Below are 71,900 nucleotides of genomic sequence, written 5' to 3'. Positions count from 1 at the left end.
TGGACAAACAGGGAGCAATCGAGTACCTTGCCTGCTGCTGGTGGAGAAGAGGAGCCAGGCACTCGGATCCTAAACCCTCTCTGTTCACACCAGGGTCTGGGACCTTCCTGGGGTTCTACATTTACCATAGGTTTCCTGAAATCTGTCCATAGAGTTTCAGAGTGGGGGGCTTGGAGATAAAAACCAGAACCTTATACGCCAGATCAGGAATTCTTGCAGACAACGCCTGCACGGAGCGCCCTTGCAACAGGCAGGGGGGGAGCCCTGCTTGTTCGCATTCTCTTTATAAACAGTTGTTTATTTTATTATCTTTATTTGAAACAGATTATGCAGCAGAAGACTTCTGGAAAAATCTTTTCCATCTGACTACTATTTTTGGCAACATACGGTACAGGATAAAAATGCGCTTGCTCGTGTTTGTTTATTTGTCTTCATCCCAAAGGCTGCGAACGGGGAGAAGGGTGTATGAGATGTAACTCTGGAGAGAGCCTGCAACTGCCAGTGCAAAAAGGGCTCAGGTGCAAATCAAAAGCCTTCACCCGGGGCTGTCTGTGGGCCACGTACAGCAAGACAGAATTAATCTTTCTTTGAGAATCCATTTTTCCTTCTATATCAGGTCCTTTCTCAGCTTTCCCTAGAAAAAAGAGCTCAAGAAACAGCTCGGAAGCCAACAACCCCTATTAGCAGCTCTAAAGGAGTGGCTCCTGCTGCAAGAAGGATCCCCATATGGGAACCAGAAATAAAGGGGGAAGAAACATCTTGAGAACTGCCTCCCTATGATACACGTAACGCTGCAGTAAATTCTTCTATTGAATTAAAGGCATTACCAATTTTTCTAAAGAAATTACCCAAAACAGCTATAAAAAGCAATACAAGATGATAGTTAGTGGGTCAGATTTTTAGTCAGTTAAAAGCTCTGATTCACCTCTGATATCAGAAGTCAGGACACATTCATTAATTTCAAGAGAGGTGAGAGAATGTCATGGATGATGTAATAAAACGAGGTGTGATAACACCAAAATGCAGCTATTCACTTCTCTGCATATGCAAGAAACTTCAATGAAAATTAAAGGTGGAGGTCACTTTGTTTAAATGTAAGGGTTATTTTTGTTAATGCCTTGATGACCGAGGCCAGATTATTTTCCTGCTTACTAGTAATTTTCCCACACATTTGAAATCTTTCATTTCCATTCCAACAGAAACGATAAAGAAAAGAAATGAGAAGAAAAGACATTTTAGAACAGAAATGGGGAAATATTGCTCGAAGTAGAAACCACCCTTTGAAATTTGTATTGAGAGGGGAACAAGAAATTATTTCCTGTCAAAAAACATTTATACAGAGAAAACACCCAAAACCTCAGGCTTTTCCTTCCCATGTACATTTAACTACTGAACCTGTCTTCATGATGTGGCCTCTCTTTATGGGACACGAACACACGCATTCGTAAGCCGTCAACAAGGCTTTCACACAACCTGCAGTGCCCGTAACGTCTCTATAAAATTTTCACTTAAACATTGTTCATTGATCTGCTTGTAAACTTCCCAAACAGCACGTCGCCTAATTAATCATTTTTATACTAGATGCAATTGTGTGTTTAAGCTGCAGAATGGTTTGCTGTGGCTAATCACATCCATGCACTGAGCAAAGACGGAGCTGTTTGACAATTGAATATGAAGCTTTAATTATTCTATTCAGAAACAAAGTTTTCATTAGAGGATCCCAGAGCAGCTGGTTACTGTAATGATGTCCCTAGTGGAATTACAAACAGGATGAAAAGGGTTGGTCAATGTTATTTGACTTACAGCATCGCGATGTTCATTTTGAAAGCCATGAAGAGTTGGACAAGATTCTTTAAGCTTTCTGTTGCTGGTGCCAAAACCCAGCTGGAGTGTGTTTTCACGACACTCTCCACTTCCTATTGTTTTGCAAAATGCTTTTTCCACCTTCTTGAAAGGACTCTGAAAACAATACACCTCTGAAAGTGACGATTTTCTGCTAGGAGGAGCTACTGAGCTGAGCACAGACTAGATGTTCTCTCTAGCTCCCGTCTATGTCTGCGTGGAAATACACTGCATGCGGTTTCGCTCTCCCACTTCCATACCCCCTTAGGGAGCAGATGTAATGGGAGAACGTGACACTGCCATTAACACCACACGTTATGGCACTTATTCCCCTGGATGCAACCCTACCTGAGTCAAATTCAAACGTGGATATTAACTGTTCCAAGATGTGGGTGCAGGGCCACGAGGAAGTCCTCAGTGTGAGCTGGACTGGTTCCAACCCCACATCAAGGGCTGGCCTAATGACTGAATGCCTACCTGGGAGAAAGAGGAGGGGGTGAGGGAAGAGCCTGTTCCTCCACGCACCTGCCCTGCTTTCCATACCAATAAGAAAGCCTCCAGCCCTTCGTGGCCTTCACAGCCTCCATCTCACCATCGTACTCCAACCCATCCCAGGGGCTGGAAAATTTTGCCAGCAACTCTCCGTAGCTGGAAGGACACAAACGAGGAAATGAAGGAATAAAAAATAGAAAAGCAGGCTGTCACTGGGGCTGATGACAAAAAAAAGCCCCCCACCAGAACAGCTCTTTGTGGTCAAAAATACTGCAGAGCTTGACTACGAGATACTACAGAGTTTAAGAGCTCTGTATAAATGCTACAAAACGTACTACAAAAGTACTACAGAACTTGACAGCAATCACAACCAACAACAACTGGACAGCAAATAGCAAAAGATGGGACACGTTAGGATTGACCCTTCCTGTGGTGGCTACTGGCAACTAGGTAGGACATCACATTTAACAGTCACCTGTAGACCCATTCTTCATTCACCCATTTTGATCCCCAGCTTCATTCCATCTGCTCTCTTGGTCTGTACAACATCCTGCAGCAATGAGCCCCAGGGGTTCTCTCCTGTGCAAAGTTGCAGTCGCTTTTTGTTACAGCCTGCACCCAACTAGTCCAGCAGCTGTCCTCCTAGCTCCAAAACTGAGAGAAACAGCAAGGAGTCATCCCTCATTCCTCTTCTCCATCCTGTTCAAGATTTTATTACACTAATCCAAACCATGTAACATTTCCTCTCCGGGCATTCTTTCTCTATACATGAAGAGTCCTAGAAATCCCAGGATTCTGATACCAGGTAAGAGGGTACAATAAGAAGCTGGAAGAGGAAGAAAAAGAACTAGACAAACTTCCCACACAATTTGCATTAAAATTAGGACTTCCAGTGAGGCACCACCAGCTTCCAGAGGAATCTGCCCAATGCCATCATAAGCAGTATTCCCCCTGAGAAATTCATCTTGGTTTGTCCCAGTATCTTCCTTTGTAGCAAAGGTGGTGAAAAATTAAGTTATTGCCTCCCTTAACGTGTGCCCATCCTTTGTGGGACTGGTCCCACAGGATGGGGAGGAGGAAAGAGGTTAGGGTGTCAGTGCATCAATATAACTCTCATAATAATCCATTTTCCTGCAGGGAAAAAATAAAAATAAAAGAAAATACTAAGCCATACGTGCTAGTGTCCAGAATTAGGCCCTGAATATAACATCTCTATTGAATTCTTTCCTCCCTTGCTGCCCTCCCTCCAGGATTTCCCTAACCAGTTCAGGCTGTGGAGGTAAAAGTCCAAAGTCTGTTAGTAACGTCCCAAATGTAAGCCCACCATGAGAAGAAAAAAAAGGGGGGGGGAGAGGGGGGGAATGCTCATGAAGACATATATCCTGCTGAGCCACCAGAGAAGCTCCAGGAACATCAAAAACAGAACCAACTCTAGTGAGTTCTGATGTGGTTTCAATTTTGGATTCTGTCATTGGGAAAGTAATCAGGTCAATCAGAAATGTGGTGGAAACCCAGCTGAGAACATGAATTACTGCACATTCTGGACCACCCAAGACTAGAAAATAAAAAAAAAAAAAAAAGGAAAAAAAAAAAAAAAGCCCTATATCCTAGTATCCTAGTAATACTATAGCTTTTTATCATTAGGGGTAGAATTATAGTTGCAGTGAAACTATGGAAACAATACAGGGTTGTAAATGCTTCCCATTGAAATCTACATTTATTTTTTAGTGTGTGTCCTATTGCTGTGTAAAACTACTGCAAAAGTTCAGTTGGGGCTGAGGGCTGGGGGTCACATCCTCAACGGATGCAAATGTGGAACAGCTCCAGCGCTGGGAGGACTCAGCCCTTTGTTGAATTAAGTTCCAGCTAGAGACTGATTTTTTTCCTCCTCAGTTTATAGAAAAATCTATTTGGGGCATTTGTGTGAGTGAGTGGATGTGATTTCTTCTTCGAGGATGTTTGGAAATGAGAAACTGAAGCACTAGAGAGGTCTCAAGATTTGTTAGTGTCCCTTTCCTCCACCCCCCCTCATGCAGCTGTGAAAATAGTCTTGCTGGAACAAACATGTGGATTAAAATGGAGATATTTCACAAGTACAACTTCTGTACCCAGGCACCGCTCACCAGTCACACTGAACTCACTATAGCCATGGTGTGACGGAGAAAAAGGGAGCGAATGAAGGAGAAAACTCCTTCTGGCCTGTCCTTCAGGTGAGGAGAAACGGGAACAATCCCACTGTTGTAGCAGAGCCAGATGCGGATCTGGCCCAGCTGAGCCCAGAAGCACTCGGAGAATAAGGAACGTGAGATGTCTGAAATGCAAAGGGCAAGTCAAAATCTGCATCCTAGGAAGCCACATTTCAGGCACTGACAGCAGCCAGGGAAGTCTAAAACTGTCACCTTCAATCTGGCCTCCACTAAAAGAGGCCAAGGTATGCAATCTGGACAGCGTTTGAAGATAGACAAGCCAAAAACAGAGACTTCCTTTCACCCTCTTCAATTAAATCTGACGAGCAAGGAAACCAGAAGTTTTTTTACATTGATGACGGTCAAACACTGGAGTAGGTTTGCCAGAAAGACTGAGGAGTCTCCATCCCTGGAGATACTCAGAACTCAGCTGGACAACATCCCGAGCTACCTGCTGCAGTTCACCCTGCTTTGAACCCGGTGGTTGGAGTAGATGTTCTCCAGGGGTGTCCTCCAACCTCAACCGCTGGGTGTGAAAACTTTGCCTTGGTCTTGCCCCAGCCTGAAAAAGGCTGAAGAGCTCCCTCCTCTTGGGGACATGGCCAAGAAAATTCTCAGAGGGCAGAGACTGGCCAGCCAGCAGCCTTCAGACTGCATGGATGAGCAAGGACATGCAAATCCTCCTCTGCACAACGTCAGTAACACGGGACCCCAAACACCAAAGCCTACGAGCTCGAGCTAGATGCAGCCTGCATAGCTCTGAGGACAGAAACATGTGGATTTTTTTTTTTCCTGTCCGTTTTTAGACAGGAACGTGGGGTACTGAGTAGCAGGGTCATGCTCTCTTCCTCCTGTGGTATGCCTCAATCTAAACACTGGCCACAGTGGAGTCCAAAGCACGTTCTGCTATGGTAATAAAAAGATCATGGTCATTTCAAAAGCAATTAAGCCCTCGTAATCGATTGTGCCGTTACCGCAGCCATCCTTGCCCTTGAAGCACACACCCGAGTGGAGAGGAATTGACAGATATTTTCACATGCCCTGCATGCCACTCTAAAGGCTTCTCTTTCTATTTCTGGCTAGTTGGATCCCAAAAGACTTCCAAAACCAAAATGTTATAAAAGCAAATCCCTAAGAGGGGGATGCTTTTACTGCCTCATCACTGTCACAGAAAATGAGAGGGAGAAGACCGCAGTGGTTCTAGTCATTCATAGCAAGGATAACTAGATCATCAGGGGAGGATTATGGGCCTGTGGCCTGGACCAGGCACCAGTAAAGCTGGGCTCTGATCCCATGGCAGGACAAATCCCCTCTAGGTTTATCATCCGTCTTTCACAGGGGTGGTGCATGGAGGGGCTGCCCTCTCAGATGTTATCTTCACAGTCATTTCCAGGCAAAAGGAATCATGCTCCTCCCATGCCTGGTGCCGAGCAGGTGCTCTGTGACGTGATGCTGAGTCGCTGGTAGCGCACAAGACCTCCTGTTCAGACCTGACCCAGAAGCCTAGAGATTTCTTACTGAACAGGTGACATGGCCAACCAAAACCTGCTGAATTCAGCTGCAAAGCTATGCAGTGCAAGGCATTCTTGTATTCCTTTGTGAGAAATATATATATATATATATATATACACACCTTCCAGGTGTCCTTTCTGCCTTCCTCCACTTTGCAGCCCATGAGATACCACCTATGAGACTCAAGTCGGGTCTCAGTAGGTCACCTTCCTCACCAAGCAGTCACTGCCTGTCCTCCAGCAGCTCTGCCTGGCTGTATTTAAATCCATGATCCTCTATCTGAACCCTAATGGTTGTGGACAACAGATTATTTATTGCCACTGCAGCAGCCTTAACATATTGGTAGGCTTGTATCTTATCTCATCTATTTTTTCTTCTCTTTTTCTTCACCTTTTCTTTTGTGTGAGCACACCTTGGCTGACTCAAATTTTGTTTGTGCTGTACTCTTAATCCCAGATATTTTTTCTGCAGAGCTACTCTCTAGGGTATCTTTTATATCATGCAGCTGACTTCTCCTACCAAATTTCACCCTTTACCAAAATTCCTCCTCTCAAATCATGCTTTGCCAGGCTCATGCATGTCCTATACCTACTCCCACCAACTCTTCAGGGACACCTTCAAAATTAACAGCCAAGCTCTCCTTCTGTCATCCCAGGTCATAAGAGAACAAATAGAGCAACGAGCACAGGACAGAGTCCTCAAGATCCCCCAAGCCGTAGCATGGAAGTTTGATAATGAAATTAGGATAATTACTCCCTGAATATTACTTCCGACCAGCCTTACAGCCTTTCTAGAGAAGATTTGTCTCAGCTAGGCTTTCCTAGCTCAGTTATGAGTCAACAAAGCTCCTGTTTTCTTTCAAAGCCTTCTGAAAATGATAGTCAATACAACAGTCTTAGCCTTAAATTACTATGTATACATACATACATATATGTATCTAAATAAAATAATCAGAGAGTGAGTGAAAGCTTGCTGGCAGCCTGAGGCTTCCCTCTGACCAGATGTTCCCAGTTCATTTCCAGTAAAATTCCATGAAAGCCGCTGGCATCCCACTGGGATGTGCTAGGCCCGTACTAAGTTGCTAAAATAACACGGAAGATTTGCGTGCATTCTGCTGTAATCTATCACTTCTTGCTTTTTTTTTAATAGTCACTACAGTATCAAAGCACACCATGACAGTAAGGAAATGCAGGGTCACAGGGCAGCTTGCTCCTGCTCAGCATCCCCAACCTGCTGGGCTGGGTCCCTGTAGGCTCAGCTGACGTGCTTGGAAATTTCTTGGCCTCATCCTGCACCATCCTGCACTGAAAGCAAGCTGGTGTGTTATAAACAGAAGGGCCTGGGGAAAAGCCTGGCTCAAAATCTCCAGTTCTAGATGCCCCCAAATTTTTGTGAAATCTCCCCAGGGACGTCCAAACTGCATAGCTCCCAGCCCTGCTTTTGACCCCTGCTCCCTTGTGACGAGTGGGGGACACGAGCACAACACCAGCCAAGTGCAAAGCGGAGCTGGCTGCCCTCGTGAAGTGTCTCTGCCTAGGACTCTGTCATCTCCTCCCACTCATTCATGCCCTCCATCCTGCAGCCTCATCATCCCAGACCCCTAATCACTTGATGCACACGCTATCCATAAATTAGGAGACATCACATTGTTATTTGGGGCACTGAACAAGATTACCGTGCAATTACACCAACGAGCCACCTTTATCTCCAGGCTTGAAATCATGCCTTTACTTAAAACACTTTAAATCAATAAAATTATACCGTAGCTGTCGACAGTACATACAGTTTTGCTTACTGCAATGACCCCCATTATGTTCAACGGGAGATATGTTTCTGCCTGATTCAAGCACAGCAAACAGACTTCAAGTAATGACAAATGTCAAGTGGTTTCAGGAGGAAGTAATTATAAATCATTCATGACACCCTGCTATGTCCTAGCTGTCGGTTGGCTTATTCCTCCTGATTAGTGCTAATTTGCATACAACTCAGACCAGCGCATCAGTGATGGAGACCCCTCCAGGGAAAGGAAGGTACCCTGGAGCACAAAGGCAGGTGGGTTGGCTACGACGGGAGAACTGCTACAGAAGGGTGAGAGGGGTGTGGAAAATCCTGGGTGAAAGTGCAGAAGAAAGGAACAGAAGAATCTTCTTCATGCAGCGTGTAGTAGAGCTGCGGAACTTCCCCCTGCCAGAGGCTGCACAAACAAAAGCTTTCTGCGGGCTTCAGCTTCATCTCCAGGGCCAAAATCAGAGCAAAAGATGGAGATGGAAGGCTGGACTTCTCTTTCTTCACAACAGCAGAGGAAATGGATGCAGACAGGTATCATCCACAGCCTGGCTCCATGGCTGAAGGCACCACTGATGCAGTGCTGACAGCACCACTCACGTCCGTGAGAGCAGAAAGACGCTGGCACGGCTGCCACAGTGATGGGAGGCAGAGGACCTGCTCCCCAGGAAGCAGCCCTCAGCCCCAAAGCCACACATATGATGCAGAACCAGAGCAGGACTCAGGCAGACACTTCCAAAGGAGAGGACAGGGAACCCAACCCTACCCCAGGAGGCTGAAACTGTCTCTCTCCAGCCTCATTACACTGTCTTGGGAGGTGCAGGAAATCTGCAAGTGGCTCTGAGTAAACGGGAATTGTCTGACGCAGTGACAGAGCCCTGATTTAACAGGCTGCTAATTAACTTCATGCATCTGAAATTAGGCGAATGCTGAGCATCCCTGTTGAATCAAGGCCTACACACAGCACTGAGATAGCTTAAGCCTGAAGAAGTAGGCTGGAAACATCTAACAACAAGAGGATTTCCCATGATAAATCTGGTACTTCCTGCTTCTGGCTGTGCTGGGTTTACCACACAAATAGTCTTTCTCACAGTCCTTCGGCGCTGCTCATTCCATTCTCAGCTGGGCTCCAGACGCACAGAGGTGCAGGGAAAGGAAAATAATGAGACAAAGTTGGGACAGGCAAACCTCGTGGTGCTGGAGGCTTTTCAAGGCTCTCAGATGCTTTGGTGGGTTTGCAAACTGGGATAAGATTGGGAACCACTTTTTTTGTGCGTAATTTAAAATGCATGCTCTCCTTCATGTACCACCAAGGGTGGCTCGGATATTAAAGGCACAAACATTTTGGGGGGCGGGGAGAGCCTCTACTATGCCTGCGGGAGAGGAGAAACCTGGACCACCTACCCTTAGCTGGGTAGTCAGAGGATATTGCCTACAGTCCGTACCCTGCCTTTTCTTCCCATGCTACTGCTCCCACTCTGGTGCCCGTCTGCCATCACAGCATCCCCATAGTCGCCCTGTGCAAACATTCCTTGTTTTCAAAAACAGGGATGATCCTAGAGTTGTAACACTCACACCCAGATCTGGAAATGATCTGGATTTCCCCCAAAGCCTGGCATCCCGTTTCAGGTCCATTGTATACAGAATGACCATAGTGGAGCCCAAATTAGACCTTTGATGTAAGCTCGAGTCTTGCAGAGTGCCAGTGGTTTTGGCAATGCTTCTCGGTTCAAATTCATCTTCTGCTTCTGCTGTTCTCAGATCCAAAAGATTTTTCTTTATCCTTTTACACAGCTGCATCCATCCATACATGAGTTTCATCCCTTAATCCTGCACCAAATTCACCTTGAACGATCCTTTCTCTTCCCTTGTTTGTGACTCATCCAATATTTTTCAACAGCAATGACCGTCCCTGTCACACTAACTCTCTTCGCAGGCGTTCCCCACAGCTCATTCCTTCTAGCTCTTTAAACATGACCTGCTGCTCTCTGAGGCCTGACTTGTTGGTACCTTTGTACAACACCGAGAAGTCCGTGCTTGTTGTACTCATGCCTTCAGAAGGCTGCCACTCCAGGCTGGATGGGAGGTCTTAAAACAGCTATTTTGTTCCCTGCCTTTGGCACTGTGTTAAGAGCTTGGATCTCATCTGCTGCTATCACCTTAAGGTCACTTTGAGGCATATTGTGTTTCCAGCCCACCCACCCCCCACCACCTCTAATTGCACGAGTTAAGATTGCTTTCAATTTTAATTTCCTTCCTTTTGATGGTTTCATACCACTCTTAACATGACTTGAACATGGGTCAGGGTTTTTTGTTGCCTTTTTTTCTTTTTTTTTAGGCTTCTTCTGAACATCTCTGCTGACCAGTTATTGATTTAACCCACATTCACAACGTACAGCTAAGAAAGTGAGACTAAATGATTGAGCGTTCATTAGAAACAGATCAAGAAGAGACTATGTTAACATCCCCCTGACTGCTGCTTATACCCTCACATCTGGCCACTAAGTGCCTCTATAAATCAAATATGGCATAAAAGGATGAGGAAAGCTGTAGGGTTGCAGCAGGCAAACACTGTCTCTGCTTCTCCGCCGGTTTATCTCAAAGGAGCCTGAACCAAGCTAGCGCCGGCTTTGTTGACTTTCTGCTGGTGCAAATATCTCCCTGCCTTTTCCTCAGCACCCCTTCAAATGATCCCTTCCCAAAGCCACAGCCACCCTGCGGGGGCCCCCCAGCATGGGCAGAGACACCTAAAGCAAAAAGCACGGCCCAGGCTAATCAGGGAACGGCTCGGGTTGGAAGGGACCTCAAAGATCTTCCAACTCCAACCCCTGAGTGGTGACCCTTCCAAGGTGGAAATAACATTGTCACTCTGTACAAGTATATACAGACAGTACTGCTCTTCTCATTCAGCATCAGTACAACCTTCCCCTAATTGCCTCCCCTGGCTCCCTAGCACCACTCTCAGTTCTTCTTCTGATGCCTTCAGCATCTGCAGCATTGCTCCAGAGAGCACCAGAAAGGCTGATGTTGGGCTGAGCCTCCCAGCAAAGCTGCCCTCGATACACGCAGGGTCCCCATGTCTGACCACGCACCCCAGATGGAGATCTGGCATCTGTTTTGTCCAACACCACCACCAGGCTACAGAGCCAGCTGAAATAAAGATTCAACGCCGGCCGTCAGTTACAGGTTACTGTCCCCTGTTAGGGCTCCAAATGCTTTGTGTGTTTAGATAGATAGCTATGAAGTTAAACTGGGCGCTCACTTCCACTTCAATGCAAAATTTTGTGCTTGGTTCCTGTTACTAGAAGGAGCAAATCTCTTCACTAATACTCTTTGATAGGTTCTAACACATTTGAGGGCTGTATTCTCAATTTTCTACCAGTGTAACCCAGATCAGATTTGAACAATTGTAATCCCAGAGGCTTTTTGTTTACCTGAATTTTTCTCAAAGAGACATGATATTGAAGTACAAAAAAACCCTGAGCTTGCATTTTCAACCTTAACCTATATGGGTCCAGGCCAATTCAGAGTATTGATAAAGTGTAAAACTCCCTGCCTCGATTTCCCTGCACACAAGTCTCTTGAAACTCACTGACCCAAAATGGAAGTCTGGCTCCTGTTCCCTTTGTTTTTGTTTGGTTGGTTTGGTTTTTGTTTTCTGTTTGTTTGTTTTTGTTGTTTTTTTTTGTTGTTCTTGTTTTGTTTTGGGGTTTTATGTTTATTTTGTGGAAAGCCCTGTTTCTCCTTCATCATTTTGGTGATGTTTTCTCCACAGGACTGAAGTATTTCTAATTCTTTACCAGCATCTTCGCACTCCAATTGACCGTGCTGCCAGACACTTCCCTTCCTGGGTCCCTGTTAGCGCAGCCCGAGGGCCGTGCATGGCTGGACCCGCTCTCAGCTGGCTGCTGTGGCAGCTCAGAGCGGGGACGGTGCACCTGGGGCTGAGCTGGCTGCCTGGCCCAGGCTGGATCCCTCACAAACGAGCTCCCTGAGCCTGACACCAGGGCGAGGGCAAAGCCACGAGCAGCCGGGAGCTCCTTAGTGACAGCTGAGACTCGCTGCAGACCCAGGTAGGCAGACAGCTAGAGCGAGGCCATAAAATAAGGTTATAGCTGGCCTTAATATAATAGGTATGTTTCTATATATATATCAACTAATATAAAAATAGTTTTATTGAAACAGGGACCTACATTAGTAAGAACCAGCAACTTGGTTCTTGCATTGCCACCAGTCCTACGAGCACTTCTCCTTTCCACTTGCCCCATCCCGAGCCTGTGTTCCTCCAGCTGCTGCCTGTGCCAGGGGTCAGAGCAGCCGGGACACCGCCAGCAGAGGGAGGGTCCCCACAGCCGGCAGCTCAGGCTGGCAAAGGCAATGCCAGAGCTGCAGGGGAAGCGGGCCTCAACCAGAAAAGCGTGTGCCAAATGCCAACCTGCTAGCCCGGGCAAAGAAGGAAAAGAAACCACAGACCAGTCCCCTCCACAGGACAAAATCTCAGGGCTCCGGTAAGCCCCTTGCAGCCAGATTCACAGCCCTGCAGAGCTCGAGCACAGCGGCACACAGGGACAGGGGGTGCTGGGAGGATTTGTGGTCTGCTTCTGTGGACACCATTTCGAGAGCAATCCCCTGTCAGAACAAGGCAATGCAAGCAAATTTATGGAGGGTTTGTTGCCTACCCCCACAGAAATGAAGAGGGGGAGAGGGAAAGAGAGAAGGAAACTTCTCTGTGCTCCTACTGATTAACCACAATGCAAACTTCATAAACGTGCTCCTGACCTCCACCACAACGCGCAGACTTGAGTCATTCCAATAAAAGAGGAAATGACACTTTGCCACAACATTACTAAGTCCACATCCCATAAAACCATTCAGAGAAGGAAGAAAAAAAAAAAAAAGAGAGAGAGAAAGAAAGAAAGAAAAAGAAAAGAGAGAGCGAAAAAGCAAGAGTAAAGCCCAGCAATTATCTGTTATTAACCCAGCCCTGAGTGGTATCACATTGCTCCTAAAAAATAATGACAGAGCAACAAAGCTTGTTTGTGTCTCCTGTGTCCTTTGTGGGTTCCTCATTATTCTAATGAGCTGCTGGAAAATGCACTTCGGTTCCATCCCCGTCGGTTATTTCACTGATCACCCTGCTTTCATTTCCACCTGGCACCACAAGATGTTTTACAATTAACACTTTGATCCTTGCTTTTTCTTCTTCTTTTTTTTTTTTTTTTTTTTTGCTCTCTCTCCTCCAGCTAGCCCAGGGACGAAGACAGACACCCACTGGGAGCCGGCAAAGCTCTCGGAGCAGGCTGCACCCACGTCCCGTCCGCACGTGGTGCCCACCGTGCGTCCCGCTCTTCATGGGGACCGGGCTGGGCAGGGTGACAAAGCGTGAGCCTCCTCCAGTGATGGACACAGCCCCACGGCCGGTACCAAAAAGAAACCAGGAAGGATTTAAGAACAGATCGGCGTAATGTCTGCCACGTGGGTTCGGGAGCAAAATATGGAAGGGATGGAGGAGGGCCGAAAGGCAGCCGTTGCACAAGCAAACACGCTGTGGCTTGGTTGTTTTTTTCCTGTCGCAGTGAGTCACGCTGCGTGCTGCAAGTCAGTGACCACCTTTCATCAGCATGTGGAGACAACAAAAATTAAGGGAAATCTCATTTGGTTCAACGAACGTCCCTTGCCACCCTGTAGCCCACCCTTTGCAGACATTATTCAAGCTGACCGTCCCTCCAAGGGGTGCGTGCTCAACCAACCCCCTCGTGGGGCCCACCCTCTGCTCTGGGGGTGCCAGCTCAGCAATGAATTCCCCCGGACTGGGAGCAGCTTTGCCCAGGGGCATCCCTTGTTTGGGTGCAGAACTGGGCCGTGGTGGGGTGCCATATAGTCGGTACTGCTACGCATTTAGTACCAGGTACTTCTGCTGGAGGCCGGGAACAGAGCGGCACAGCACCCAGAGCACAGAGAGCTGGCAGCTGCAGAGCAGGGACGCACGGAGAGATGCACCTCAGCCTCTGCCACCTGAAGCCCATGTAGAAGGCTGACACGTTTCAAGATCTGAGTAGTCTTCAAGGAAATTTGGGCTATTAAATGCTCTTTTTGTCCTTTCTTCAACAGGTGGTATTTTCTCATGATTTAGTTACCTCCTTTCCCACAGAAGTGCTGTTTTACCTCCGTTTTTGATTTAAAAATTTGGAAAAGGTACCAAAATTGCTACAGAAAGCATTTGTATGTCCCAAGTCTTTAAAGGATTTGGAAGGGTTTCTTGTTTCGTTTGTTGTTGGTTTTGTTCAGTAAAATATAGAAAGCATTTTAAGCAGCATTTAAATAAAACCATTTCAGCCCCTCTAGAAAGTATTTGAAAAATTGTAGCTTTTTTTTTTTTTTCAGGAAAATAAATTTCTGGCTAACCTGAATATTAGTGCTGGTCATAAAAGTATTGACAAAGGGCATTTTATCAAAGGCTTTCTTGACACTTCACAGTTCTGAAAATCTACTCTGATAGGAAATTCCACATTTTAGCTCTTTGGGGCCAATTCAGGACTTCAAAATATTTATTCCTCGCCATTTTATTGAGAAAATGTTGATCCTTCCAACACTTGAGTTAGAGCATAACTTTACTACGGTTGTATCTGAATGAGGGTATTTACGAGGGTAAACTCATGCACACACACTCGTGTTTACAGGGTCGGGGCTTGCGGTAACTTGCTGACACGCGGCACAACCTATAGTGCTGTACAATGCTCGCTTTATGTACACCAGACTTTGACCTTATTCATCAATATACCCTTCTGACTTTGCTCCAGGAGCTTTTATGTTCTTTGAAAACAATAAAAATTCCCTTTTATGACATTACAACTTTAATTTCAAAGTGTGATGAGCGAACGTGGTGTTGTTCTGCTTATTAAGGCACAACAAGCTCGTATGCTGCGGCTCTAATTATTTTTCCTTCGGGTTTACATAACCCTGATACGACAGGCAGCTCGGGGTCCAAAGTGCAGTGCCAGGACACACACGATCTCAAACCCCGCCTTCCAAAATGGACGATGACTTTGACCTCCACAGCCATAACCCACTGGAGCAATTCCTACCCTGCCAGGGCTCCTTTGCTCTGCAAAGCCACCAGCTCTGGAACACAAGGTGCTTTTCCACCAGTCCTCGGGTCCCGGAGTCACGGGAATGCAGGCATCACAGTTCCAGCTCTTTTAAAACATGACTTTTTATTCCCCATGGATGCAACAGAGGCTTTGAAATACAATAGCCCAGCAGCGCAAAGGCAACGGATACCAAAATGTCTTTTGGGGCAAGGGGCTGATACTGAGCTCTCAATTCCCACAGTCATCAGTGCAGAGCAGGGGAGAGCGAAAAAGAGCCTGGGGCTCTGTTCAGCCCAATGCAAAGCTCTTTGCTCCTTGAATATTAACAGAGATTTGCTCAAGGTGTTGTTTCTTGGTTTTTTTGTGTGTGTGTTTTTTTGCCTTAAAAATATTCTAATACAAAAAAAAAAAAGTGCAGATTGTCATTATGAAAAACCACACACACACACACAAACATTAAGCATTAAGCTACCCAGACGTTCTAGCTCAAATTTTAAGCATGTAAGTAACCTCCCCGGTACAAGAGTTCGAACAATGCCGATTCAGTTCCAAGGCCAAAGCTGCGTTAGTAATGGCTTGCTGGCACCGCTCGCGAGCCTACCTTCCTCAGCTGGCAAAGGGGATGCTTCCGCTGGGATAATTTATACCAGTTTCCCTAAGGAAATCCACTGTAACTGCAAAAGTGCTGTTTTGCCAGGAAAAGCTATAACATTTATGCAGCATTTGCCAACGTATATATATATTTCAAAAAATTTATGAAAAGCTGCGCCTCACTGCAGTGCTGTTCCACTGACAATGATTTGGCTTGAAGCGCCGAGTGGAGATACAAAAGGCATTATTATACGAGACCGGGGACTGGCTCCAAGCTCTGTAGAAGTAATTGAAGATAGGAAATGCTGAAAGGCAAACTCAAAGCATGTACACAATCCAGGAAAATGTTGCAAACCGCTTCTTTGAACAATGGAAGAAACTCAGTCCTGAACTAGGTCCTCAGCTGGTTATGAGCTGGCACAGCTCCACTGTGGTACATCGGTGTACACAGAGCCCTGAAAATTTCCTGTTTTCAGGTGTGCATCTCTGGGGAGTTGTTTTTTTTTTAATTTGGAGGGAGGCTACCTGCCCCCTCTGGGCTCTCCTGCAGTATCTTCAGCTGCTGTGAGAAAAGAGGAGGTGGTTCAAGGCTCCTGGAACCTTAAATATGATCAAATGAAGTCAAGATGTGGCCCAAAAGAGGACATCACTTTGCACGTGAGGATGACCTTTAGCTTGGATCCCCGTGGTGTGAGTGTAAAAAGAACAAGAGAATGGACAAGACGGAAGTAGTCACGTTGGAAGGGATAGATGGTGAACAGAAATTCAGAGGGGTAAAAGGAGATGGCAACAAAAAAACAAAGGGTGAAAAATGAGGCAGATGAAGAAATAAGAATCAGAGGCGGAGGAGGGAAAAGAGGAGGGATGGGCAGTGATAAAGGGAGCGGGGTTAAAATGAGTAAACAGAAGGCATAAAGAGAAGGGCTCGGGTTAAAGGAGCAATTGCCCTCTGGCAAACATACTGCAGTGTAAATGGAAACACGTATGTCAACAAGGAGAGCCCTGAGATGGGCTGAAGAGGAAGCAGCTTACGTGACACGAGCTTCTGCCAGGAACCACGGCAGCCTTCTCCCTCCACCCCAGCACCGCCCCAAGTCACCCCCTTCCTGCAGAGGCTGGTGCCCCCACTTCGGGCAGGGTACTCGCAGAGGGGTGACCCAAACCCAGCCATGGCCCAAGGTATGCGAGAGGCACCCCAGGTAAATAAACTCTTGTGTAGGCTAAGGATTCAGCTTCTTCTGTTGATGGGATCTGTGCACGCTGGTTTCTGTGGCCAGTGGCACAGAGGGAACTGTGATGACTTGGTGCTCCGATGCCTTCTCCTTCCCCAGCAGCATACAGCACAAGTCCAGGGCATGGCTCAACCCAATGTGTCTGCGTCACCACCCACCTGAGCAATACCTCACTGCAGTGCATTTACTCCTGCTCCTGCCTAACAGCCCACATCAGCAGAAACACATTTATCCCAAATTAGGCCAGCTGTAAGCAGAGCATTGCACCATCCTAAAGACCCAGCAGGGCTGCAGGGATGATGTATCGGTACAGACAAGCTCTTAGACTACTGCACAGTTAATCTGTGCATCATCAAGGTATTGACAGCAGATCTATTAACTGCTAAGGAGGTTACTGTGGAGATGCTGACATCTGGTTAGTTCTACAGCACTAAACTCCTTACAGGGACATGTTTAATACACAGCACATCATGTGTTGTAGGTGGCTGTTCCCAACAACCACTCATCTTTCTTCGCTTGTGCTGCTGTGACTTCCCTTTGAAGTGTTAAGAAACACTTTTCAGATATCCTCCATCGCTTTGCTGAGTACAAGATGTGTGACTGGGATCATTAATGCCTTTATGCAGAGGCCTTTTTGTCTATGAAAAATATCCTTCAAACGTGTGGGATCCAGCTCTTTCCATTAAGTAAAGCCTGAAGATGTTACAGAGATGGAGGGCTTCCTATAGCTATAAACTGAGTAGATAGATGGAAGTTCAGTCACAGGCATTGAATCTTTCTGACATTTCAACATTTTCTACTCCAGAACACATGACAATCCTTCAAACAACCATGTTGTTTTATTTTTACAAGGACACCAATTAGCCTGTGTTGTTTAGATTGGTAATACTTGCCATGTATAAACTTTCTTAGCACATGGCAAGTGAAAACAAATAACTTCCATCAGATGTGCATTTTCTATGTCAAGAGGGCGAAGGAAAATTAAGTGGCATTTCTGTAATAAACTGCCTCTAGACTTCCTTCCCAGAATCTGGAGAGAAACTTTCAAAGGTAGAAGCAGAAATGTACAGAGAGGCCCCAGAGTAATTCTCTAGTGGGTACTTTCTCCAAACGAGTTGTGTTGTTGTAGCTGTGATGGTCCGAAAATAGAGGAACGAGGTTTCTAGACAATCTTTTCCTTGATCAGCTGATATAGCTAAAGAAAACAAGGTTTGGGCACGCAGAGTGATATAAATTCTGTTCACATGAAGAATTCTATTCTTTCCTCGCAAAGCCTTGATGCCAGCTCTCGAGGCTCTCCAGTCACCAAGGTTTGAGAACAACATTGCTTTTTTCTACGGTACAAACTGCCCTCCTGAGAGGGAGGCCTAGCTCCTCTCAAGACCTGGGTTCAATTCCCTTTTGTCACAAGCCACGACAGCTCTAAACATCCATTTGTCCATCAGCTACAAAGCAGGCTGGGAGCACTCTCACCCCAGCCAGGTAAGAGGGAGGCAGCAGCACACAGCAGGCTGGAAGCAGCTAAACCACAGTGCTGTAACTGGCACAGCTGGGGACAGGCCTCCTCTCGTGTACACTGAGCGCTCTAAAATTATATACCTGGACTGCTTCAGTCTTCCAGGCCACAGCAGCAGTCGTCTCAGCTGCCTGGAGCATTCTGCTTAAGATGCAGATGTCTCACCAGGCTGCTGAGGGAGCCAGAGAGGAGGAACAGAAAAGATGCCTAAAGGGGGAGCAAGTTGCAGCCCTCGTAGTTTTAATGGGATTTTATCTCAGCCCTGAAGTATCGTCCTGCTGCTCTGCAGCTCGTTGATCAACTTAAATGCACTGCTGCACCAGGATACAAGGATGTGTCTCCTTCCTACAGCACAACATAGCCAAAAAATAATTTCCTTTAAGATCAGAAAGAATCAAATTCTTCAAGAAAAGGCTAGTATTGCTGGATTTTAGGGCAATAGGCATACCACAAACTGCTGTGAAAGGGAAACTAGGGAGCTGGGCAGCCACTGGATAACCAAGGACTCTAGCAGTCACAAGCAATCTGTACGTGTCATTTTTAAATAGACCATTTTCTGAGCACAAGATATTGGTCTCCTTTTAGAAATGTTAATGCGTTGTGCTACAGAACTCTTTCAAAGACAGATGCACAGAGCTGTTTGTTCAGTGTCCTTAAGCCAAACAAACAGTTGCATACTGTTACCTTCAATATAAGTCTCTCTTCTTAAGACTCCAGCCAAGAAAAATATTATCCTAGCTAGTTTGTTATGAAAATGTTTGAATAAAAGAAGCAACATCAATAACTTATGTAAAAACTTCAACCTTTAATCAGCTGAGCTTTAATAAGGTTTGAGATAACAGCACAAGCATTTTGCCAAGAGTATAAAATAATCATAAAATATTATAATTGATGTGCTGTTCTGGTTTATTACATCTCACAAACTAGATAGTTGATTGCATGGAAGAAAACATCTTGGACCTTATGTTAACATATTGCAATAATTAATAGCCATTATTTGCATTTGAGGAATTTTTGTGATTTTTTTTTCTCTCTCAAGAGCTTGTACAAATTTGGCTAAAGACTCAAATCTCCCCGAAATCAAACAAACCTATTTATGGCGCAGAGATTTGGCCCATAATGTTTTGAAAGAAGTGAAGATGGCAGAGCTTAATGCCTGCTCAAATTAAACCCTCAAAATAGAAGGAAAAAAAAAAAAAAAAAAAAAAAAAAGCCCCAAACTGCAAATAAACCCTTGACAATAAGTTACACCAAGTTGTTTCCTTTTTGGAAGGTAGTGAGCTGCAAATAATTGCTAATAAAAGGTTCACTGTGTTTGGTGAATACAAATCTTTATTTAGTGGCTGCAGAGCAAGTCTTTTTCTTGCTCTCTTGACAGTTTAACTACACGCCAACAATATTTGCTTAAAGTCTTTGGCTCCATTAATCTCAAACCCTGCTATGCAGATTGCCAAAGCTGATGACAAACCCCAGTTAGCATGGATCATCTACTTGCCCATGACAGTATTTTTCCCGTGACATTAAAAGGATGTTTTTTCCCCCCCAAAGAGGGTACAAGTCTACTGATTCTCCAGAAGGTTGAAAGGATACGTCTGTGGCTTAAGGTGAGTGATCGAGATAGCTGGGGACTACACGGAAACAAGGAGGAGGAAGAATACCCTTGCACTCTAATTGGCTTTTTTGTTTGCTCACAGTTGCTTCTAATATGGACAGATCTCCATAGGAAAACACAAAATTAGCACCTGTTAGGACAACTTAACCTTCAGAGAGAAAAGCAAACATCCTTGGGTTGTCAGGATTTTGAAACAAAGGTTACAAAGGAGGTGATTTTTATCTGGATTATTTTAACCCCTTCTTACAACACACTGCAACTCATTAAGGAAGCTCTTAATGAGCTCTTCTGAAATACTGTACACGAAGCAGCACCACAAAATGTGATACAAATTAACCACAGCTGCACACCCCAAACATCAGATGGGGAAAGCATGTGCGTGTTGAAGTGATTATCAAGGGAAACTGAGGCACGGTAAGTAATCGCTTCCCCTGTGTCCCCTTCATGACTGGCAAAGTTGTCCCCATTCTGAGTCCTACAGATAACAAGAGGAGAGCTTAACGCCCCCCTGCCGTGCTTGTTTTTAGTCACCTTCACTGAGGGAAGGCAAATGGGGCTGGTCCATTACCGCCTGGGCATTCAGAGGTACAGTACTGGAACAGGGGACAGGGAGAGGTGCCCCGGCCTCTCTCAGACATCCCAACCCCATGGGATTTACTGTGGGCACTTTCTCCTCTCTCAAGCCCCGCTGGGAAGCGGGCATTAGCAGTGCCCTTCCTCCAGCCCAGGGAGGGCAGCACCACCCAGAAGACAACTGCTGTCCTCCCGGCATCCAGCCTCAGACCACCGTGGGGTGCAAGGATGCTTTGTGCCCGCTCACCCTGAGCGGCACCGAGCTCAGCTGCCTCCCCGGACAGCCAGGGCATCTCGCAGACTTCTTACTTCCCTGCAAAGAGCCGAAAGATTTAAAACAAGCCCGTGAATCACACGGCAGCTCCGAGCCCTCCTCCCTGATTGACCAGCAGGTGTTTCGGCTGACACCGCAGCGCTCCTGGCTGTAGCCATGTCACCTGTCCCAGCACCAGCTCCCACACGCAGATACCAAAACGCAGAATTTGGGGGGAAATGCAGGAGATCTAATGGAAAATCAAGGAAAAAAATAAAAAATAAAAGTGCTTCCAAGTGAAAGCAGTGGTATTCAGCCGTGGCTCTGGACAATGCAAGCAGAGTACATATTATGTACACCTGGCTAACAATAACATCACCTCCACCACCCAGCCCGGGGCTTGTTCTTGATAGACGACGACTTGTTTAAGCTAAGGGCCTCCGTGAAACTATTCAAATGTGAAAGCAGAAAGCCTTCACAGAACTCTGCAGGACGGTGACCTCCGTAAGTAAATTGAACTCAAGTGATTGTAAACGAGCTAACATCTTTCACTTTGCACTGCCTCCTGTTCCTCTCCAGCACAGGCACCAACCTCTCTCGCACTGGAATCTTCCACTTCTCTATCAAAACCACAAGCATCTCCCAATTTTTCTACACTTTAACCCCAAAGGGGTTCACACTGTAGCTAACAGCCTCTGAGAGGACCGTAATAAAAACCGAGCGAGCCTTTGTTCTGACTGCAGATTAAAGGGAACAATCTGCAGTACAAATGTAAAATAGCTTTCCTCTGAGTTTTCTTTCCTCCCCCCTTTTTGAATAATCGGTATCTGCATGCGAAGGTTCAATGTCACCAAACATGAAGCTTGTGTACAAAAGCAGTGATCCTTGACTAAAGCACAGCATACTTAACAGCTCAAAAGCAATTGTTGTAAAACTTGATGGAATTGTGCCTGGCAATCGTATTTTATTGTCGTTTGTATAGGGACGCTTCTACATTTTCTGGGCGCTTTTTTTTTTTTTTTTTTGCCTTAGGGAAGTGATGGATATTTGATGAAGAAACTTGAGCTCAGGAGTTCACGGCCATATTTACTGTTTTCTCCAGAACGTACATACCTTACACAAAATACAACCCAGGTGTTGAGAAGAGAAACACTTTCCATTTATTCAGGTAAAAATATAGCCCAAGGTCATATAAATGATCGTCACTGAAGTTTGCACAGACTGTGGAACAACAGATAAAGGTCCAGTTTGACACAGCACTGAATATTTCTGTGCTTTGTACCACACTGAACCCAAAATCTTTTCAAGAGGAAAGGTACAAAGGAAAAGAGAAAAGAGAGAGGTCCTGCAGCCAGAATTCCCCCAGGGTGTGAGAAACCCAGGGCTCTTTCCTTCCACAGCCTGAATCAGAGCAGAGATTTAAATTGCCATCCCTCTTCTCCCCAGGAAGGAGCCTTACCACCTCACTGCCCTCTCCTGCTGCCTCTCCACGGCCACCACAGAGCCTTTTTGCCACAGTTATACGCATCCCATCTTCACTCCATGCTGTCCAAGGGACAGAAACATGTAGGAATGGGAAAGGGCGAAGACAAAAGGCGTACAATTCTTAAAAACCTTCACACCGCAGCACTCAGAAGGGCTGTTTCCTTCTGGTAAGCGTTGTGGGGATGGCCCGGGGTTCCTGCATTGCTCCGCCTGAGGCACAAACAAGCATTCAGGAGCAGGTGGCTACAGCTCTGCAGGCTGGCTGGGAAAGGAGCCTCAGGAAAGCAGCGGTTTGCTGTCGAAGCCCTGGTCTCCATCTGGGGTCAAACACAGCTGGGGAGGCAGCACCTCGTGGCAGGGGGGCTTCTCCCACCAGCCGGAGTGCTGAGGAAGGGACCCCCCCCCGGAAAGCACGCCTCGCGCATCCTCCTGCCTCCGCTCAGTGTGCTCAGGAGCATATGGCACATCCACAGCCAGCAGGTTTTAATAGCACAGTTTGTTGTTTTGTTTTGATGCCAGAATCTTTATCTGGACACCAGCTGTTTATGCACATGAGGGTTTAAAACAGCATTTCTGGCGCTGGGAGCAGCCACGGAGTGTATGTTTCTTTGCCTTTGCAGGAAGAACATATACATATAGGTAACCAGCTGAGGTAGTTAAATAAAGAGACAAAGCAAAATACACAACCAGAAAGCATTTCTGTCTGCCAAGCACCAACCGCAAGCCAGGACTGTCACATATCTGGGTCGTCCTTTATGCCCTCCTTTTTTAACCCCTGAAAAAGGCAATCTGGTCCTAACATCACAACGTCGGGAACTTCATAATGTCCCTCAGCATGAGGAGATAAGCAAATTTATTTCCTCTAAAGCGCATATGCACTAATCAAGGTGATCTATGTGCATATGTTCTGTGCACCATAACTCCTGCAGAGCCAGTACCTGTCAGCCATAACCATACACGTGGGTATTTCCGCGCAGGATTTTCTGCATGGAGGGAAACCTTAGTACTCAGTAAGTCACAGCCACACAGCTGGAAGGGATCTCCAGACATCCAGTCCCTTCCACTGCAGCATCCCTGTTGTCTCCACATCCTCACCCCCAAGCCTCTTGTGGTTAGGTTAAAAAAATAGAAACAACTTCTAGCTTTAGCAATGAGAAAGATAAAAGAGAAATGCCAAGACCCCCCATCCTAAATGTCAGGGATGCCCATGGCAGCAGTGGTTCCTGGTGCCCGGTACTATGGGCACTCGTAGTAAGTACTCACCCAGTACTCAGATCACTCCCATCTCCGTGCAGCCCAGGCAGAGATGCAGCCTCCCCCAGAAATGGGGTCCAGCTGCATTATGTAGAGTGAGCACGTGCGTGTGTACACACAGGTACTCATATTTATGTGCACACACACCTATATATATATAAAAGTGCCAAAGACTTTCGGGGGAGGGAGGAAGAGGGAAATCCCTCTTTTAATCTGGACTTAAATGGGAAGACCTGGTTTGCTCTGGAAGTGAGATTTCAGAAACGTAAGGAATGAATGGTCTGCTTTGTATCCGCAGCTTTGATATATCAGTTCCTTCAGTGACAGACTTGTTAATCTTTCCAATGTTGCTTTTTCAAAAAAGACAAACACAGTGGATAAATGCAAAGGGCCAACCACATCCCCTCCCATAGGAAGTCTCGCCACATGGGCAATTCTTCCAAGTAAAGAAAACAGCCCACTTTATTTACAGGGTAAATCATTTTGACTTATCTTGCAGGGGTTTGCTCATAGCAAACTGACAGTTTCCCCCTGTTGCACAGTAAATGGCTGACGGGGAAAATGTTTTCCTTCCCACCATGTAGAAACAACCAGCCAGAAGGGAGGAGGGGTCGGGGACTTCATTTTTCTAATACTCCATTAATGTTCTCCTGGCTGACAACCACTGCAAAGGCCTGAACTCACCACTCCAGGCAGCTCGAGCAAGAAACCTGAATCTCTACAGGGAGTTTGAGCTAAGTACGTTGACTCGAGTTAGAACTTTTGGTCTTGCAGGGTAAGGTAACCATTAGGACTATTTCCCAGTAAGTGGCATTACTCGAGGAAAAAAAAAAAATAGTGCCCAAAGTTTCTCCTTTTTTTTTTTCTTGTTTAAATCCTTGCTCTCAAAAAAAAAAAAAAAATATATATATATATATATATAAATACATCTTTATTACCTGAAATGACAGGACAGCAGGGATAGGAACTTTTTAAAGGTGTAATATTCCCAAGCAGATTCAATGATTTCTTACACAGTTTTTCTACTGTGATCTGCTAATCATGACTAAATCAATCCACATTTTTTAAAAAATATTTTTAAATTAGAAAAGCAAACCTGGATATAATGCAAATTGGTATGTTTTTGCAGCTAAAGTTTGCAGCTCAGGGAATTAAGGCCAAGCTTTCTTCTATGGAAGTCCATGCGGTCTTAAGACACCACCTTCCAACAGCCCACTTCACCTGTTCCTATCTGACTTACAGCAGCAGCTATCTTGGGTCTTCAGACACAACCCTGCAAGCACATTTTCCTTGTACTGTCTCATAAAGCGAAACACAAGGGATAAAAGGACTAAAATCCTGCAGACGGGTTTGCATTTCTTACCATGCCTCGTCTTTGCATGGTACCCATCACGATCTGAATGTCACTGCCAGGTGAGCAACTACAGAGATGCTGAGAGTCCTAGTGGCGTACCAGGAGGGTACAGGATGAGATGGACCGATCAGGAGTGCTTAGATGTGCTTGATTTGGGACAGAAAGAGGAAAGCATTTCTCCTGTCACACGTGCACCCTTGTATCAGTGTAAGCCACTCCATAGTCTTTGTTAATGATCTTATTTGAATAAATCGGGATGAACTGCAAGTGCAAAAGTCAGCCTTGTTGATTTCAGCAAGGATCGCAATAGGACACACATGCTTAAGCGTTGTCCGTAATAGCAGACAAACAAAAAAAAAAGAACTAAGATGGCAGTCCTCACACAAACACCACAAAGAAATCCACCAAGAAGTTTAGATGCCCTACGCGTGCACAAAGACAGCAGGAGTAGCATTTTGCAATCTTAAATACAGCAGGTTAAGAAGTGTGCATGTTCCACATTCCCAATAATGTCTTATTTAAGATAGACATCAATCAAGGCTAGACCTCAGGCAAAATCCACATAATTGCGGTGATTTATGCCTTTTGACACTCTGGTCTGCTGACACTGGAAAGACAATGTGCATCTGACTTGCTGCAAATATTCACTAACACATTTTTCTGCTTTTTTCAGTTAGAAATATGAAAACATATGTTCTGATTTATAAACTGCAGGTCAAACATGCAGGTGTTAATGGCTTTTTCCCTGAGATTTTCAGCTCCAGACAGGCCTGTGTATGAGCAACCAATTAAAAAAAATAGAAAATAGCACAGCATAATGGTGTTCCCATCATCTCATAGTAACAAAATAGCACAGTGAAATTAGAAACACAGACCTTTCCACCAGGACTCAACCTCCAGGTAAGAAAACAACTTTGGATCCTGCTCGAATCCAACAAATACTTCTGCTTTGACCTTAGATGGTGTGATTTACTGTAATAATAAATATTTTAAAGACCCTTCCAATTTAAATGACTAAGAGTTGAAAGTTTTCACTAGTACAGTTAGTTGAATGATTAGAAGTAACTGTAACCCTGCTCGTACTAATGAAGGCTGCACAAAGGTTCAGCTTGCCTAATAGGTAACATTTTTTCCTTTTTGTTTTTCCTTCGTTGTTCTAATATCCCCTTTGGGTCCCATCTGCACAGGTAAATTTATGATGTTGAGGATTACCCTGACATACAGGCTCTATCTGCACTGGGCTGGGAGCCCAGGCAGGTAAATGCAGACATATCACAGGACCTGGTGCAGCCCAGCTGCCCTGCGCCCAGTCACCAGCATCATGCCCAAGGACAGCACAGGTTAGGACCTCACTGCTGCTCGTTCTGCCAGTCCACAAGTAAAAAGGCACAACGTGAGAAAACTGATATAGAAAAAGCAGCAGGGCCAGGACTCACCCTCTGATTCCCATCTGTGGTTCCATGAAACACAAGCACTGCAGGTGCTTTCTAAGCTACAGCCACAGAGACAGTGACCAAGGGCAGCTCAGCTCCCCGCTTCTCAGGTGAAGCTAATTTTGGAAGACTGAGCTGCTCCTTACTGCATTCTTTGCTGTCTTGAAAGGAAACCCATGCTTTTTCAACCAACATTTGTTGCAAATCCCTACGTTGGAAAAATTCTTGTTTTTAGGTCCACATGCACATTACAGGGTGCAACACATGAATATCTTTGCCTGCAAGCTCAAGACTTCAACTCAATGTTCAGCATGTTCCCACTGTGTGGGAGGTTGCTCCGCCATCCCCAAGATTGTGCACCAACACAAAGCTGCTTTGGGTCAACACTGCCCCACCTGGGGTCCACAGCACACCAGAAGATGCAATGCGAAGGAACTGCAGAAGCACAGTGTGCTGGCTGGAAAGGGGTTCTGGAGGTTGCCCAGCCCCACCTCCCACCCATAGCAGGGTTATTGCCAACACCACAGCAGGTCACCCTTGCTGAGCCTTAAAAGATTCTGAGGATGGTGATCCCACAACCTTCCCGGGCACCTGCACCTGCTCCAGCACCACACCACCCCGAGTGAAGAAACTTATCCTAATATTCAGGAGAGGTAAGACAAGGCCCATACATCCCGATGTGCAAGTAGAGCAGGGGAAATACGACTAAAACTGAACATTTGGTGATCAGGCTGATTTTTCATTTCAGCAGGTGCTTCACATCACAAACTCACAACTGCTTGGTTAGGGTTTCTGTTTTGTTTTAGGGTTGGGTAGCCCTTTGGTTTACACAGGCTGAGAAACATTGCCCCAAACGGTCTGAAAGAAATCCACGCACAGTTTCTTCCTGTTTTAAAGAGTATTTCCCCATCAGGTAACATAACTTATAATTAAGCCAAAGATTTGTGAAGCAAAGGCAGTATTGCCTCAAGACCACAGAATTGTTGAAAATTATTTTTTTTAATGGGGATTCAAAGTGGTTTTGCATCATTTGGAATATATAAATCAGCTACAAATTTTCAAAAAATGAACTGGCCACATAATTCCCACCAAGTATGGCTTCTAAAACAGCATTATGAAGAAAACACCGACGTTTGCAAACCCAGTAAAAACATGTTATATGTGGTAGAAACTACAACCAAAGAAAGCTAGAGTACATCCTTTAAAAACATTCCAGGCATCTTTCTTTTTCATGCCATGAGAGATGATTTTTCTATTTCTTGTGAGGCACTCTGCTGTTTTCCTTGCAATTCCCAAGGGAACGGTGACCTCATGAAGAAAAACAACCAGGACAGAATTAGCCTGCATTTATATATTAATAGCTTTACCTCCAGCAGTAGCAGATACAATTCTGAGTCAAAAATCATAATTTGTGAGTGTTTGGATAGCAGTGTTCCTGCGAAGTTGTGGTAGCAGGAATCATCGGGGAAGGAGGGTTGTGGTTCCCAATCGCTGCCTTTATTAACAATTAGATCTGAAAATTAAGGGCCTACTCCAAAAGCTACGAAAGCCAAGAAGATCCTCCGCATTCCCTGGATTTTATATCAAACCTTAAACACATACTGGAGTCGCAGCACAGCGGGGGACACAGAAAGGGAATGCGAGACAGCAAAGCTCTTCCAACGCAAGCTCTGGCAGCAGCAATATCTAACGGGGTGGTGCTTGCTTGGGAGAACAGGGTGTCAAAAAGTCCCCTCCCCAGCACTGCCATCCCCTACAAGGGTCACCCCGGCAGGTGACCGATCCCTGTCCCCCCCCTGCCCGGTGAGGTGCCAGTTCCCTTGGCCTCCCTCCCCAAAATGCTCCTCCTGGGCTGTGAGAGGGAGCCTCCACCCCGAGGGCCCGCGAGGCGGTGAAAAATGATACGGACCAAACGGCAAAACCAATATTTGGTCAGGCCGAGGGGGGACTATCGATTCTTTTCTCATGATATCCGTGTCTCCTGCACTTCCTGCTTCTCCGGGGCACTGGAAACTCAAGTCCCTCCTAGACCAAGGGTGGCCAGGCTTTGACTCTGCAACATCTGTGCCTCACAAGAAGTTCACGTGTGGTCCCCAGGGATGCTTGTCCACATGAGTGGCAGCAGGGCCATGCTGGCACAAGGGCTACCGGGTAGGCTGGGAGGAAGGGCACCAGCGGGAGATGCTGAGGGCAACCTCACCGGGTCAGTGCAGGAGAGCACCACGTGGAGCTTCCGCCACCTCCTGCCTCTGCCCTCTTCCTCACAGCCCTGTGGCTGCATCAAGGTTTCAGCCTCTAACTTTTCATTCATTCCCCTATATCCATTTTCTCCATTTTTTTCCATTCATTTTCTCTTGCTCTGTCCCAAAAGTCTCATTGTTTGGGGCAGGGACAGCCACATTGCCCACACAATGTGCCGTTCATGTGGGGGTCCAGGAAGGGTTCCCAGTCCTTGCATCCAGGGCCCAGCCCACGTCCAGGTGAGAACTGGGTACCCAAAAGCCCTCATCCTCATTCCATATTTCCACAGGGGATGGGGACTCAGGGACAAACTGAGACACTCATCACAAGTTTGTACAGACACAGCCAAGAATGAGGTCTGTATTCCTGTGAAGAACATTCACCATTTTCTCCCATTTCTCCCAGTACCTCCACCACTGAGGACCTTGTCACAGGGAGCCATGGCCAACACGATGGCCAGCAATGGGGACAGCAAGTCCAAAGGGAAGTAAAACTGCACCACTATGACTAAATATAATCACCTTATCTCAAACTCTGGCAGCTCTTTTCCAGAAAAGTTGCTATTTTAAGTCTTCTCTTCCCTTGAGAAAGTTAGGCTCTCCCTAAACATTACCCCAGATGAAGAAACCCGCCAGATGCCTTGAATGCCAGGATGGAGAGCGACCGATGAAACTCTGAACTTCTTACTGGAGCAAGGAGGCAGTGAAATGGCTCCCCATGCACGTACCAGCACCCGCAGACCCAACCCACACTGAATAGCCATGAGCAGATATCGCAGCAACTGCAACCACCAAAGCACCACAAGCTCTCCTCTCCAGGGCAAGCAAAGGGGGAATTTCCACATCACTGAGTTCACCAAGGGTTTGAGCCCACAAGAAAACCAAATTTCCTTGGCTGTTCACATGTTGTTCTTTTTCTAGTTCGAACTGGGAATGTGGAAAGCCCTCTAATCCCACTTGTTCACACAATCCAGACACAGGAGGCAACAGCTGGCTTTTGCTTCATTATCTCCAAAGGCATCCCCAGCCAGAAGAGCCCAATGGAGGTGGAAGAAAGCCTGAACCCAGCCTTGCTGAAGCACAATGAGAGAAAGACATAGGAAAGCAAAGGTCACCAGTGCTGGACAAAATGCACTGATGGAAACGCGAGCCCTGCAGCAAGAGATTCGCCTGGGAAAAGCACAAGCACGATGGCACATTGCTGAGGGCACCAGGTGGCACTCAGATGCCGCGGTGCCAAGGACAAGGTGACCCAGCGCACAGCTCTGCCTCAAAATAAATAAAACCAGCAGGCACCTGAGCAAGAGCTGCTCTCATCAGTGCTCACAAGAATACAAACAAATCATCACCATGAATATTTCTTTTTCAGGTTGCTTCTGGCAAAAAGTGCCTCACAAGGGTTTGGGAGAGTCTATAGGGAAAGCACTCAGCCTTCAAAGACAAATACACAGCAGAGCTGGCTAGGTGGTGGCTGTCCTTGTTAAACTTCTCAGAAAAACACAACTTGTGCAAACCAAATTCCCTTGCTAACCTCTTCCCCTTGTTGAAATATTAAACAAAAATAACTTCTCTTTTTATCTTTGAGCCAGCAGGACAAATTCATCATTAATGGAACTTCACTGAAGTCAACAGGGATCTATCTCAGATGAAGTAATGAATTTGACCTATTGTGTCCTGTGTCCTTATGTTCTAGATAATAACTAAGTTGTACAGGCTTTTAATCAAAATAATCTGAAAACCTGGCCAAAATGGCTTGCTTTCTTCCACCCAGTGCTGCTATGCGTACTTTCATATTGCCTTCTCTTTATGCAATTTTTGAAAACTGGTATTTTCAACTTGCGTTGAAGCAGAAAATAGGAAGCCCCAAAAAATCTTAAAACGTTCAACGTTTTCATCAATGCTCACAAAAGAAACACTGTGGGTGTTCCTGGGCACGCACACTTGTTAGCACGACCCCAGCTGAATGATGCCCCGTCTCACCCCAGGACCACCCTGGAAACCGCAGGGAGACTGCAGGAGAGCTCCTGCAGAGTGCAAGCTCCTCACGAGGCAGGACATGAAGAACTCCAAGCGCAAGAGTTTCTCCTGGAGGAACGTGAAGATGACGGAAGAGCAGCTACCAGCGTCAGTGTTGCATGGAAGATGCCTTCTGTGCATTGCGTTGTACTGCCTGCCAGCCGACGAGGGCCTGGCCCACACTAACACATCACGTGTGCTCTGACAGCGAGTCGGGGTGAAGCAGGGTGTCAGGGTAAAGCAGAGGATAATAAAATCACTTTAGATTTATTCCTCTAAATTGGAAACTTCATGCTTACACCTGACTAAATCATCAGCCTGAAACTTTAGCTCGACTCCCACAGAAAAAGTATGAAACCTTATCCCATCTTTGTTTAACAAAGGCCAATCAAGCTCGCCTAATGAATTCTACAGATGGAGGCGACGCGACTCCTTTGGCCAGTTTAATTCTGTGGGGCTTCATCAAACCCACCTCCACCGTACCCATCTTTCAGCAGCCGAGGAGCCCGGCAGGGACATTTCCGTGCTTGCAGCCAGGTTGCCCCACACCAGCTGGGCATCAGCCACAGCCCCCATAAATCCCACAAATATCAAGGAAAAGGCACGAGTGGCCGGCTGCTGAGATGGCAGCACTCAGCCCCGCTGCCCAGCGGGCACAGGAGGCAGGGCGCTGCTGCACCACAAATCCCACTCGCCAAGTGCAAAAGGACTTTTTTTTTAACAAAAAAAAAAAAAAAAAAGGAAAAAAAAAGCCCAGCATAAGGAGCTGGTTAAAAAACAATAAATCAGTGGTGAAATGTGGATAACAACCTTCTCTGTAAAATCAACATGGATTGTGTTCCTGCAGAGAGCTGTCTGACAGGCTGGTTGAAGCCTGACTGCTTGCAGCCAGATTTCCCCCTGTGCTTTTTTTTTTTTAAAAAAAAAAGCTGGAGAAGTATCTTGGATCAGAGGGAGGCAAGGAGGTCTCTTCCTTCTGTACATGGTTTCATTGAAAATCAATAAGCGCAGTCCCAACCCGAGTATAACTTCAGACATCATTCATGACTCTTCAGGATCTTGTTCTCCCCCTGCTCTTCCTTTTAAACGCAACTACCAGAGGGAATAGTGGTGGGGAGGCAAACCCTTGCTCCAAAACCAACATGCACCGATCCTTCCCGACAGGTAGGAAGAATACAACCCGAGGACAAGCAAGTCTATGGGGAGCTGGGGTCAGCTGAGGTAGAGCCCAGCCCTGCAGGAAACGGCGGGAGAGAAACCATATGGAACGTGGAGGTGCTAAGGATTAATATCTGAATTCCTGCATATTTTTATTATTATTTTTTACCCCAGAGGAGAGGGCATCAAAAATAAAATGTACATTTTTCCCTCCATTATTGTTTTAGCACAACATTTTCTGTTAAATCCCGTTTTTAAAAAATAAAAATAAAAATTGCTTTGCCACACATTTTCCCTCCAGCACACTCCTCAGGCTGGCTAAATTGGGTGATTAAAATATAGGAAGGCCTCCAGATTCCCCTCAGGACTGTTTTTAATATCTGTAAAACTGCCACTTCGTCTTGCCAAGGTAAACACCATCGCATGCGGTTCAAAGGTGAGCAAGCCTAAATGTTTCCCTTCGCCTGAAAGGAATCTGCCTGGGGACCTGCGGGCCGTGCCGGAGGGGGACGCGCTGAGCCCGGCCGCAGCGCGGTGGCCGGAGAGGCATCTGTGTACACAACACTAACTTCTCCCACACAAATACTAAAAATTTCTCATTAAAAATTATTGCTGTGTCAACATGCGAGGCCACCAGCCCCCAGTCTGGAAAAGGCGTTCTGGTTTTTTCTTCTCTTTTGCTGGGAAACCGGCGGCAGGGAGCGGGGGGGAAGAGGGATGGGACGTGAGACCGGAGTCATCTGCTGCTGACTTTGGATCTCTGCGCTCTCCCCTGTCACTCAAGTTGAGATTTCCAACTGTTCCACTTCATCTATTTTAGTTCCTTGCTACCCAGATATTTCCCTCTCCTCCTTAGCTGCCTATCGCGGAGCTTTATATGTACCTCCCGTGGCCGCGCCGCTTGGCGTTACTTTAAATGGAAATGCAATTTTAAGCGATCTTGTTGTTGTAGCGCCTACAGCGCCTTCAGAGCAAAAGATTTGCTGTTATCCAGACAAATCCACACAGATGCTGCTGTAAATCTGAGCGTGCTGTACCCATCCACGATCTGTTCCACGGGTGGCCAGGAATTCATAGCAAAACAGCGCAGGGATCAACTATTTTTCCAGAGCCAGCAAGACAAAATTTGCATCCAAGCTCTGCCAGGTCAGGCTCCTAACTCTGCCCCCACCACACCAGGCATTTTGCTCCAACACACCAGAATAAAGCTTCAAAATGTGCTCTGTTATCAAGCGGGGTGAAGGAGGGGAAGATACCCAGAGGAATGAAAATATGGGACGGGGCGGGGAGGAGAGGGCAGGGAGCCAGCTGTGTGCCGTACGAGCGAGCAGCCGCCCGTGCTCGGAGCATCCTTCCCAGGGGAGGGCTCGGCGGCGGCTCCCGGTGCCCTGCTCTCCAGCACGATGCGGCGATGCATGCAGGTCCGTGCCGAGCCGACATGAAATACAGCAACGTGCAATTAACCTGATGTAATGCTATATATCAATAAGTTAAAAAAAAAAAAACAAAAAAACAACTTACTTTGAGGTCAGGCACCCACACACGCAACTCAAACAGTGGAGACCTAATCCAAATTTATTAGAGTTTGCAACAGCTGGACTTATGCCTCTAATACCTTTTAAGTGCCTCTTTTAACAGTGAACTGAGTGTGTCTTTCATTAAGGTGGAGTTGAAAGTATGTTAAGTTCATAAGCATGAAAATAGCCATTTAGTTCTCTTGGAGATTAATTCTGCCTTCACTTTCCTCTCATCGAACCCCATTAATGTTTGGGATTTGGTCTTTAGTGTCCCATTTGCATAAGCTCTGTTTATTATAAGGCCTCTTGATAATATGACAGTATTAAAATATTTCTTTCCCCAAATATATAGGCATTAATCTTGGAATCCTCCTAATGTCCTCAATTTGCCATCAAATCCCACAACAGGAACAAATGCGCTTTCTAATCAGCAATCTTTTCTCGCTTATAGGCCCCGATCCAACAAGCTTTTAAGCAAACAATTTACTTTAAGCAATGAGTAGTCATAGTGGAACCAATGGAACAGCTCGTGTGTTATGATGGATTGGGGCCATAGAAAATTGCCTTGATGAAAATGTCAATGCTCCCAAGAGCTGGTGAAAATATATTTTTATTATAAACACACAGAGGAACTGTTTTGATCTGAACATTATGGGGAACAAGCTTTGAACCAATGCTTTTTCTCGGTCAGACCTAAACAGAAATTGTACACCGCCAGGCTTGGATGACAGTTTAAAAAGGCAGTCCAGAGCCAGATTGATGTTTGTATATAATGAAATTTAGTATTGATGTGATATGGACACTGTCCAGCCTCTAGACTTGTTAGGGCAATGTACAGAATACGTGGAGGAGATAAAAATCAAAGGAGCACAAGGAAAGTAAGTCTCAACACTAAGAGGAAACATTGTTTTGAGGAGCTATTTTGCTGAAAACATTTTGAAGATAAGCTACAGCCAGATATCAAATACAGAAGTGACTGTGATGTCCAGGCACCCTGCACAAACGTCTATTGTGCATAAGTTTAAGGCAGCAAATCAAAGCTGAGCCATTAAACAGATGGAAGTTAATAACTGGAAAGGGGCTCACAACAAGAGCCTTTGCAGACACGTCATTTTGTCCCCATACCCATGGACCCAGCACATGGCTAGGGCTTGAGGGCATCTCCATCTCCCCTGCCCACAGATGACTTCAGGGACACTGCCTATAGCCAGGTACAAAGCACTACAAGAACGGGTGTCATGCAGCAGCACGCAGGACTGCCAGACGAGGTGGTAACACCAACAGCAGCTAAACCCCAGAGACTGGCACAGAGTTAATCCCAGAGCCCCACTGCAGCAGACAGGGAATTGTCCCTTTGAAGAACACCACATGCCCACCTACGTGATGGATTTCCATGGCATTGCCTGTTCTGCAAGCACCAGGGCTTCCTTCCACCAGGAGGGTAACTGCACCTAGGCCAGAGGGCTGATGACAGCCCCAGCTGGCCCTGCTCACCAATACCCGAGGGACAGCACGGGTGTCCTTCACCTCTGAGGTTCACCTTCCACCATGTAGGGTTTGATGCCCACAGAGGAGGGGGACAGCTATCAAGACAAAATGAAGAAACCTATGGGTAATGAAAACACAGGTCCTGAAAGCACAAGGGAGACAAGCTTTTCTGGGAAGGAGCAGAAATCTGCAAGACTAGCCAAAAATGACTTCAAGTAGCCCAGACCTGCTGCTTTTTTGGAGTGCATCCCTTGCAAGCCCTGAAAGGCAGCTCTGCACTGACAGCTTCTGAGGTTTTCTATGCAAAGGAGGCAAACTGAACAGTACTCCAGGAAACAAAACCTGCCACGACTCTCACGCCTCCACAAAAAGGGGTGACTGCTGTAGAGATCAGGCAGCATGTCAAAGGGACATTAGGAACTGAAGTCCTTGAGGAGACCATGAAGCCTCCACAGGTGGGTTAAAAAATAAAAGGAAAATTCAACGCCAGACTTCATTGACTCAAACACGATGCAGCCTCCACCCTTCCACGTTGCTAAGCTTCCAACATCAAGGACATGTCAGGGGAAGAATCGCTCCACTCCCAGCTTGTTTTTCCCAGTTCTCACCAACCTGGCCCAGCCGCAGGCAGGACGCTGGGTTAGGCGTGCCATGGCCTGGTCTAGCAGAGCACACGCTAGGTCTGTACCTAGAGGAGTGGGAAATCATTCTTTTTGCTATGCCCTGTCTGTGCCTCTGCACTGGATGCTTGGGATATGCAAAGCTGCTGGACCAGGGGAAAATGGGCAGAAGGCCAGCGAGGAACGGGCAGTGCATCGGCCCCAGAGCCACATCCCGGCTGCAAATCAAGTGTGCCCACGGGTTGTGGGGTTGCAAAAGCAGGGGAGGGAGCTTGTTTTGCTTTGCTTTTCTTAGTAAACCACAGGGCTATTTCCTAGCACTTTATCCCGGGAATGACAGGCAGGGCCAGGGCTGCCGGGTGCCCAGGAAGAGGCTGCCAAGTCCCAAGGATCACCATTGCTAATTGGCTCCTCTGAAACGAGCGTGACAGAGCCACATTTTCTCACCCGCGGGTTTCGGGGTTATATTTAACCGGCCAAGGCAGAATTAAATGTCAGCTGGGCTGGAAGGGGAAAAAACAAAACAAAACAAACAACAACAAACAAAGTGAGAACTTGTCATTAAGCCCGGGGGGGGCTCAGCGCTAAGCACGCTGCGGACGATGCCCACATGCAGGGCTGGCAGGAGCAGGCAGCCCTGATGGCAAGGAGGGACCGAGGGATTCAGCCCTTTAAAAACAAATACTTTAGATGCAGGTCATTTATTTTTGAGTTGTAAGCAATGCAGCATGCTGGGCAGGGAGGATCCGGGTGCTGGGGAACATTATCCCTTCTGATTTCTCTGCTGGATGTTCCTGCCCTGCTAATTTGACCACAGCCACAGACTTCCATATACAGCACCACTGAGGGTAGATGGGGTGCTCAAAGGGGGTGGGGTGGCAAGAAGAAACAGGGACAGAAACCTTATTGAATACATCTGAGGCCACTCCAAGTCCTCCACTCAGCTGGAGGATGCTTCAAAGCCAGCATGGGCTTCACCCATCTGGATACAGAGGAGATGTTTGCCCTCTGCCAAGCCAGAATGCAGGACACTTGCAGGGAGACAAGGCACGGAGGTACAAAAGCACACCTAACTGCTTTGCCTGCTCCTCACTTGCTTTGTTGAGGGATAAGAGCACTGTCACCATGCTGTGCATGCTGCAAATCATGTAATGTTGACTTTTCTGAGGTCAGGCTAATGCAGGCAAGACCAGGGCTGCAGCAAGGGAGAGGCAGGGCCTCAGGTGACACTGGGCGATGCTGACTTTCTCCCACCCCAAAAGCAGCACAGCTGCACCCCATCCAGGGCCACGGGAGAGGGAAAAGAGCAGGATCATGGGGAGCCGTCGGAGATCTTGAACCACAGGAGACCGACAGCTTTTCATGCATTAGCTAATAAGAAAATAAAACCAAGAGAACAGAGGTCCTCATTAGGATTAGGACCAAGAGGTCCTAGCTTTGCATTACAAGAAGTTTTCATTCCTTTCCTCCTCTCCGCCAGAAAATATTGTTTAATCCAGGTAGTCTTTTCCTCTTCCTGCCCCCAAGCAAGAGAAAATGTCAGATTTTAGCAAAGTAGAGCTCCTTCAAGAAAACAAAAGTATCGCTTCCCAAAAAAACAAAATATGCAAGGTTTTGCTTTCCAGTTTGAAGCAAAATATTCCAGACCAAACTGCTTTTTTGAGTTTTAAATCACGTTTTTCAAGTCAAAATGGATACTGTAAATGGAATCATTTGTTTTGAGACAGTTTAACCTCTTCAGAGAAGAATGACAAATTCAAACTTTTTGGCACTACTGAGTCAGAACTTCTTACTCAGGAGAGATTGGTTATTTTGGCTTTTTCATCTTAACTGGGGACCAAAAATTTTGAAAACTCAACAAAATATTGACACATCCAAATTTCCCTCAGGCTGGCAGGTCCATCTTCTAACCATCCCTTCATAAATGAAGATGGAAATATTAAGCCTGAGCTCATATGTCTACGGGCTTATTTTCTTTAGCTCCCATCTTTAAAATCTGGAGACCATAAATAGGATGTGTTTTTTTTTTTTTCCCCTCCAGACTGCAACACAGCCTTTTAAACCAAACATTTGTAATCGTCACAGCTGTAATAAGTACAACGTTTCTTCAAAGGGATAACATTGGACTGTGGTTTCCAGTATTGCTCTGTTGTCTGTTGTGAAATCTCCTCACCATAAATTAATTTGATTCTATTATCTTTCTGATACAATCTACTTTGACAGATCGTTTTTATCTTAGCTCATTCCTGTTTCTTATTGACAGCTCAGAGCACTGTTGAAGAGATGTGAGTTATTAATGTTGACAAGGTTTGTAACCAAATATCTTTTATCCAGCAACTTATCCTTTGTAATGTTTTTATTCCCCCTTCTCTGGCTACTTTAAGAGGCTAAACAGCAAAAATCAAACAAGCCATACAGCTAGACTTTCCTGGAACCCCTTTCAGCTCTTTCTGGAACATCTTTCTACATCCACCGAGGATGTTATGGTATAAGGTGTTATTCATATTGGACAAAACTACTAAAACAATAACATACTGAAGGTTAAGTACAGTGCAATCCTGTTGGAAATCCAAGCACTGGATCAGACACAGAAGTTCATATTTTTACCAGGTGACGTAAGCCTATAATGCCAACCAACAAGAGAAGCAGGGAGGAAAATTAACAGGACAGCTTATTCGCTGCACAGGCTTCAGATGATGCCTCCCTACTCGCCACAGAATAGGAGAGCAAAAACCATTGCAAAAAGACTCAGTCCATTAAGTCGGAGGTGCTTGGCTGGATCTCTGAGAATTACACACCTATCTGCACGCCTGACACGCTGGGGCGAAGCAGGGGGCTGAGCACGTCTTCTCCATCCTGTTTTACCGCTATCCTCAAAACCCCCTTCCATGCCTCCTATGATTAATTTTCCTTTAAATGCCTATTAAACATATTCCTGAAAACATTAAAATTGTGTGCAGAACACAAGAGAAGAATTAAACTGTCACTTCTCTCCCTTTGCACCTTCTCTGCTGAAGCAAATAAATTCCAGGCACCACAACTGCAGCAGCGGTGACTGCAGTTATACCAGGGACAGAGGATAAAACACCTCTAAATCGATGTAATTCTCTATTCAGTTACCCCACAAAAGCATTTTACAGCCATCCTGGGTTCACACTGCACAAGATACCAGGATTTACGATTGGGATTTAAGCAAATCTAACTTCTAATGAATAGGAAAGGACATGCAGGGAGCAAGGCCCCCACCAGCCTCCCTGCAGTTTCCTATCTCTCCTTTCAAGGTGTATTGTGCCAGAGGCAGCAGAGGGACCAGGTGTCCAGGACAGGCTCAAATAGTCTCAGAATAGAGCAAAAACTATTCCTGCATCCAGAAAAAAGCCTCAACAGTCCCACATTTCCACCTGAAGCAGGAGATTTTCCCACTGGTCCTGCGGGCACTGTTGGCAATGCACATCTCCCAACAGCACAGCAGGGGAGGACCTTGCCTCCTGCCTCCCTCGCAGGAATTTGCTGCATCTGGGGCTGACAAATCCCCGTGCTGACATTTACAGATGGGGACTGTTTTTCCTAGATCTGCTGGTTTACTTTGACCAGCTTCCACCTTCTTATCTTACCTCCAAAACCATCAGGCCCTGTTTCTCGGTATCTTTAGCAGCAGGCTCTTAAAGCTCAGGCAGCTTGCCTTCCAGTAAACTTAATAGTACCTTTTCCCAATTATCTGGAGCCCTCGAGAGCCCCCTGTTATTACTGGAGTGTTTTTCATTAACGGTGCTGGTTCCAGGCTGCAGGAGGATGGAGTTCAGCACAGGAGTCGAACTGTTCTGGACAGAGTGAATGAGAAATCCTGGAACACAATTAGAAGTACCCACAGGGTAACGTATAACTTTACTCTCAAGCCCTGAAATAACACGGCCAGCTAATGAAATAACAAAATAAACTTTGTTTTAATTAAAATTAAGAACATTTTTATCTCTCTCATTTTAGTCTTAAATGGGAGCAGTTCAAAAGTCACGATAGAACAAATGGCAAAAACACTTGCAAAGCGAGGGGCAAGAGGTGAGGGCAACATGACGGGCTTAGGATTGACCTGTGCCAGACTCCTGGTGGGATCTTTGTATGAAAGCAGCCTACAGTGGATGCAGGTGAACTGGATTCCTTAGAAGGATCCAAACCTTTTTTTTTAAAAAAAAAAAAAAAAAAAAAAAAAAAAAAAAAAAGGATGTCCACATGGGCCAACCCTGCTTCCAGATTGGGATTAAGGGAAGGAGATGCCCCCCATCACAGGTCTGCAATTCAAGCCACAGGGCCTGAACTGCTCAGAAGCCACCCAGACCCAAGAAGCATGACAGGACCATGTCATTCACTTTAACCTTTAACTGTTCATCAGGGGATGCAGCACAGTGCTACAGCCAGGCTGGATGGGGCAGGGCAGGGATCTCCAGGACATCCAACCCTTCCTGGGCTAACCAGCTGCAGCCTTTCTGAGCCAAGCCACCACAGGCCCTGCCTCGTGACACTCCGGTCCCTTGTGCCTGGGGACAGTAAGCTCTGCTCCCTGCAGGGGGTTTGGTTTGTGACAACGAGTTGTCTTCACCCATCAGCAGCAGCCTGCTGGCTGGCAGCACTCCCAGGGCACCAGCAGCCGACAATGCACCCTGGGCTGGTGCCACCCCACAACCCGTAGTGCTGAAGGCAGGCCGGGCCCCTTACTGTCCTCACGCTGGCTTCTGCGAGCACACTGCTGGGTGCTCCCAGCTCACGCTGTGCTGAAGGCAGGTGGGATGAGCCTGAATTCTCGCTCCCCATACAGCAGCCCAGTGCCCACCACACAAATGCTCACACCAACAGTGGGCACAGGCTCCTCCACAACACCCAAAATAAATCTGAGTACATGGCTTTGCTGCTCCAGACGCTATTCAAGTCAAATACTGTTTCACAGCAGCCCTTATTCTTATGTCTCCTGCTCCTTCTGCAACTGATTTTCTTAACCATTCTCCAAAGCCTTGAAGGGCACAGATGTACACTGCAAGAGGGACACTGCTGTGCTCCCTGCACTTGCCATGGCTGTTGGGCACAGCAATGAGCCTGCCTCAAGACAGCCTAGCTGAACAAGGCGTGTTAGAGAGGCTTTATGCACACAAGTGGGGAAAAGGGAGAGGTGGTACAAATAATAAATTTTCCTTTTACATATATATGTAAACAGACATTCTGGCAAAAGGTATTGGGGCAAAAAATGTTCCATGCTTGACCTGTTTTAATGAACAATGGAAGTATGCAGAGAGCTAGACTGTATGATCAGAGTCTGATGAAAAGCAGAAATCACCCAGGGGAAACAAATCCTCTTGGTTGAGATCCCAGTTTTCTCTCAGAAGGTCTCCAACAGATTTTCAGCAGTTTCAATATAACCTTTTTAAAAATCAGTTTGATGTCTAGTCTTGCTGCAAATGAGACTCAAGGAACTTTCTGGTCTCTTAATGCTCTACGTATGTGCATATCACCAGTACATCCACCACAGACACGGATGAGTGCCTCCACACAGGACACAAGTGCCAATGTAATTCCAGAAAGAGTCAACACATTTTTTAATGCATCCATCTCGTTCTAAAATTCTGCATAACCTCTGGACCACCACATTATTCATTGTCTGCAGACTTCCCTAGCCATTTCTGCATGCATAAAATGAATTGGGAAAGACAGATCAGGACTAAATTGTAAGTTCGGTAGGGCAGGGCTATCGGTTGTTGGGCTTTCCCTGCTCGCAGCCCCATTCCTGGGTTTCCTCCAGTCTGTCCTTAAGCCCAGTGGAAGCACAGGTAAGTAGTAAGTCATGCTACATCCTCACACTCCCACGTTGTCATGAGTGAGCAATACTGGTGGGTGCTCAGGGGAGAACACTGGAGGATGGTCCAGTAGATACATGGCTCCTCAGCCCATGTAGAAAATCAGGCCCCTCAGATCTGCCACCCAGCCCCCTGATTTCTCAGACAATGGTCCTTAAACCACCCACCGAAACCAGGAACCAGCTCACTGCCATTTCCCAAAGAAACAGGCAGGATCTGTAGCTTGTTCTTGAGATCCCAAAATGCAGAATATGGAAAACAAAATCCCATACCAAAGAGGCAAAATCCAAAGCCAAGGAGCATGGAATCAGCTCTCCTGCTTTCCTCCCTTGCTTACTGCAGGGAGGCTCACTTGCTCTGGAAGGGACCCAGAAGATGGGCAGCCTTCTTTGGTCAAGAGTTAAATTAACCTTTGGATCAAGCACTGGATCCAAAAGCCAAGACCTTCAAGTTACTGGGAAATCTGTCAACAACCCGGTGGAACTGGGACACGTAGCTGTGGTGGAGTCTTTGTGCCAGACTCAAAATTACAGAATAATTTTTCTTCAAGATCTAATCTCCGGAAGACCTGAGCTACCACACAAAGCAAATGAAGGATACTTCTAAAGTGACCAGTGTGGGTGCCTTGAACTGTGACATGAGTAAAGATCTCTAAGGCTCTTTAATACTGTGGCCAAATTGCTTTCTGATTAAAAACAGCTCAAATTTGCTTACGTGTGCTACGGTCTGTCTAGAGACTTTGTGAAAAGTGTATGCTGTTGATGACAAATATTAGATGTCCATTAAAAGGAAAGAGATTTCCAAAGCCAGAGCAGGAAAGATTAAGGGAAGAGGTGTGAAAGGAAAAGAACAGAGGAATGGGAATGAAAGCCTCAGAAGCAAACGCAAGATGTCAAGAAATAAGTGATGTAAAAATAACACACGGGAGGTCAATCACCAGTGATACAGTTCACAATTCAAAACCTGCATATCTTAAACAATCTTAAACTGATTCAATCCAATAAAAGCAACAGTTCTCATTATACACTTACTATAGGGAAGTATTATTTCAGCATTGGCTTACAAATTGTCTCCCTCTTTCTCTCTCAAACTCATCACAATCTTAATACAAGTAAATCTCTGTGCATGAAATATGAACCACTGGCAGCTCTAAGACTCGCTTTTCATCCCAAGCCTAATGGGCGAAGTACAGTGATTTCATTTCACGAGCTTTTCCAGCTGAGCTCAGAGTCGATCACTTGCCAGAGCCTGACTCTTGCAAACAGCCTGCCGGAGCCGCTGAACTCACGGGTCCAAATCCATCAATGGTGCAACTCCAGCTAACCCAAGAGTTTAGGCCAGAGATCAGTTTGTTCCAAAGCATTAAAAAGGAGAAGGATACGTCTTCTGAGGCCTGTGATTACAGGACATTGTCATAACATTTAAAAAGTTATGGTATGATAATTAAAAGCTGTCAAAATATATGTATGGCCCTGCCTGCGCTTCGCTTGGATGCGCGCAAGAAGCCAAGAAGCTCATTTATGACAAGGGAAACCTCAGCAGAGCTCCACAGCCCCATGCCAAAGTGAAGTGGCTCTCCAGCCCAGCGGGACAGGCCTTCAGGTGGAAGCCGTGCTCCTGCCCCTCTCTAGCACGAGATTCCCAGACCTTCAGCAGAGCTTAGCAGTGCTCCCAGGCTCAGTCACTCCTTCCAATTCTTGGTGTCCCTCTCCAGGAAGGGAGATCTTGTACCTCAAAGAACCTCAGAAAACTAATTCAGGCAAAAAAAAAAAAAAAAAAATAGGCAAAGATACTATAGAGCTTCACAGATGCTGTACCCAAGGGAACTGAGGTACCAAGTATTTAAATGCATTTGCTACTGAGTTACAGCCATTGCCAAGAGAGGAACGCACACCTACTGAAAGACTACAAGCTGTTATACAGGGATCAGGAGTTATACAGGAGTGAACCAGGCTCCAAAGCAGCGTGTCGCAGGGTGAGTTCCCACCACTGAGCACAAGTTTACACAGAAATCTGGACCTCCAGTCACTTTCTCATTTTAAGATTTTGAACTTTTTGGAATTTTCTTCTCCAATAGGGAAGAGACAAGGCTGTGGCAAGAGAGACGTGACAGTCCTCGTTCCGTTGCAGAAATGCCAGCAAGCAGGTCCTGGCCCCACGGTGATCACAGCTTCTGGCCTGCAGACACCACAAAACATCCCGCAGCAAAACCCCTACACCCCTCCCAGAGGAGTGGAGCCCCTCTACAGCCCAATTTCAGGTCTCAGCCAGAGGGCTGTTGGAGGCAGTCATTCCCCACAGAAATCACAGGGAACACAAAGTTTATTCTAAAAGCTCCATTACTGACAGAGCTGTAATTTCCAAATGGGGTTAGTGGGACAGCAACAGGTAAATGGGCTGTCCAAAAACTCTCATTGTGCTTTATTTAAGTGCTTTGTTGGATCTGGATACAAAGGAATTAAAGGATGAAAAGTAACGACAACACTACAAAACATATTAGAATTTAAATCCTTGGCAAAAGTATTTGGGTTCCCATTGTGTTTGATAATATATCATAAAATGTCAGTAAAAGCATGATATTATAGTCGGTGAAAATAGCATTTTGCAAAGCAATACCTCATCACCGCTAGAACAGTCAGCTACAAGAAACGACGGCAAGCTAAGTGCACTAACTGGGAAATAAGGAGGTGTTGGATTGCTCAGCACAGCAACGACTATTAAAATTCAAGTCACAAAGATTGTACTGTGAAACCAACAGGCAAGAACTTTCCACTGTTACTGTAGGAATACTGTCATGATATTCAAGATGATACTCGGTTATTTCATTTTAAGCCAGCTATGCAGAACAACATTTGGGTGGGTCTAGGGAAGCAATATTTGTTTCCAGAAGAGCTGCATGCAGTATTTATTGACTGTTCTGCTAGGTAGCTCTCCAGTTATTTACCTTTTAGCAGAGAGCTGGCAGGAGCTAGCACTCAAAGACAGCAGGACTTGTGGCAAGGTTCCTATTAAGCTGAATAATGGGAGGAAAGAAAATTAAGCCCAGAAATGCATCAGAATAAAAACAATACGAGGGGAAAAAAAAAAAAAAAAAGACAGACTTCAATGTCAGTGTAGCACCCTGACCTGAGATAATCTTAGCCAAAAGAGCAGTGTTAACAACCACGTCACATGCCGTTTGCTCTGCAGTAATCATTAATAGGGGTAAGCCTGGGAGAAGAGAGAGGTGGGACAGAGCTTCTCACATCCTTTGGACTCTGGGTTGCCAAAACAGCTCTGGATGCAAGCTTGAGCTGCTCTGATTTCCAATTGCTTTCTGTGGGGATGCTTCTCCCTGTCCTACACAGAGGAAATCCTGCAGAGGGAGAGGACACCTCCTGGAAGGCCACAGTGAAGATGAAGGTGCAGTAAAACCCTGTGAGGAGCCAGGACTTCCCCAGGAATCACCAGGTTCAGAGCCCCGGCAGCTCCCTGCCCGCAGCCGCTCGGGGATGCTCACAGGCTGACTGGGGTAAGTGCAGAGCAGTCCCTGCTCGCAGCCCCCAGCCAGCAGCTTGTGGGTTTGCCACGGTCACCCACAGGACAAACAGAAGAAAAATGCTCAACTTGTTAAAGCAAGGGACAGCTGGAAAACATCCCCAACTTCAGGACACTTGATCTAACAGCTATTCTTATTCCTCCCTCTTTGTTTCACCTAAATTCCTAATCCTGTTCTTGAAATGGCAGAAGACAAAAAAAAAAAAAAAGGGATGGCAAACTGCACATTTTTACAAATCTCTGCTGAACTTGGCAGCAGGCCCTGGATGTCCTCAGAACACTCAAAATTTAGGGCCTGAACCAATTCCCACTGGAACCTTTCCATTCATTCAGCAGCAGATGGATCGGGATGGTCAGCACAAGGGCTGGCAGGGGAGGGCACCAGGGATGGCAGCTGCCAGCTGGGATGCCTGGGTTGCATTCCCAGCCCTGTCCCCAAAGTCACAGCCCAGCAAGCCCCTTCTTCTCCCCGCAGCTCTTTCCCATTCATCCTCTCTTTGAAAACAGCCTTCAACCACTCTAGCTGCTCCAGCTCTGCCCAAAATTCACTCCTTTCCAGAAGGGTTTCCCTCCCACCCAACCTCACAGACCAGAAACAAAGCCTGGGAAAGCCCAGCCCAGAAGGGAATGTTTCCGAGAGGTATGAATATGTGAGAGCAGGGTGGGGAGGCTGCTTGGGCTTTGCCCAGAAATCAGGCTGCCTGGGTAACTACATCCAGTTCAGCACCCCAAACTCCTGGAAAAACCTCTTCACTTCTCCGGGATGCTCACAGTGGGAAGGTGGGAGGCAGCTTAAGCATTAACAGCTTGTGCTACGGGATCGGGGCCTCCATCAAGGTCAACGAGGTTCTTTATTCCTGGAACAGCTCCAGTCCTGGCCGCCCCTGAAGCCCGGGAACATAGCCACCTTTGCCCCACCTTCCTGGGCTGCGCCAAGCCCAGGCTGGCCACCACCCAGGTTTGGGGCCACCAATTCTCACTTTTAAGTAAGAAGGGAGAAGAGAGAAACCAAGAGATGGAAAGGTCAGGTGCCTTCGCCAAGGCTACACGGCACATCGGTGGTGGAGCTGGCATTCGCGCGCAGGAGCGCCTGTTTTCTACGCCAGTGCTAAAACATCCAGACCACCCTGCTGCCTCCGAGACCACACCGCCTCTGTGAAATGTGTGGAAATTCACAGGCATTTTCCCTGATTTTTACAGGGATTTTTTTTTGTTGTTGTTCCACACTTGGCTTACAGCTGTTTGCCAAAATCAAATTGCTGAGGTGTTTCTGTCTCTTTAAAACTTCATAAACAGACACTTGGACAAAAACCATCAGTGCATCGCAGCTGCGGTGGGGGATTTGGTTTAGCTGTGGTGGGCTGGAAGTGAGAAACCCAACCCGAGATGCAGCCCCGTCCCTCTGCCCGCCCGGGCAGGGGCTCACGGCCACACACAACCGTGCAGGCATTACCCTTCACCTGGCAGGAGAGGTGCACCAGAGAGGCAGGCTGTCATTCCATTCTTCCCAACAAATAAACCATTTTCTGCAATAGCCACTTTACTCCTTAATTCCAAAGGGAAAGTCAGCAAACATTTTGGTTCCCACCTTCCAGTGCTACCTGCCCCCGCTGCAGTTTGCTATCTGTAATTCAGCAGGGCCCCAGTGCCTTTCCTGGGCCCACGCATTTCCCTACAGACCAAGCCCAGGGCACATCAGGTGCATCAGCATACAGGGGAAGGATATCCAAGGCTTACCCAGGCAGAGCAAAGCCAAGCACATGGAGATGCTGTGGCTATTTTTAAGTCCTTTAAAAAAAGCAATCGATGCCTCTGCAAGTTGCCACACAGCAAACAAAAGGTTAAGCAAACAAACCCCAAGCAATGTCTCAGGCTTGCCAGATGCAAAAAAGCTTTCAGCCAGTGACATTTCTTCTTCCCCAGCTGTAGGTTCATATTTTTAATGTCAGATCGCAAAAATAATAAAAAAAACAGGGGGGGGGGAAGGAAAAAAAGCAAACATTTAGCTCACAACTGGATGGGAAATGAACTGGAAGCCCATGTTTGTGTATATTTCTCCCTGGCAAAGAAGCCAGCTGGTATTTGCAAGGTCCTGAAAACCTGTCCTGACATCGGCAGAAGTGTGACCAGCAATACCTCTCCCGTGCCGGCTCATGCGTTTTCTCCTATCTCACTTCATCTCTCACTAAGCTCAAGCGAGCCCGCGCTATTGCAGATTTATCGCCATCTGAAAAACATTAAATATCTCAGGGTTTCAAATATTTGCAGACAGCTGAAGAAGTGGCTGTGATGGAACTGTCTCTTTCTGGCATAAAGCTATCAATTTTCCATGAAAGCTGAGGCCCGGATTTTTTATTTTATTTTATTTTTTTTTACCCCTGGTAAAACACTGTAACAAATGACTTATTCCCCTTTTAGCAAATGCGAGGGAAGCGGACGGTCATTATTACCAAATGTGTGCACACACGAGTAACTAAGGGAAAATAAATCCCATTTGAAGGTTAATTAACTAAGGCAGGGTCACAGCTTGACAATCTGCCCTCAGCAAAGGGAAGCACAACATCGCTGGCTCTACGAAGCAGAGCTGTAATGAATTGTGACTTGGGGCTTGTCTATGCAGGGCATTACCACGTTGCGAGCTGTGGGCTGAATTTATAGCCCTCGCTCCACGTTTATGGCATTAGGCACTTTGTGCAGACTAATTAGGAACTAGTTTACCTCGTTTACCTTGTGACAAATGCTACTTTTGCACAGAAGCCCACAAGAGCCCCATCAACTCCTTGAATTTTGCCAGCACCTCTGGCTTTGCACAGCAATGAGCAAGTCCAAACCAGGGAGCAAGGGAGGGAGAAGCTGGAGAAAACATGCTCAGCCCCAGCATGCGAGCAAGAGCTGGGGCTTGAGCATCCCTAAAGCCCCCAGAAAGCCCCTGGGTTTGGACATAATTAAGTTTGCAACAATAGGCATGTCTGGTTCTTGGGAGAAGGCTGAGGTTGAAGGCATGGAGAAGCCTGGACACGTTTGTCAGAGCTCCTTCAGTCTGCTCCCCACCTCACCCCTACACGTGGCTGCAGTGCCTCTTGCAGCCCCCAGTGCCCAACAGAGCAGGAAAACCCATAGTGATTTAGCCAAGGAGGCTGCAGACGGACAGAGCAGTGGTAGAGAGTCTCCAAGGAGCTCTGGTGGAGGGGAGCCGGGCTGAGCACCACCTAGGTTCCAGAAATCTAAAAGGATTTCTGAAGAGGACCGGCTGGCTCATTTTCATTTTGCCTGGCTTCTCAGCCAAGCTGAAGGGCACCAAGCCAACCCAAGGCCACCTCGGTGCTGAACAAACACACCCACCGCAGAGGTTTAGTGCAGGTCAGCTGTTCTGCTTGCTCCGCATTGCCAGGTGGCGAGCACAGAGGGAGTATGGGGTCAGCAGGCTGTGCCAGGCAGCAGCCAGAAGAGGGTACAAGAGTCAGAGCTGGTACGGGGTGACACCAGGCTGAGGGTGACAGAATCGTGCTCCTGCACACTGGGTGACAGCTCGCTGCCCATCTAAAGCAAAAGTCCTTCGGGGTTGCGTCACAGAAGAAGAATCACACCTGCAAAACTAGTCAAGGCACCATACACCAAAAGTGCTGAGGGAAGTCAAATATGCTATCAGTGGTTAAAAAAAAATCTTTAGGCATTGGGCCTTTTGCGGCAGCAGATAGACGGGAGGGCTCATGGGAAGAGCTATCAGGTTGGGATCTCCTGCCAGCCCCTACAGAAAAACTCAGAAGTCCTTTCACCTCCTTGTGCTTCCTTTTCCCTGCAATAGAAGGCAGCAGGTGACCTCCTCTGGGGGAAGATTTTACAAGGCATAGGGGATAGCAAAGCTCTGATAAGAAGCTGCTCACACCACAGCTTCCTCAGTGAAGCATTGCCTTCCTTTTCCCCACGTGCCAGAGAGGATGGTTGAGTTTCAGGGCACACCCACAAGGTGCAAAACATTTTCTTTCCAACAGGGTCTCCAACAGAGTGAAGCAGGCCGGCCAGTTGGGGGACACGCCATGCAGTGGGCTAAAAGCTCCCCCTTTTGGGGAGAGCCCTTTGGAGACGGCTCCAGCACAAGGATGCTGCATTTGTCAGACACTTTGCTGTGCTAAAACCCAAGACTAGCAGTCATTTCTGTTCTTTTGTCTCATCTACCCACAGAGCTAATGAAAGGGGTTCACTGTTAGCATTCAATCACACTCCACCCCTTGGGACTTGTATCCACTACCTCCTGTCTGTGACAGCAGTTTTTCATTTGCAAATTTATCTCATTCTGATTTTCCTCTTCCCAAACTGTGGGTTTCTTAAAGTTTCCAAGACAGCTGCTTCACTGAAGAGGAAGTGCTTAAAGCCAGCTCGGCTACAAGGTGAGCACTGCTGAGAGCACAAGTCAAGTGGTGAAAAGACCAGCTTCTCCCTAGTGGCCCAGAACCCCCACCAGAGAAACTGCTGAAACAAGATACAGCCACACAGGCCACCAGAAGACAGAGCAGGCCCCAAGAGGCACTAAGCAAAACCAGATGGAAATCTCAGCTGAGCCATCAAGAGAAGCTTTCCTACCCGGCACCTGCCAGCGTGCTCTCCCAGCACCTTGTAGCAGTTCCCCTTTCAGCACGGACACCCCAAGTGACCTGCCCCCGGTGATCACACCAAGCAAGCAGTTAGCTAACATCTCCCAAGTCCTACGTGGCCCTTTTCCATCCTCTGCATTGCTTTTTCTTTCCCCTTCCCTTTTACGTTCTATGCATAAATATCCTTCCATTATGCACTCCTAACTCATCTATAATCTCAGACTTTCCTTTCACCTACTCCTCTTTATCTCAGCACTGAAGAATCAAGCATCAAAAGCTCTCATGATATTTGCAACCAGCTACCAGCACTGGCCAGTTCCCTGTGAATGACAAGATGATCTTCCATCACGACCCATCAGATGGGTCCTTCCACCAAGATGTACAAGAAAGGGGAAGGAGAAACACCACTGGGAAGGGAACGATCTGAGTTTTTAGCGTTATTTTCAACAGCCTTTTTCAAAGAACAGATTCACATTCACCACTGGATATACAGATCACACCCCCATGAAAACGTAGATGGCCCCTTCTCCACAAAAAACCTGGCGAGTAAATAAGTATAAAGCTACATACTCTGCAGGCTGGTCCATGATGTCACAGCCTGCCAATGTGTGCATAATCTCATATGTTTACCTACTAAAATATAAATAATATTTTATGTAGGAGTCCATTTATGGGGCAGTGTTTATGCAGAAATGGAAGAGTCTTTTCTACAGGAGAGAGGGGAGGTTAAAAGGGCTGCATTGCTGCACTGATTTACAGGCTGCCTGATTTAATTAATATTTGAATATTATTTTGGGGGCTGTGGGTGGTCGTTCACAAGGGAATGAAAATATCATCTGAAATCTCTTCATTTATTTCATATGTTCATGTAATTGTGTATGAAACTCATATACACAAAACTGCCACATTAACATTCTTTTTAGGTACGCTTGTATCACACCTTTACGCAAACCACCACAAGAAACAGGAAAAAAAAAAAAAAAAAAACTTTATTCCTCAACCTGCAAGGTCAAGGCTGCTACATCCATTCCTCAGACACAAGTTTTGGGGGAACAAAGAGGTTTAGCAGCCTCCTCCACCACAGGGAGGAAAGTGGCTTCCACTGATGCTGTCCCAGGCATGAGGCTCCCCTCCCTCACGCCCCCACCCTCCTCATATTTCTATGCTGTGTGCACTCATATAGTCTCATTCTTATTTTAAGAGCATTAATATATACATTTGAAAACCCAAACCATTAAAAAGTAGTTGGCTCGGACTTTTACTGGAACACGTGCACAAATATGTTGTTTGGATATTTTTATGGCCATTAACTTTTCCATATATAACCCAGACCTCCCATTAGGTGTTGTGAACTGGATCGCCTCTTTACTTGCCAAGTTATATTTCAATTAAATTAAAGTCACCTTTGGTCCTAATGAACTCTTGTTGTTTGCCTAATGCCATGATTAACTCCAGCTGCAAGAAATGGTATTAGCCTGGGTGGGTACATAGCTGAAGATGCTGAATCTCCTCTGGTATTTATGGGTGGTAGGGAAGGCTCCATGATTAATTACTGGGTATAGTACTATCCAGACAGTGAGCAGAGCTGATTTGTGTCTGCAGAAAGATGGTCACAGTAGGAAGTACTTCAGCACCTGCCCGCAGCCTGGGGTGCTACAGAAACTGTGATTCACCCTAAATTTGTTCTGGCAGTTAGAAACTGAGCACATTTCTTTGGGTACTGACAGCCATCTCCTTTCTTCCAGGACACAGCAGAAAGAGAGGCAGCCCAAAGACCTTGAAAATGGTGAAAAGCACCCTCACCTGGGGAATAACACACCCAGGAAGGATTGCAGCCTCTATTTACACCATTCCAGCACAGAATCTTTCTGAGGATCTTCCTCTGGGGCAAAGATTTCTGTGACCAATGACGTTGGTAAGCTTGTCCATCATGAGCGCATCTAATCCCCTTTTCACCTCACTCAAACTTATGGTCACCGTGGCATCAAGAGGCAGAGTCCCACCATCTTAGTACCTGCGGTGTAACAAAGGCAGGTGCCTGCCAGGGCACAGCATGGTGCTGGAGGAACTTTATCAGCTCTGCCCATGGTATCTAAACTTTGACTATGCTATTGCATGAGATCTTAAGAGAAGATTATAGTGACCTAAAAATGTTTGGGCTTTTTTATTATTTCACAGTTTACAGATTAATTCATTTGTAGTCAATCCTTTTTCCATTCCCTTCCCATCCCTCCTCCATTTATTAAGGCCATACAAATTGCTTTAGTGTTCAAAAATATCACTAGATTATTGGTCCTTTTATTAGTGGTGGTGGCAATCTGTCACCATGACCCTGCTTAACAACTTGCTTCACACCTTCCCAGCCAGCTTAAGTTCTCCCTAACCATAGATGCAGTTCTCCAGAGAAGAGGGGAACTCAGCAAGTCTGGCACCACAAGCCCAGAAAACAGCACACAGTCCAGACTCCATCCAGAGACAGAACAGGATAAGAACAGATGGGATCTCAGATATATGAAAATTTCTGCCTTCTCATAAGCATCATTACAGAAGAAAAAAAAAAAAAAAAAAAAGAAAAAAGTTGTTGCCAGAACCCTGTTTCAGGATTGTATCTGGATGAGATACCTGCTGCTGACATCCAAGGCAGTCCTTCCTTGACAATCAGCCCACAGGATCAATGCTTAGGAGAATTCTCCTATATTTAAGCCCAGATAAATCAAGAATATCTCAAGCTGAATGGAGCTTAAGATACAGAGGAGAATAAGGCCTATGATTTTAGAGGGGCTGGGTTAGAGGAACAAATATCCATTAGTTAAAGTTTCAGAACTGTCTTACTTCATTCAGCATTTCAATGCAAATCACAGTCTAAGTACAACAAAAAATAGTTGTGTAATCATCAGAGTTCCCATGATTTCCCTGGCATCTGCCTCACCTAAACCGGGACTGCATTTGAGCAAGAGCAAAAAGACAGAGCCAAACCATATTACATATAACTCTGAAAAAAAAAAAAAAAATAGAGGTTCAATAGGATTCAGACAAACCCAAGAATAACCATTACATTGTGGAAAGTATTTGCCATTAAAACATTTTTCATTAGAAGTGGCATTTCTGAGACTTCTATCCTGCTGAAAAGCAATACCAGCCTCACATCAGAAAGTCTGTAAGAGAAATTTCCATTGCTATAATTAACTTCTCTGTTGAGGTTGCATTGTTCCCCTTTTGCAGAAAAGCTCAGCAAAATTTCCATGGATTGAAGGCAGCCAAAAAGGTGTCCTGTCCCATTTTTAGGAGGAACTTGTGGTCTGCAAGGCATCTAGGAGAGCTTTAAGCTATACAGAAGATGCAGAGCAAACAAGTTCATCTACCCCACTGAAACCAGTTGAGACTCAGCTCTGTAGGTTAGCTTCAGTGCTGGAGCAGCTAAAAAGTACTCTGCTGGCCAACAGCAGAGGACCACAGGACCACAGCAGAGAAATAATGCAAGAACCTGGCTTGTACAGTATGTTCTTTCTCCTGGTACATTTTTGTCTGAGACCTTCATTACTGAACTGCAAAGTAAGATGTGAAGAGCCTACAGAATGAAGAGACACCTCTGGAGGGAAACTAAAAGAAAACCCAAGATGTTCAAGCAAACCAGACCCCCACAGCAGCCAGTGCTATCCCAGCATGGTTTTAACCCTGCCAGTACTCCAGCACAGACCCTCATCCATGGATTGGTGCCATATAAACCCAGAACCAAGGAGCCTTCAGTCAGAGCACCCGGCAGGAGGTATCAGTCTTGGCTCATCAACAACCCAGCTCCTGCCAGATGCATTGGGCATCATTACAGGGAAAGCTTTATTACTCTGATATTTGAAGGAAGATAGCAAAATAAACCACTCTGGTTGTTAAAACACCCCCCAGTTCTTAGAAATCGATCCCAACTGCAAACTCCCCTTTTTCAGACAGATGCAGCCCTGAATGAGGCCCCAATATCTGCTTCTGGGTTACTAAGTCACGTGAATCATTAGACCAACCACTACAAGAACCTGCCCCACATGGCATGTGGCTGTGAAGCTTTGTGTTGCATTTCAGGGACATGAAGGGACAAGCAAGACCCAACAGAGTAACACCCACAACAGAACCCAACTCCCGCACTGAACCCAGTTACTTCCAACTGGCCAGGCCATCTAAGGAAACATGCATTCTCTTTTTAAGAGTAAAGATGAAGACTCCACAGTTTCCCTCTGCAGCTTGTTCCTCGTTAGTTGAAAATGAATGTGCTATAGTTTTACTTTGAGTTGGTTTGCTATCCAGCCATTGTTTTTCTTTTTTTTCCTCCCTTTCAGGAAAATTAAGAAATTTTCTCAGGGTGACAGCACTTCACATACTAACAGTCATATCAAGCTCTTTTTCCTAATTTGAAGATATTTAACTCTTTTCAACCTTGTGAGCTAACTCTAAAGACACTGATGCTATAGTTCTGTTGATTTCTTCATTTCCTCTAAAAATATCGAACACATTCTCCTACTTCTACCCCTTGATCTATCATTATTAGAAAACTGCCATTAATTGGGTGGGGAGGGTGCAGAAGCAAGGGAGAAAAAGAAAGCAAGCCTAGTTAACATCTCTCAAGAGAAAGCAAACAATTCTCCTGTGCTATGAACATGGAAATATATGTCAGCCCCAGGACTTTGTGCCAGCTAAACACCACAAACAGCTCAGAAACAGATGTATCTTGTACATATTCTTGCCCAGAAAATCATTAGATGGGGGAATGAGACACAGCTTGGCACAAGGACACGGGAGTTATAAAGGTTGCAGTGATAATGATTTCACTACATTCATTGCTCAGGAAAGCCTTATTTCCTTTTACCATAGCAAAATTTTCTTACATTTCAGGAAACGGGTCAGAAACAGCCTTGCCGTTTAAGCTGGATATTTCCAGGATGCAGCTCTGTAGCTGACATGCCAGAGAGCTGGTCAAGAGATGACAAAGCAGTTGGTCTCATTCCCAGAAGACATCCTGCCCAGATACAAGGCATCATCTCAGCTCTTCCGCTCCAAAACCAAGCACACCAGAAATGTGCTGATCCCCCCTCCACCAGCCCCTGTACCAGATCTAATGCTGCCTTCTGCATCAAAGCAAAGCAAAGTTGAGTAGCATCCATTTTTGTGGGCTCCGGTCTCCAGGATCCAGTACTGAAGTTGCAGTTGCCGGAGATTCTCTTTATAAAGACAGTGTCCTGTCTTGCTTCTGAATCTTGGCCCAGCAAAACTTGATCTTTGGCACATCTGCCCTCTCTCTGCCACTTAAATATCACTGACACATGTAATTAACACCAGGTCGAACATACCACTCTAGCATTTTACAGAGTCTGGTTTCAGCTGCTGTACTGAAGCTCCTTGATTGGGCCAAAGATGGGTAACTGACACCAGGACAAAGCAGGGTCAAGAAATAACTGCAGAAAGATTTTTACCCAATCAGTGAGGATTTTAATCCATGCTTTAGCATCTAACTAAAGGACAAGGGGGTTGTTAAGAACGCTATCTAGAAGCATACAACTCATTTACACAAAAAATAAATAAATGCCTTCTTATAATATATAATAAAATACAACATGGCCCTAAATGATCCCCCAAACCATTTAGAAACTGTGCCTAAATCTGAACAGTTATGATCCTGGCAGTCTGCCAAAGAGACAAATCAGTCAAAAAATCTATTTCAGATTTCTTCCAGGCCTAAGTGTGTCCCACTGAAATATCTCCATTGCAGAAGGAAGAACTCCCAGAAATCAGATGCTGCAAGCACATCCTTCCCCAAGAAGAAAGGGGATACTTTCAGAATAGTTCACAGAGTTACAGGACCCAGCTTGTTGAGTTAGTGTTTGATTACAATCCTAGCTACACTTGATCTTCACAACTCATTCACCACCCCCTGAGAAGTACCTGTAGCAAATCAGCCCACCTGTCCTAAGACAACATGGCTGGGTAAGAAACAGAAAATCAGACTTGAGAAACACTTCTCCCAGTCTGGACCACTGTAAGCAAGTCAGACCCACAAATGTTGCTCAATAGGTTTCTTCCATGTGAAGCCTCAGAGTCTGCTGCCTTACTGATCCCATTAGCCTACCTTAGTAAATGCGACAATTTAGCAGACAACACAGTAAATGTACCTAGCCCCTTATCTCCAGAAGGCCTCCAAAGGCCATGCTTAAAGGCCCACGCAACAAAACAAAATAACATTTATTTGCAGCAAAGAATCCACTTTCCAATAAGTAGTTTGGATGAAAACATACTTTAAAACACTTAAAAATACTTTGACATTATAAGTAGAAGTGACTGCCATCCATATCACATCAGTCCTTCGGTCTGGGGAGGCCCATTCATCAGACTGGGAAAAAGTTAGCCCTAAGCAGTATTAGGAAACTCAGCCAGAATGAATTTGTAAAACAATACAGGAAATCGAGGAACAAATATGAACATGGCAATGTTGTATTAAGCACCACAAAGCAATAAAAATAAATATATTTCAACAATCAGCTTCACCTTTAGACTCATCTCTACAAGAACAGTAAATATTTCTCACCTGTGAGTCCCTGACATCTGGAGGTTTTCCCAAGCTTTCCTGAAGACAACACTGTTCAAGCTGGACTTTTTTTCTGCCTTGGTTTTAGGACCTCACTGGTGGTATCAGACACTATTTGCCCCCAGTAAGCACCCTCCAGGGGGAGACAAGCTATCTGGCTCTCTACCAGAGTCATTAGAGCTTCTTCTTTTCACGTGGAATAAAGCATTCTTACCTTGTAATCCAGGTGCAAGTTTACAGCCAGACATTGCAGCCTTGTTTGACCACGAATCCCACCCACTGGCACCCCAGGGAATGTGGCAGAAGCCAAAACAGAGTCGGGTTGCAAGCTCCCCAAGATGCTCCACTCCACCCAGGTCCCAGACACCCAGCAGTCACTAACATCTTTCTAAAGCAACTCCTGGTGGGTACAGGAGATGTGGACTGCCCTGGTAAAGGAGGCTTAAAAGCTGCAGCCAACATCTTTGGAAATGGGTAGAGGAGTCAGGGCAGGTTCTTCTCTTTCACAAATGATATCCCAGATGGAGTGTCCTCCTAGAGATGGGGGTTGACACTTCAGGCAGATTCTGTTAGCTAACACTTTTCACCTGGGATACTCATAACTAAGCCTAAAATGGATCTGCTGGCAGTGCTCACCCCTTGCTGTCATATTGCTGGCACCTGGCCCTACCCTTGAGCAATAAAGCAGACAAAAGAAAAGTGAAAATTATGGGATGAACTCTAGGAGTAGCAACAGGCTCCTGCTAAAGTTTCAGACCCTTCATTTGCAAATCAATTCTGGCTGACAGTATGGCAACTGGACCACAAAAGTCTTCCTTCTCCAAGAAAAAGAAAAATTACAGCCTCATTCCCATTGCTTATTTTTTTGATGTTCAGCACTAAAAGCTTTACCCAGACTACAACCATTTCATCACTGACTTACAGCACAGGAGGTTTGGAGGATCATCAGGAAAAAAAGGCAAGCCTCTTCAGCAGCATCTCTCCATTGCTCTGCCTAAAAAAAATAGATACTGGAGTTTTAAAAAGGTAATGGAAGGATTTCTGAGCATGCAAGGTGAATTCAATACAAAAGCCCCAGTACAATTAAATATATTTGGCCAAATCTTACTTTAAAAAGTCCCATTTCACCAAAACACAAACTTTTTCATCCTATATATTTCACAAAGTAACAGTATTTATTCTCACAACAAGCAAACAAACAAAAACTTTGATAAATACTTTGATAAATCAGACTAGGGGAGAGGGGCTAGTTTTCTGATATTACCTTTTTTTCCTTCTCTTTCCCCTACCATTTTAGTACAGAGAGAGAAAGTACTGGTTATGCACAAAAAGTACAGCTCATGCTTTCCCCTCCCTGTCCCCCATTAAAAATAGCTCCAGAAAGTGAATAAAACATTTTTTCCTTCCACAAAAAAAAAATAAAATTTTCCAAAACAAAATTAAAATTAAAGCAACCCCCTAGCCAGCTTCACGTACTCATTATTAACCTGTCTCTCTCTGCAATTAGTGCTCCACATTTAAAACTCTTCTGACAGAGGCATAACAAACCAACATTAAGCTCGTTTATTGTTATTGCTCACTCAAATTCTTTGCTTTCCAGCTAAAACACCAGCCTGGATTCTCAGCCTCAGAAAAGCTAGACCCAAGGTCAGGATCCCTAATCTCAAAACCTCCTTTAACTTTACAATCAACAAATCCAGCACTTGTGAATATTACAGATTATTTTCCACGCTGTGGAGGGAGATTTCTTTCCTAATTGGAGAACAAAGAGAAGAAAACCTCACAGGGGATCTTCCACCAACCTAAATTTCCTATTCCTCCCCCTGAGCAGGACACACACCTCCTTCCTCTCCTGCTGCCCCGCACCTTGTACTGCAGCAAACCACTGCCTGGGGCACATAACGGGCTATTTATAGGAAATCCCCCTATGGGTGGGGTCAGTTGTGATTTAGTGGGGTCTATTGTGACTTAGTGGGGTCTGTCATGACAGAGTGGGCCGAACACATACGCGCACACACACAGTTACACGGAGGGTGGCCACCAAGCTGTGCTAGGTAATGTCAGGGGCACTGCTGCCTTGGCTTTAGAGCAGAGCTACTTTTCAGCGCTCGGGTTCATTAAATAATCTGTGGGTACGTGGCCCAAACTAGTCACACCTACTGCTTTCTGTGTGAGAGTCAAAGCCAGGCTGGATGCTGGCGGATTGCTCAGCGCTGCGCCGCAGCGCTTGGCCCAACGGCTGCCTCCCGCCTAGGGGCAGCCTGGGCTGATGGTTTGGCTGGGACGTTTGTCTCGACAGCGCTCAAGGAATAGAGGACTCCAGGCCAACTCCTGCAGCAATTAAAGGCTTCAGTATTATGCCCGGTGGGATCCATGCTAAAAGTTCTGCAGAGCCTCATCCAAGCGCTGGTCTAGGAAAGCGGGAGAGAAATTCCCCTGTCAGTCTGCAGACACTCAGTCTTAGTTCACGACGGCTGCAGATTTATCAGAAGAGATGGGAAGAGCCGAACCTACCTGGCTGGAGTTGCCATTCCCCGCTGAGCTCCTCAGTACGCGGAGTTTAAACCAGGTTGGCCTCAAGCCTCCTGGAAGCGAGCGTGGAAATAGCTCCTTGGCGGCTGAGGCCTAGCCAGGCCTTGGGCGGGCTCTGTGTGGTGTCTGTGGGGCTTTCCACCCAGAAGGGATAAGTGAAAGCTGAGCTTATCGGTGTCTGTCTCCATGTGCCACACCTCACTGAACAATTTTGTCTTCCCAACAGCAGGGGTCTGCCTCCTCTGTCCCCAGAAGCACTGACCAGATATGAAGGCTGAAGGACCAAGGGATCAAAGGGGTCTCCTTCAGCTCTACCTCCTCAAGGCTCTCCTGGACAACCCTGGGGGAACAGCCCCGAGCAGCCTTTCCTGGTGTCCCCTCAGCTCAGGCACCAATGGGGTTTCCATCTGAATGCTCCCGAGGAAGCAGATCCTCCAGCCCACTCTTCATTTTGTGGAATAAAAGCTGTATCTACCTGCAAAAACAGGCATCTACTGCCAACATACATTTCTGTACATTGTCCCTTCCCTAGGTTGTTTGGAAAAGCCACTTTTCGCCACAACTCCTTTGTAAGCATTACACCCTTCTAAGGCCATGTCCAGTCCAAGCCAATTATTTCCCTTCTATGTAAATGTTAAGCTTTAATAGGGCCCAGAAGGAGCTCACTGCTGCTGGAGTTGGAGGAAAACACGGGTGCCTTTTGGCGCTTGCTCTCTGCCTGATCTCAGAGTGGCAAAGATGCCATGGGAGCCACAGCCTGTGTGGAGCGTGCGAGGGAGGCGTGGGCAGCAGGGAGCAGGGTTGGGGTGGGCAGCAGACACCAAGGGGTGCATGCACGGCTTGGTGTCCAGCTGCTACCACAGCACCTTTGCAAGCAGCTCTCTCAGCCTTGAGCCAACCCTGCCTTACAGGCGTGAGGTCTTCCTTATGTTATTTCAGGCACCATTTGCTGAGGCACAGCTGGGGTTCAAATAGCCGTATTTACAACCAAATGCAAATCCGCAGAGCCTTGCTGCACACAGGCAGTGCACACACATCTACTGGAGTGTGATGGGAGGAGAAACGGGTCGGTGACTCACTCCCCGATTTGCATTGCTTAATGTGGGACATGTGTGCTGCGGCAGCATCTGTGCCTCCCTCCCCAGCGCATCCACCCTGCCTGCAGACACACGACAGCTCTGCTGGCTTCTGGTGGCTCTTGCAGGAGAAGATCAGAGGGTTCATTTGAGGCCGTCTAGACTATTTAAAACATACTGCTCTCTTCCTTTATGTTACAGCGGCTTAGGAAATGCTGCTGCCCTGTCCCTGCACAGCACGGCAGCTGTGGGCTCAGGAGCTCTAACACAGCTTGAAAGCATTGCATCAACTTCACTGGCTTCCCTCAGGTCTCTATCTCTGCTTGCTTCACACTGATCAAAGCCAAGGGAAGGATGAACTGCACAAACAATTTGGACATGCTGGATATTCCTCCAGTTTCCACAAGACCGCTTTGGGCTTGTCTTCTTGGTTTTCATAACTCTCCACGGATTCAACCATTGGTTTCATTACTCAGTGCTTGGCCTCTCCCCCCCCGGCCCCACGACTCCTTGCAGGCAGGGGTCACTGGAGCTGCCGAGCCTCCCCGGGACCCCATCCCCATTCCCAAGCCATGAGTCAGTTCCCCTCATCAAACCTCACCTTTCAACATTCATTTGTCATCTGCTTATGATCTTCACTCCATCTCCACAGGGCTTTCTACCAAGCACCATTCAACCACAGCCCTGTTGGTCCAGGCAGGGGTGATGCTTCTGGTTTCAGCAGGAAACAGGGGTGAGAAGACACCACACAAATGCACAGGGCTCAACCTCTCCTCAATGTGACCTGGCACAAGTTCCTGTGGAGACGGGCTGTCCTGCACCAGCTGAAAACCCAAACCATGTTGCAGGTGGCATGGGCTTTATCTTCTCTCAAGAGAACACCATTGCTCGATGATCAAAAGTTGATTGGAAATGGAAACAAATCCACCTGGAAAAAAAATCAAACTTTTTTCCACCTCACGTGCTTTGAAACTCTCCCCTTTTCTATGATTTTCATCATTAATTGAAGTTATTGTTATTTTAGGAAACCTTTTGAAACGTGCCTTTTGGTGAGAAAATGTAGGGTCTGTCCAATAAAAGAATTACTACCAGGATTTCAAATGCATAGTAAAAAATTGCCTCTAATTTCATTAAAAAATACAATAATATAATTAATATTAAAATAGTTTCATAAAATCTAATTTTAAAATAGCATTTTTTTTTGCATATAAAACACCATAGAACTTCAGGTCATCATGCCAAGTGCTGCAGTGTGGGATTTTTGCCACTCTCAGCCCCTGGCAAGCAGCACCAAAGGGACTTCTCAACTGTGGGGTCCGTTTGGACCGCCTGGCTCAGTGGGCTGTGCTGGACACATCCCCTCTGGCTTTGCCTCATTTGAAGAGCAGACTCTCATGTGGTTTGTGCTCAGCAAAGCAACCCATATTCTTCTTTCCCTGTGTAGAATATGAATGGCAAAATCCTCTGAGAAAGTGGTGGATGTTCAACCAAACTGAGCAAAAGCATGACCAGCCCTGGGACTTTAGCGTGTGTAATAAGCCATACTTAGAATCAGAGCAGAGGTAGTCCAGAAGTTGCTTTTGCCCCTTCTAAGCCCTCATGGGATTCAAAGGCCCCAGGCTCCAGCCAGCCATCTCCACCAGCCATCTCTTCCAAGAGGCCAGAGACACCTGTAGGAACACATGCAGCAAGGACTGTCTATCTGCACACACCCCAGGAGATAACAGCACCCTTCTTCATTTATGCCACCTCCTGACTGTGAGCTCAGCCCCCACAGATGCTGCCCAGGGCTGTTTGTATGGGCTGGGAACTACAGCACATGCATGACCTGCCTTCATACCACACCTTCCTTCATACAAAGCCCAAGTGTTTGCCAGGGTTTGGTCTGATGACCATGGTTGGGCTCCTTCATCACCTCCAGCTTGGAGGATGTAGGTGAGGAAAGTGAGATCCCTGCCAGGGACAGGGGACTGCCCGGCCAGGGATGCTCCTGGGGGGACAGGGACACAGCGAGACCCAGGGAACATGCAGCAAGGGCATCGGACGGGGCCTGGGAGAGGGCCCCACGGCCCTCCCCAAGCACGTCTGCCCCGTCCCCACCTCAGCAAGCTGGAGATGAATTACTGGGGACAGCTGAGACAGGAGGCAAATGGCATTGCACTGAAGTCGAACAAGGCCTGTGACTGCGTGCTGTGGGATCCTAAATATTTTGAGAGCAAAGGTCAGGAGAACAGGACACTCCTCGGCAGTGATTTTTCCTCCCACCCCCGCCAGGCTGCAATGCCTGGAATGACCTCAGGCATCTGCCAGAGCCAGCGATGGGGCACCAGGGCTGGTGGTACCCACGGGCAGGCCCTCAACCTCCACTGCCAGCACCCAAAATGATGCCCAGATGTATTTATGATGGTCCTGATGTCATGCAGCATGAAGGCAGGAGAAAAGCACCCTCCGGCCCAGTCACACCCTCAGCAGGACGCGGTGGGAGCCGACCTGTCACACCACATCCCTGCGGCCTGCTGGCCAGGCCTCCGGCCGCTGCCAAATCAAACACTCGGGCACGGCAGCGCCGACATTTGCTGTCCGCCAACAGGCGCTGGGCGAAGGAGGCAGCCGCGGTATTTTTTGCAGGCCAGTCACGAGGCAGGAGGCAAGCTGCTCGGCACGGGACATCCAGGATCACAGCCGCCCCCGTGACTTTGTGGCCGTCCCCTGCATACTGCTGGCCACCCCCACACGGCCCTCAGTCCCCTCCGGGCTGCATGTGATGGCACCAGGTGTCTCCACGGGGCTGAACATCTCTTGCCAGGCTTTGCCCTCCTCATGCTGGCACCTTCAAGGGAGCTGGCAGCTCCTGCTGGCTCTTTGTATGCTTGGGAGGTAAAAAGGCATCTCGGGGGTGATTAAAGGGGTGAAGAAGTTGATGCTGGGAGCCCCAAGGCCCCTGTAGAGGACGGGAAGGATCGGTCGATCAGCTCAGCAAGCAAGGTTTCTCTGTGGATTTGCTGCTGAGCTGTCGGGAGGATGAACAAGGCCAGCTGGGCGGAGGGGAGGCAGGCCTGTCACTCCTTGTCTGTGCAGACGTCACCCCGCAAGCTGCCTCACAGCTCCTGTCCTCCCCCAGAGGCCAGAGGAGATGTGCAAGCAGACAATGCCAAGGTGCTCACATCCCAGCCAGCTGCACCATCAGATGTCCGATGGAGAATAGGGGACATCACAGGGGACAGGGAGAGGTTCCTACAAGGACCCCCACCCCAGAGAGCTGGCTGAAGCTGCAGCCTTTCTCCTGTGCCCCAGTTCTCTATCCCCATCCTGCCTGGGGATTTGGGAATCAGGTAAGGTCTGCTGGTGGAGCGCCAACATCCCCAGGATTTCCCCCAGAGGGATGGCTGGGGACACAGGGGAGTCCCTGGGAATGTGGTGCCAATCGATTTTGTTCTGGGAGAGAAGCCAGAGCTGAGCACAGCTGCCGAAACATGGGCTTTCCTCACAAGCAGGCTGCTGTCCCACTGCCCCTGTCCGCTGCCAGGGGGAGATTTGCCACATCCACCTCACACCTTAAAACTCTTCTCAACTCTTCCCTGCACATCAGGGAGAGGCACCAAACCACCCTGTTATGACCACAGTCCCAAATGCCCAGGGTCTAGTTACCCAGATAATTCGGCTCGGTGTGAAATCCAGGGGGTTATTTTGTAGTTATTGCACCAGACAGGTTAAGGCATCCAGAAAGAACTTCTTCAGCTACTTCTTGTTCTCCCTTGGAGTCAGGGGGCTGCACATTTTCAAGCTGAACTGAGTGTAAAACAAGTTGCTTCAGTGACTTAAAATCCACATCCTTCCATTGACACTCAGAAAGCACAGCAGAAATGGTCAGGAGTCCTGGGGTGTAAAAGGGAAACTGAGGCACGAAGCAGTAAAGCATCACCCCAGGAACCGAGCACACCCCTGTACCCCAGCCCCAGGATCACCCCAACACCCCCTCGGCGCCCATCCTGTCCCCAGCTCCTGTCCCCAGGGGGGCACAAGCAAAGAGAGCTGGGGGCACTGAGGGCACAGCCCTGGCACGCAGCGGCGCGGGCAAATGCCTTGAAGCCGCTGGATGCTTCTCACAGCTGCAGAACAAATTCAATAACAATAATACGAGCGATGCCTTTTTAATAGGCGCGGGGTGAAAAGAACCCAGCGAGTCAATATTTGTGGACGAAAACAAAATAAGCCAAGCTGTTAGCGCAGAGGAATGCAAGGGAGGCCGGGATGCGGCCGGGGTAATTATTATTTCATCTGCCAGAGAGCCGTGGTCCTGCCCGGACGCGGGGCAGGGGAGAGGCGAGGGCAGGCAGCTGGGGCAGAAAAGAGCAAATGTTTTCACTGCGGCAGCAGCAGGCGTGCGGCTGGGGATGGATGGCTCAGCGCTCCGTCTGCCGGAGGTTTAGCGCTGCCCTGGCCCAAGTATTTAATGTCAGCGGCTGGAATGTGCTTAACACAACATTTTACAAGGGAACATTAGTCAAGCATCTGCACTGACAGAGCGAGGCAACGATAAGGAACCGGCGCATGGGAGCTGCGGGGAGACGGCTCTGGTTTCAGGCTTGGAGAGGGAATGCGGTGACAGAGGGCAGGGCTGCGGAGGTGGTGCTGAGGGGGCACAGCATGGGACACAGAGCCCTGAGATCGGTTTGTCCCTCCTGCTGGGCATCACATGGGGTGGCAGTGCCCTGCCGACAGGGGGGTCCTGCTTCCTTCACCCCCCTGGTACCACATTTGCTGCCTCAAGTTGCATGGGCTGAGAACCCTCCTCCAAACCACCTGCAAGGTGGGATTTGGGGAACTGTCCCAAAGCCATTCGCTGCCACTCTATGGCCCTTGTTCGCAGGTGTAACAGCTTTTGGCTGCCCCTGGGTACTAGGTGCAGGCAGGCGCTTTGTGCAGCTCAGGCTTTGCTGCCCCAGACCTGCGGCAGCACAAGACCTGGCACGGGAGTGTCCATCCCCAAGCAGCGAGAGGAAGATGTGCCACAGCCTGGAAGTCTCCCAGAAATCGGGTTCGGGAACCATTAGTCAGCTCTGCCTGCAACCTGAAAACGGCACCACCCTCCATCTATTCCTGGAGCTATCCCTGTTCATTAGCCTTCTTGGCCCCCAGGCTTAAAAAAATCCCCCAGTGTCATGACTCCTTAATAAGATGTCATCTTCAGCCATGACAAACACGAGCGTTTGGTAAATAATAGCCCTGCCACATAATGTCACGCCTCTCCCATCTGCCAGAGCGATGGCTGTGCCTCTCTCACCTGCCACCCGCTCCCGGCTGCTCCTCCACGCCAGCCAAGCCAGCGCTGCCTGGCCACGGCTCAGCCACCCGCCGCCTCCTTGCCCCCCGGGCAGGTGCTGGGCTCCGTCCGGGGGCAGGCGGGGGCTCAGGGGGCTCTGATAGGGAGGAAATGTGCTTCAACACAGCTTGGTGCTGGCACCCGCACGGGGAGAGCGTGAGTGTGTGTCCTGCAGCTACGGGGCTTCCTCTCCTCTTTTTTTTTTTTTTCTTTTTCTTACTATCTCCTTTCCTTTTCCTCAGTTTACCCACCTGGAAACCTGTCCCAATGACCCAGAGCAGACCTGCTGCCGTGGGACTGGGCTTTCCACTCTGATCAGCTGTTGGCACTTAACTCCTGTTCTCCAGAAACCTGCGTCCTCTGAGCCATGGCAAGGAGACACTGCTACACCACTATTAAAAACCGACATGCACTGATTGAAGCTGTCCCTAGGCAGGGGAGGGATTTCAGGATGTATAATGCCCTCAGCCAGAAGTGGCTGCAGACGCTGCCTCTATGAGATGTCTTTTTTTACCCCTCCCTTTCCTGTGAAACTTGGGTTACACCAAGTGCGTAAGGGACAGCGGGACGTGGCATTGCTTCTTGCCGTGAAAACTAATAGGGCCGAGGCTGCTTTCATCGGGAGTGTAATCAGAGCCCTGGATAATGTTTTAAAAGGCACAGCAGCTTCAAGTGCAAGGAGGGATTTATTAGTGAAAACGAAACCAGGCTCGAGCCCTTGCGAGCCTTATTTTAAGAGCCTGGATGAGAAGGGAGCGGGCTGGCAGGGTGGCTTCACCCCAGGCTGCCGGCACAGCCTCGGCCCCCCCAGTTGAGTTCACTGGGCTTCAGCTCTGCACCTGCACAGAGTGAGAAGATCCCCCCCTGCTGCTGGGGGCACGCTTCTGTAAAAAGAAAGGGTCACTTCCAACCTCTGGCATCCCTCTGGGGTCCCAGCAGGACCCAACGGGGTGGCCAGTGGGTCCCAAGAATCCCACAGGCTCAGAGAGCAGCTCTGGGACTTTCTGCAGCTCCAGCATCACCACTACCTCTCTTTTGGAGAGAGGAGGAAACTTGCAAAGTGAGCAGCTTTGCACAAAGCCTGTTGGAGAGGCTTTCCTGGCCTCAGGTGCCCCTGCCATCTGCGCACATAAGAAACCCTTCATAAGGTTCTCATTTCCTCTTTTACCTTTTTTATATAGCCCATAATAAGATCCCTAATTTTAATGGACTGCATGGATCTCAGTAGCAGGGAAAGGCTCCAGCAGAGAGGTTTTAACCCTCTGTTTCATCACAATCGGCAACTTGGCACGGGCAGGTTCTGGTGGGGTTCCTGCAGCCACCTCCGCCCAGGCCCTCCCTGGCTGCCAGGAGATGCTCAGTGTGGGTGTCCCGTACAGTGCTAATGAGAACTAGCTCCTCTCCCTCAAATGACTATGAAAAAGTGCAAGAAAAATTGCAAATACATTGCCAAATCAGAGGCATGGGGTGCGTTGGGATGCAGAGGGAGCTGGGCTTGTTCGGTCAGAGATGAAGATGTGACCCTGCGGGACTGCAAGCGGTCTCCTGGCGGGGCACCAGGCCAGGTGTGGATATGTGTGCTTAAACCCATGGGGCAGAGGCAGGGCAGAGCCCAGCCCAGCCTGGAAGTGGTGCTGGTGTCCCTTACGTGGGGCACAGCTCCCCCAAGATGCCAGCAGCCTGGCAGGGTCCACAGCGCACGGGAACTGGTGGAGCCGCGGCGCGTTACGGCAGAGGAGGGGGAGCAAAGGCAGGCAGCAAAGATGCATGGAGCACGTGTCAGGGGATCTGGTCTGCCTTCTGACAGCTCCCTTCTCCCGGAGCTCCTGGACAGGAGACAAAACGTGATTTCTTGCTCCTTCTACTCAAAGGCGGCTGTGAAAGTCTGATTTATGCTGAACGCTCTGGAAAATAAAAAGGCTTGGCTGCGGAACCAAGCACAGCTCCCAGCCAGGAAAACCTTGTATGGGATCAACACGTTTTAACCATGCAAATCGAATTTGGGTCCAAACAGAGCCCTGTTTCATGACTCCTGCCTCTCTCTTCCTCGCTGCATGGGGCCAGGCTACCTCTTCCCCGGGCAAGCCCCCACGTCCACTCCCTGGGGCAAGGACACACAGGGATGCTGCAGACAACTCCTTTTGTCTTTTTTCTTTTCTTTCCTTTTCCAAGGTGCAGCCAAACGTGTCACAGCTCCATCTTTCACAGAGACAATTTCCAGCTGCTGAAATGCACTGGATGAGGTCCACCTGCCCGGGAGCCTGTCACTGAGCAAGGCCTTGTGCCGTGCGACCCCAGCAGCACAGGGCAGTGCACCCAGGGAGCTCAGGAGGCCCAGGACGTGGTGTCCCTGCCAGAACCACCCCTGAAGCACATCCCCAGCTATCTGGCCCACTGGGCAGGTACAGCAGGGCCCAAATAAGCCCCTGATGCCCCTTGACATCCACCAGCATTCAAAGTGCACAGTGATAGAAGGCGAGTCAACAAACATAAACTGCAGAAGGAAAAGATTTGTAGCCATAGGCCTGGAGAGGTGGACATCTCCCTCCTTGGGGACATTTGGAACTTGGCTGCACAAAGCCCTGGGCAAACTGACCCCAGCTGGCTCTGCTTTGAGGGTCGTTAGACCAGAGACCTTCAGAGGTTCCTTCCAACCTAAATCATCCTGTGCTCTATACCCACAGCGCTATCCGAGATGCTCTCACATCATCTAGAGTTCTACAGGTCTGCCCAGGTATCCTTCCCACTTCTAAACCAGCAGGATCCTAATCCTCCCTCGTGATTTTATTCCTTAATTCATTTACCATAATCCCATAGTATGAGGCTGGAGGAAAAGGAAACGACAGAGCAAAGCAAACAGAGAAATGCAAGCAGTGCCCCTGAGAATAGTATATTACTCCTCTTCTTTCCTGTTTGCCTTCCTGCTGTTCTGCTTCCACGAACACTTGTGGGATTTCATCCAAAGCTCCAGTATCTCCTCTCCAGCCATGGCTGGTGATGGATGCTTAGAAAGAAAACATCAGGAACAGTGAGCCCAGAGCAATCCTTTCCCTGCTGCTCCCTGGCAGCCACTGGCAGCCGTGGCTTCAAGGACATCTGGCACGTAAGGCCACCTCCGAGCTCGTGCGCTTGGTGGTTACCCAGAGAGCCGTCCTCCACCTGGAAGCCCCATCCCAACCCACCTCTGTTTTGGGGCTGAGAAGCTGCTGGAGGAGTGAGAGGCACAGCAGAGTGAGTTTTATGGGGTGCCCCGGGGAAAGGCATTTCCCTTCCCCTGTGAAGTGGGCTACGTGCTGGGAAGGACCAGCATCACCGGAGCTCTGCGCGCTGCTGCGGACGCGGAGCCCGAGGGCTTTGTGCCTATTATCCCTGTCCTCTTTTTTTCCTGTGCCCCCGGTCCCACCCCGATCTCAGGAATTCACTAAGAAAAGCCATCTCGGAGGTAAAACCCAAACCCCTTCCCTTGACAGGCAGCGCTGGGAAGCTTCTCGGCAGCGCGGTGACTCAGCCCGAGCCATTGTTCGCCCGCAGAAGTGCCACGCGTCTTCGCCGCGCGTGTTCAAGTTGAAGAGCCCTTTGTAGGCGATTTGTCTCCCGAGCCAGAATGGGAGCGTTTTACACTTTGCTCTCCCATTGTGCTGCCGGGAGAGAGCTCCGCACACGCACACGCGTGCACATACACACATGGGGCAGAGCCTGCAGGAGCAGCAGCCGCAGCCAGCACCCTGCTGCCGGCTGAAAACATTGCACCCTGGGCTGGCAAGGGTGCTGAGCACCTTGTCCCGGGGTCAGGGTGCTGGGGAACAGGATGTGTGCACACAGTGAAGGGAGGCCGTGACACGCAGGGAGTCCTGGTTCTGGGGGAGGATGATGGGGATGCTCCAGGAGAGTGCTTGGTCCAACCCCGTGTGCGTCCCCGCTGCTCGGTCGCAGTCGTGTGTGCCAACAGAGTGAGCTGAAGTGAAGCTTGGAAGAGGAAAATAAGCCCCACGCATGCTCACCACCACAGCCACTAGTGAGGCATGTGGTCCCTGTGGGAATCCGCCTCCGTGGCCTTTTTGGGTACACGGAGCTCAGGGGGGAGCCGAGGATGTCTCCGTGCCCCTGCTCTGACACATGGGGCTGCCTTAGACCTCGGTGGAGCTTTGAGAAGAGGTAGAAATATGTATTTCCCCAATAATCTGAACACTTCAGCAAATGTTTTCCCTCAGTGGGACGTAGCTGTGGAATCTGGGGACTGTGGCTGTTGCCAGCCGATCTGAGAGCAGAGCGTGGGAAGCCAGGCCAAGTGCAACAACTGCCAGGACAAGAAAGGGATCTGGAGGGGTTTGGGGGTAGGAGAAGATTTTTTAATTTTTTGTCCCTTTGGTGTAGTTTCTTTATTAATATTTACATGTCATAACCAGCAAAGCACACCTCCAGATCGCACGCGGGATCTTTTTCCCCTTACTTGGGCAGCCGACCACGCAGGCCTGGCACTTGTGCAAACAGAGAGGTGTGCCAAGCCCACCACGCCGACGGGAAGGAGAAAAAACACCGGTTATTTGAAACACATGTCCTAACTGGGGGGTTCGCCTCTCCCCTGCACTTGATGGAAAGCCCTGCTGGAGCACCAGGCTAGCCCCAGCCCCGGGCCACCCTGGGCCACCCATTGCCACCTGCACTGTCACCTCCACCATCACCCCCACCTCTATTCCTCCCTTTCTAATGCATTTACAAGGTTTCAGCCCAAATTTTCGAGGTTCTCAGTTTAGCATTAAGCACTGCGTTCCCATCATTGGTGCTTTGTGAGGGGATGGAGGGGAGCTCAGGACAGCAAAGGGCTCAGCCACCCAGCCCCTGCACCCATCTTGGCTTTGCCCCAGCAGCCCAAACCCCGGTGCCAGCCCTGTAGGAGGGCCCCCCACCTCCCAGCAGTTTTGGCAAGGAGAGCAACGTGGGGCTGCGGGAGGTAACGGGAGCCAGGAGGTCTTCCCGACTGCTCTGAGGGCAGAGCCAAGCCCTTCAAATGAAAGCCCTTGAGGGAGAAGAGAGGATCTTCCCTCGAGTGTCAGGCGCATTTCAGCACCTTATACAAACTGACGTCCTCCCTCCTGGCTGCGTCCTCAGCCCTGCGCAGAGCTGAGCACCGCAGCTGGACTTGGCCAGGGGAAGGCAGGATCCAGCCTCAGGTGTGCGTGTGGCTTCAGAGCCTCCTTCTGCTGCCATCCCTTGGCTCAGCCGACATCTGCTGTTGGGGACACGCAAGGGATGCAGCTGGCCCAGGGCAGCACAGCTCCAGGTTAACCCTGGCCCCTGCTCAAAGCTGCCAAGAGCAGCAGAGAATAGGAACGGGGACTGGGTGTCCCCAGTGGCCGGTGACCCCCACGGATCAGGGGAGACTTAGGGCTGGTCTCACCTTCACCAAGAAACAGGAGGATTTTAGCAGCACCACCTCCTCCTGCCAGCTGGGCTCACTGCTAGTAAAAGCATCTGTGTTTAGAAAGGGAGTAAATAGAAAGCTCCTCGGGCTATTTGGCACATGGATCTGGGAGAGGGGGTGAGCACAGGCAGCCCCAATACCTCCAGCCTCCCCGTGAGGCCCTGGGAAGGAGAGGCACTTGCTGGTGGCTGTGGTGCACATCCAGGCTGCATCCCCTGCCCTGCTAAGCCCTGGCTCCTGGCACCTGCCGAGGGCAGGGGGGCTCGGGAAGGGTTAAACCTGGCCGAGCTCTCCCAGCCTGCCTGCAAAACACCTGGGGCCGCTGCTGCTGGTTTCTACCAGGATCCAAGTCTGCCTTTCCCCTGGGTCCACCCCCCTTTTAAAGCCAGGGGATGCCCCAAAAGGCGTGCAAAGTTTGGGGGCTGCTGGATTGATCCCTTCCCTCCTGGGAAGGAAAGGGGCATCACGGGAGGGAGGTGAGGAGAGTCAGATCCCACCCAGGGATCCTTTTGGACACCCCCAGGGTGGCTTTTGGGGTGGGCCCAGCAGAGATCCCAAAACTGGGGGATGCCAGAGGGTGGCAGTGGGTGATGGGACATGACTCAGGGGGCGCAGACCGCAACAGTTCCCCGAGGGGAGCATGGGCTGAGACTGAGCCCCCTGGCCATTCCCAGGGACTGAGGGTGGGCAGCGCTGCTGGATGGATTTGGAAAGGGGGGGAATCGCCGCCCGTGCACCCTGATTCCTCCTTCCCAGTATTACCGATAGGTCAGGTTGCACCAAACAAATGGGGAAGCAAGGCAAAATCGGGGGGGGGGGGGGGGAAAAAAAAAAAAAAAAAAAATAAAAATCAAAAAAAAACCCCGGCGGGGGGTGGGAGAAAGGAGGGAGATTTCCAAGCCGTGTGCCAATGCCCCTGGCAGAGCGATGTGCTGGGGACGGGGCTTGGGGTCGCTGCTCCCCGCTCCAGGCGCAGGGGTTCCTTAGGGCAGGTCTGCAAAAGCCATTAAGACTTTTGTGCTGGGGCACTAGAAAAGCAACGCAGACACCACTCACTTTTCTAAATAAACATTAGTCTTAAAAAGTTTGCACTGCTGACCCCCGCAGCTCTGATTACTTGTAATTCTCTGAACCATATTTTAAGACTTCAAACTCTTTTTTTTTTCCTTTTTTTTTTTTTTTTTCTGCTGGGGAGGGGGGAGAGGATTTGGTCGGTTCCTGCCCGCACCCGTGCCACAGTTGTGCTGCTGGTGCTGCCTGCTCCGGGGGCAGGGGTCCTCCCTTTTTCATTTTTTTTCTTCTTTTTTTTTGTGTGTTTTTCTTTATTTTGGAGGGATTGAGGCCACCTCCGTGATGTCGCTGCGGCGATGCTGAGCCCCACTCGGGCTCCCCGGGAGGCGGGCGGGCTGCGGCCCCACCCCCCCCGCGCTGCGCCCCCCGGGCGCCCCCCCCCCCCCCCCCCCCCCGACACCCTTTTTCCCCCCTTTCCCCATACCCCAACGCAGCCACATCTCCTTGGCTCGGCGGAGGCAGCTGCAGCGAGGTATCATCAGTCTAATTGGAAGGGGTCACATGTTAAACCCTCGCTGTTGTTCGCGGTAATGTAGCTGTGTCCCTCGGTTGCACATTTCCTGATTTCTCTCAAACCAACCATTGTCACAGGGTTCACTCCACGAGGAGTGATCCGATGGGTTGCCACGGCAACTATAATGACATTAAAATAGAGGCGGCCACCGCCGCGGCGAGCAGCGGGGATGCGGCGC

At 47.9% G+C, this 71,900-nt stretch overlaps 2 long non-coding RNA genes across 3 annotated transcripts; one reads left to right on the top strand and one right to left on the bottom strand.

Moving 5' to 3' along the window:
- Positions 1-30,568: 30,568 nt before the first annotated feature.
- On the bottom strand, positions 30,569-57,637 carry LOC118170553. 2 transcript variants are annotated; one of them, XR_004752776.1, is made up of 5 exons: positions 57,625-57,637; positions 56,707-56,778; positions 46,365-46,415; positions 44,035-44,103; positions 30,569-31,701 (listed from the first exon to the last, which is right to left on the bottom strand). It is a non-coding gene; the product is annotated as an uncharacterized LOC118170553 (long non-coding RNA). The 2 variants fall into 2 exon arrangements; XR_004752775.1 differs by lacking the exon at positions 44,035-44,103.
- On the top strand, positions 44,316-60,568 carry LOC118170552. The gene is made up of 2 exons (XR_004752774.1): positions 44,316-44,601; positions 60,045-60,568. It is a non-coding gene; the product is annotated as an uncharacterized LOC118170552 (long non-coding RNA).
- Positions 60,569-71,900: the final 11,332 nt, after the last annotated feature.

Source organism: Oxyura jamaicensis, chromosome 8 (genome assembly GCF_011077185.1).
Source record: "Oxyura jamaicensis isolate SHBP4307 breed ruddy duck chromosome 8, BPBGC_Ojam_1.0, whole genome shotgun sequence".
NCBI lineage: Eukaryota > Metazoa > Chordata > Aves > Anseriformes > Anatidae > Oxyura > Oxyura jamaicensis.
This window is presented reverse-complemented; position numbering and strand designations above follow the sequence as displayed.